This window comes from Bidens hawaiensis, unplaced genomic scaffold (assembly GCF_021521415.1).
Source record: "Bidens hawaiensis isolate Kalapana, Puna unplaced genomic scaffold, B.hawaiensis_p1.1 tig00022513_1, whole genome shotgun sequence".
NCBI lineage: Eukaryota > Viridiplantae > Streptophyta > Magnoliopsida > Asterales > Asteraceae > Bidens > Bidens hawaiensis.
The window spans coordinates 197,579-269,426 of NW_027493506.1; the positions used below are offsets into that span (position 1 = coordinate 197,579).

At 34.9% G+C, this 71,848-nt stretch overlaps 7 protein-coding genes, 1 non-coding gene and 1 pseudogene across 10 annotated transcripts; 6 read left to right on the forward strand and 3 right to left on the reverse strand.

Moving 5' to 3' along the window:
• Window positions 1–4,332: 4,332 nt before the first annotated feature.
• Window positions 4,333–5,202, forward strand: LOC143565727 (F-box/kelch-repeat protein At1g57790-like). The gene has a single exon (XM_077052609.1). It carries the CDS (start codon window positions 4,333–4,335, stop codon window positions 5,200–5,202), a length of 870 nt encoding a protein of 289 aa, XP_076908724.1.
• Window positions 5,203–6,753: 1,551 nt separating this feature from the next.
• LOC143565728 (uncharacterized) lies at window positions 6,754–8,181 on the reverse strand. Its single transcript, XM_077052610.1, has 3 exons — window positions 7,938–8,181; window positions 7,521–7,835; window positions 6,754–7,475 (listed from the first exon to the last, which is right to left on the reverse strand). The coding sequence occupies exons 1-3, from the start codon at window positions 8,179–8,181 to the stop codon at window positions 6,931–6,933; spliced, it is 1,104 nt and encodes a 367-aa protein (XP_076908725.1). The 3' UTR covers window positions 6,754–6,930.
• Window positions 8,182–21,263: 13,082 nt separating this feature from the next.
• LOC143565714 (syntaxin-132-like) lies at window positions 21,264–24,834 on the forward strand. Its single transcript, XM_077052600.1, has 13 exons — window positions 21,264–21,334; window positions 22,480–22,590; window positions 22,679–22,735; window positions 22,851–22,899; window positions 22,995–23,083; window positions 23,168–23,241; window positions 23,340–23,382; window positions 23,464–23,524; window positions 23,630–23,655; window positions 23,738–23,815; window positions 23,939–24,019; window positions 24,253–24,318; window positions 24,396–24,834. The coding sequence occupies exons 1-13, from the start codon at window positions 21,317–21,319 to the stop codon at window positions 24,567–24,569; spliced, it is 927 nt and encodes a 308-aa protein (XP_076908715.1). The 5' UTR covers window positions 21,264–21,316; the 3' UTR covers window positions 24,570–24,834.
• A 1,039-nt stretch (window positions 24,835–25,873) lies between these two features.
• On the forward strand, window positions 25,874–25,945 carry TRNAE-UUC (transfer RNA glutamic acid (anticodon UUC)). Its single transcript has one exon. It is a non-coding gene; the product is annotated as a tRNA-Glu (tRNA).
• A 1,446-nt stretch (window positions 25,946–27,391) lies between these two features.
• LOC143565729 (molybdopterin synthase sulfur carrier subunit-like) lies at window positions 27,392–27,703 on the forward strand. Its single transcript, XM_077052611.1, has one exon. The coding sequence runs from the start codon at window positions 27,392–27,394 to the stop codon at window positions 27,701–27,703; it is 312 nt and encodes a 103-aa protein (XP_076908726.1).
• Window positions 27,704–28,626: 923 nt separating this feature from the next.
• Window positions 28,627–31,207, reverse strand: LOC143565715 (uncharacterized). The gene is made up of 4 exons (XM_077052601.1): window positions 30,783–31,207; window positions 29,323–29,481; window positions 28,983–29,064; window positions 28,627–28,887 (listed from the first exon to the last, which is right to left on the reverse strand). Exons 1-4 carry the CDS (start codon window positions 31,116–31,118, stop codon window positions 28,733–28,735), a joined length of 732 nt encoding a protein of 243 aa, XP_076908716.1. The 5' UTR covers window positions 31,119–31,207; the 3' UTR covers window positions 28,627–28,732.
• Window positions 31,208–32,119: 912 nt separating this feature from the next.
• Window positions 32,120–38,231, forward strand: LOC143565716 (rhomboid-like protein 15). Of its 2 annotated transcripts, XM_077052603.1 has the most exons (13): window positions 32,120–32,259; window positions 33,703–33,868; window positions 33,949–34,252; window positions 34,335–34,367; window positions 34,449–34,540; window positions 34,611–34,684; window positions 35,158–35,252; window positions 35,346–35,415; window positions 35,538–35,722; window positions 37,525–37,579; window positions 37,678–37,737; window positions 37,817–37,891; window positions 38,003–38,231. In XM_077052603.1, exons 1-13 carry the CDS (start codon window positions 32,236–32,238, stop codon window positions 38,006–38,008), a joined length of 1,239 nt encoding a protein of 412 aa, XP_076908718.1. In that variant the 5' UTR covers window positions 32,120–32,235; the 3' UTR covers window positions 38,009–38,231. The 2 variants fall into 2 exon arrangements, with proteins under 2 accessions (XP_076908718.1, XP_076908717.1); XM_077052602.1 differs by lacking the exon at window positions 38,003–38,231 and having other exon boundaries at window positions 37,817–37,903.
• A 272-nt stretch (window positions 38,232–38,503) lies between these two features.
• On the reverse strand, window positions 38,504–40,076 carry LOC143565730 (uncharacterized; annotated as a pseudogene). The gene is made up of 5 exons (XR_013141119.1): window positions 39,785–40,076; window positions 39,333–39,436; window positions 39,089–39,206; window positions 38,727–38,862; window positions 38,504–38,680 (listed from the first exon to the last, which is right to left on the reverse strand). The product of XR_013141119.1 is annotated as an uncharacterized LOC143565730 (transcript).
• A 13,792-nt stretch (window positions 40,077–53,868) lies between these two features.
• On the forward strand, window positions 53,869–54,519 carry LOC143565731 (uncharacterized). Its single transcript, XM_077052612.1, has 2 exons — window positions 53,869–53,968; window positions 54,065–54,519. Exons 1-2 carry the CDS (start codon window positions 53,869–53,871, stop codon window positions 54,517–54,519), a joined length of 555 nt encoding a protein of 184 aa, XP_076908727.1.
• Window positions 54,520–71,848: the final 17,329 nt, after the last annotated feature.

Here is a 71,848-nt window from a genome sequence, read left to right on the forward strand (position 1 = left end):
TCAGTATCTCAAGAGGATTAGGACACCAACCTTTCTGAATTTACTGTAAGTCCAATCCTGGGTAAGTAATTATATTACTATAAATTGATTTACTTGTGTAATTTTTAATTATTTTGATTTTTGTTTATATATATATATATATATACTAGACGGGTGCCCGCGTGATGCAGCGGGTGTTTGAACCTATTAATCACGTACAAATATAAGTGTTTATGGTTCAGTTAAAACCTTGAAATCGTTTAAATCGGTCATTTGTTTGAGTTACTTTTTTTCTTTTTCTTTTTTTACTTTCGGTTTGTTGGTCGGTTTCAAAATTTTCAAAACTTAGTGAACGGTTGGTTCACGGTTTATATCGGCAACTGGCCATATGAAACCAGACCATACTGTAAATGTTGAACGCAATTTAATATTTTTGTTTATTAATTATCAGATATGTTTTGTAATATATATTAGATATAGTTAAAATTTAATTGAACATAATCTTTTTATTATTAAAAATAACTTGGCTATACAGTTTCAAATTAACCTAATTACAATATGATTCATTTTGTAATCTTTGTTGTTTTCACGTCCTAGATCTTCCATTAATATTTATCATTTATATGGTTAAAATTATCATTTTTTATTTATGATCATCACAAGTATCATATTATGTTGGTTTTTAGTTAAAATTGATGATACCTTTAAATTTTTAATTATTTTAAACTAAATTTATTATTAAAGTTTAAACTGTGAAACCAAACTGGAACCAGGCCGTTAGTAACGATTCAGTTTCAACTTTCAATGGCTGAGTTTGGTTTTGGACGACAAAAAATCAGTATTAACGGTTGGACTCACAAGTTTAACTTAAAAACCATCAAAACCGACACTGAATACCCATACGTAACATATTAATTTATTTAAAATGAAAAAAAAAATTACAACAATATCATATCCAAATTAAAGAGAATAAAATGCTCGTTTTTATGGTGCACTTTGTTTATAAAAATATTAACGTATGAAAATGCTATAGTCGTTTAAAAATCATGGGTGAGAAGTTAGTTTACAAGTTAAATTAAAAACATAATATAGTTAAACATGAGGGACCAAACTTGTAAGTTGGATGGATTGTGTTTAAAAGACATATTTACCCTTACTAACACATGTACCTCATGCTTTAAGTGTTGTAAATTACTTAAAAATAAGTGTCTTAATTTACCCTTGTTTGGTGTATTATATTTAGTATAGATAACGTACCTGTTTGTTTGTTAAAATTATTATATATAAATGCCTGCAAGTGCAGTTGGGACGTTGACTGTAACTGACAACCTAGAAGAAGAACCTAGACCCAAATATGAAGAAGAGGAAGAAGAACCAAAACCAACCCAATCCTCTCTGGTTATAGTTTTGATAAATATGGGAATGCGGTTGCTGATACGTTGAAGCCTAAGAGAAGAGGAGGTTATTAGCCAAATTGAAGTACAAGTTTCTCTTTAATTTCTAGTTCATGTGATCATGTGGTACGTACTCAGCTTAATTCCGTTTTGTCCGGATGTTTAAATTGGAATATGCATGCATGCTGCTATCTTTGATTGGATTTTACCTACTGTTTTTAGAAACATATTAATTTGCGTCTTTGATTCTATGTTTTGGATAATATCATGCATATATACTCCATGAAACTAATCAAAATTTATAACAAAAACTCAACAATAATTAGTATTAACTTTCATCCCTTTTCAACTCCCCACGTGTCACTAACCCCATCATCATGGACATGGTGACAACTCCTAATTTAAGGTATTCAGATTCTAATCAACTAGTTTTATTGAGTTATATGTTCAAATTATTTTTTTTATATTTCTTTTATATGAAAAGCGCGGTGGAGATATAATTATAGAATATGATGGGAATACTCTAAAAGCTCTTAATTAGAGCATTCCAAACTCGTTTCCTATAATTATGGAAGAGGTTTTGTAAATTAAATAATATTTTTATCAGTAATTGTACTTTTAAGTATACGATAAATATATAAAATGTTATGTGAAAACTGAAAAGATTATTTCATATACTTTCTACAAAAACTAATTTTCTTATTATAACTCAACCCATGTATTTATTTTATAGTAAACTATACCAAATCTAAATTTTGCTATAGCAAAGTCTGGTACTATAATTAAAAATCGCATACGTACATAATGAAAAAACCAACTTGATAACTACTAAAACATGCAACATTAACGAAAACTTTAGCACTTATAACCAAAAGTAGTGTTGTCATATTTCACACCCGCTTTAAAGCACGACTTTCGGTTACCATATATATAAACACACCTTAACCATCCATCTAAGAAATTAACCACTCTTAAACTCATATTAATTATAATAACTCATCAATTTATATTAGTATTCAAGAAATGAAACCCAAACTCAGTTAAGTCACCAGTTAACACCTAGCGATGTGTGCATTCAATGACAGTTTCATTTCATCAAGGATATTGGAATTTAGTAATCCAATCTATGGTTTATTGGTCAATATTAATTCTAACTTAAAAAATTCTCTAGGTTAATCTCAACTTTCACCATATTAGCCTCTACCCAGTCTTTTCCTAACATAGACTAACCCTGTTAGTTTTGAAGCAAAATGTGGCATTTCTCCAAGTTGATGGAGTAAAACAAAGTTATCACTACTACCACCACCGGCCACCACCATAGACCAAACATTTCTCAACCCCTTCTTCTACAGCAAGGATCCTGCCCTGATGGACGCAAATAAAAGATGTAAAAAATTAATCACATCTCCACCACCATCACCAATGTCCATCTAATTAACCACCACTATCCACCACAAAATCACCAAATTTCAGTGTTTAATCATGGTGGTGGTACTGTGGAGGCAGGGTGGGGAGAAATATGTGGTGGTGGTGTTCCGGGCTTCCGACAGGGTGGGGAGACCCGTTCAATTCCAGAATCCAACTAGTGAACCGCCACCTACTCACGTAGTCTCTCATCATCACCCGATGCCACCGGAAAACTAAATGATGGGGGGGGGCAGAAATCGAACATGGGTCATATGGAACATCAAGTCTCTCCTCATCACTCCACACCAGCTCATTGACAGAAAAAAATGTTCTTGAGTTTAACTTCTTTTTTTTTCCATTTTTAAATCTTTCATCTTTACTTTTGACTAGTGTTGTAGACGGACGAGACCTTATCCGCATTTGTCTGATAAGTTTTTTTTTCGACAAATGGACGGTGAACACTATACCGAACGAAAATTCATGTCCATTCATTAAGAAATTGAGTTTGTTCGTGTCCATAGGTGATCTGTTCATCAAAAAATATATATATATATATACACGGTTTTCTTGCCGGGTCGGCCCATTAATTTATCTAAATAAGTTGGATTACTGGGCCCCATTAGTTAAAGTCCGGTACAAATTAAGCTACACCGTCTAATCAAGTATAAATTAATAAACCTCAGAACTCTTGCAATCCACGTTTCAGGCATTAATCTAATTTTATTTTTTATGTTTGCTATAACTTGAGCCAGGGCTTTTGCGCTATCACTAAAATCAAAGAAAGGTTAGATTTTTCAACTGTTAATAGATGGGATTTTATGCAATCTAAGTTTCGGGTTTGAGAAATTTAAATCTAGAACCGGAAGTCTTTCCGGGGTTCTTCTGGTTCGGGTTTGGTTAGACGGGTTTTTTGTAACATAGATAAGCAAATAATAAACCAACATTAGAATTAAAGCATCATCATCACATGGATGGGTGATTCTTTCGAACCAGGCAGACAACGTCACATGGTCTCTATGGAACCCGGTGACATCTAAGACCATAAGTCTCCCCCCCCCCCACCCCCTTGAGTTTGAAGGATGAGGATTTTAAATCAATCGAACAATGTTGTCTGTCATCCCCTCCCAATGATCCTCATTCGGTTCTCATGTTAACGAGAACCAAAACACCTACCATTGTTTTTTGTCGGCTAGGCCGTAGAAGAAAGAGATTAAGATGGAAGGAAATGAAATATGCCAAACAACATAATCCGTGACAATGGTTTCTTACATTGCCTGACTTGTTACAACGGTAAGGTATGTGCCTTGGTTCGTGGCCATCATATAATCGTTATACAAGTTGACATTGTGGTCGAGAGTTATGAAGATGCCATAAGTTTATTGGTGTTAGGAAAAGTCCCACTTCCTTTCCACATTGGGTGTTCCGTCACAAAGTTTTTTTCTGAAAGGATATTGTGACGACCTGTTCTACATCAAGTTAGATTTTGATCAGGCGGCACTTGGTCCTGTTTTTTTTGTTTAAACTGGATATGTCTAGGATGATGTGGGAAGAAATGGAAGTCCTCAAAGACGCGGTATTTTTTTTAGATCTTGCTGATGAGTGCTCCGTTTTCTACTGCAATGCAATTGGCTCAGAGTTGGGGGGTTATGTTCAAATATGCTCTTCGAGTTACGGTTGGTTGCTTTTGTTGAAATGCGTTGGCCCTGGAGAATTGTTCTTCTTTAACCCCTTCACGTACGACATCCTTAACCTTCCAGATTTGCCACATGGTATAGATAGCTTTTGTTTCCAAGACCCGCCAACTTCCACCGATTGTGTAATTGTTGGATTATCGACATCATCTCCGTTAAATGTTTTCATCCACATGCCTTCCTATTCCCAACAATCGTGGATCTCGTTCCATTTGGATTTTGATGGTACCGCCCCGCATTCCCTTCTTTCTCCAACAATCTATGACCCAAATATTTATGCTTCGAACCAGGGATACCTTCATGTAATTTTTAAATATAAGGACGAAAATTCCTATGTTAACGCCGTTGTAGCTGAAGCTCCAATAGGAAGATCTGCACAATATTTTCTAGTAAGTTGCGATCAGCGTCTTCTGCTAGTCGTCATGGATGAGTTGGGAGAGTCTGTTGAGGTGTTCAAGTGGAGCGTATCAGCACGAGAATGGGAGAAAATAGATAGTTTGGGAAGGCATATGATTTACATTTGTGGTACTACGTGTCTCTGCATGGAAGCCAAAACGCCAGAAATGGAGAACAAGATCTACTTTCCACGATTACATTCCGAGAGCGGGAAGATATTGTTCTATTCTCTTGAAACATGCAGGTATCACACATTCAAAGGCAGAAACGCCAAACAATGTTTAGAGGGATTCTTCAGAACTAAATACCATGTCCACTCTCATGCATGGATCTAACCAAGTTGGTCTTAGCTAGCTGGTCGGTTAACCTTATTATTATTATTATTATTATTATTATTATTATTATTATTATTATTATTATTATTATTATTATTATTATTAGTATTAGTATTAGTATTAGTATCTTCTTAACTAGATATAGCGTGTGTATGATTTGCATGCTCCTTAAACATCCCAGTTACGGAATTAAATGTTTATAGTTAAAAGACTTTTATGTTAATTTCTCATGTAAACATACAAATGCAACCTAAAGCCACATTTTGGTCCATGCTCATGTGTTGAGTTTTACTAATGTTACTCGAAAAGGCCTTAGATAATGTTTATTAAATCTCAAAACTTTATTTATTTTTATTTCACAACAGTAGCCCTACCCTATTAAAGTGGACATGGGTTAAAATTTAGGTTTTTATAATGGTACGGGTCTAAATTAAGGTCATTGTTATCAAACGGGTCAAAATATAGGATTTTATAATGAAACGGGACAAAATAAAGTTGGTTGTTATTAAACGGGTCAAATTGCAGTTTTTTTTTAATGTAACGGGTCTAAATTAAGTTAATTGTTATTAAACGGGTCAAATTACAGGATTTTTATAATGAAACGGTCTAAATAAAGTTAATTGTTATTAAACGGATCAAAATACAGGATTGTATAATGAAACGGGCCTAAATTTACGTTAATTGTTATTAAGCGGGTCAATATACAGGAATTTATAATAAAATGGGCCGAAATTTAAGTTAAATATAGGATTTCATAATGAAATGGGTCTAAATGAAGTTAATAGTTAGTTTATTACGAAGCGGATAAAATAGGGGAAATTAATGTATTAACCGCCGGCAACATAGATGTCAACATTGACTTGTGTCATAAGGTAGTTTGGGAAATTATTCATCTGGAGCAGTGGGGTTAATAAACAAATTATGTTCAAGCAGCTACAACAACTCCAAGTTTATATACCCATGAGCAATAACTCAAACCACAGAGTTTATTGACTGTTTGACTTACCTAGTCAAAAGTAACTTTATACCCATGAGCCGAATAGATGATGCGGTTCAGAGGGTAAAGTTTACAAGGGATCTGTTTGAAGACCCATTGGATGATCACAGCATAACCAACTATTCGCGATTTCAGATGTGACAGATGTTTTGTTTGGTGAGTATGGTCGATTGTTGGCCCGTAGTTGATCAAAGTTCGGTTGACTAGCTACACATGAACTTTGGGGACTCGCATTATGATCCGTTATACGCATTCGGATTTGGACTAACATCTACACCAACCAAGACCCCACATAAACTCAAACAAGATCTTACTCTTATGGTTATAATCAAAATGGTAATTATTTGTTGTTCAATGCTTACAAAAAGTTACATTATATACAAGATCATACTTTATGAGGGTTTATCTACCAAACACATTTGACTTCTCTGTTGAAGGAAGATGACTACATAAAAACAGAATATGCAATAGACTAAATATCAAAAAAATGTTGTTAACCATAACCGTCAAGATCACCAAATTCAGTAGCAATGCAATACTAATCATCTAATATCTATATTCAACATTAACATGATCATTTCTTGAGTATCAGTTCTTCACACAGCTAATGAGATTTTAACCATAGTCGTCTTATTATTCATGATGTTACAACTTACAACATATATATGATACACACAAAAACACAAAGGGTAAAATTAGTGCGATAGTTTTAGGACGTACGTGAAGAAGCTTTACGCCACTTCTGCTGCATTGGTTTCATTGGTCTCCTTAACAATACCACCATTGCTTTCCTCCTTTTCCTTTATCAACCTCATTATCTCCGCCTTCTTCTCTAGTAAACCTTCAATTTTAGTGTTCAGTTTCTCTAATTTACTTTTTAGCTTGTTTGAATCCTTGTATTTTGCATCAAGTTTCTTCTTATCCCCCTTATCTTTCTTCCCCTTGCCGGTTTTCTCCTCCTTTGTTACTTCTTTAGCATCTTCACTTATTTCAATCTCCCTTGACTCAACCTCAACATCACTTGCTTTATCATCTTTGTGCTTCTTCTTGTCTTTCTTATCCGTCTTCTTGGTTGTCACTTCATCATCGTCCTTTTCTTCCTTCTTTTCTTTTTTATCTTTTTTCTTGGTTTTCTCTTCATCATCATCATCATCATCATCTTCACCTATTTCAATCTCCCTTGACTCAACCTCAACATCAATTGTTTTATCATCTTTGTGCTTCTTCTTGTCTTTCTTATCCTTTTTTTTGGTTTTCGCTTCGTTGTCATCCTTTTCTTCCTTTTCTTTTCTATCTTTTTTCTTGGTTTTCACCTCATCACCATCATTCTTTTCTTTCTTATCTTTTTTCTTAGTTTTTTCTTCATCTTCATCATCATCCTTTTCTTCCTTCTTTCCTTTTTTATCTTTTTTCTTAGATTTTTCTTCATCATCGTCATCCTTTTCTTCGTTCTTCTTTTCTTTTTTATCTTTCTTCTTCGTTTTCTCTTCATCGTCATCCTTCTCTTCCTTCTTTTCCTTTTTATCTTTCTTCTTAGTTTTATCTTCATCATCAGATTTGCCACATTTGTCTTTCCTCTTCTTTTTCGACTCCTTATCTCCTTCCTCTAATTCTTCACCTTCATCCTTCTTCTTGTCTTTCTTTTTTTCCTTTTTATTCTTGTTTTCTTCATGTTCTTTATCATCTTTCATGTCTTTCTTCTTTTTCAATTTTTTATCTCCTTCCTCCGATTCTCTGCCGTCATCCTTCTTCTTTTCTTTCTTCGTCTTCTTTTCTTTCATATCAGCATTTTCATCTTCACCATCCGACTCCTTTTTCTTTGATTTCTTTTCATCATCCTTGTGTTTTGGCTTCTCTTTCTCAACAGACTTAATTTTCAAATCTATCTCTTCCGCAATTTTCTCTCCTTTCTCTTCATCCGCACCTTTGATCTTGCACTCTGTTTCCAGATGAATCTCTTCCTTCACAACATGCTCAGCCATCTCAACTTAACCTTATATCCAAGTAATAATCTGCTGCAGAGAAATATGTAAAACACTTCAAATCCAATACATGAAATAACGGATGTGCAATAAGCTAGATATCAAATACTCAAATAGTTGTAACCAAAACCATCAAAATAACCAACTTCACCAGCAATGCAATTATCCATTGCACTTTTGAGATTTTAAATCACTTCAAACTTAACTTTCCAGTTCACATATATCATCTTACTAATACTGTGAAACACTATAACAGAACAATTCATTTTGCTATTATTGAATCCCTTGAGAACCATTTCTAATAAATAGACAAATGAAGATCATCATAGCATCAACTTGGGACCTAATTCAATTAACTTATCATGTATGGAATGTGAACTACCAACTATATACTATATAGAGGTATAGACAATATAACCTGTGCAATTATGGATATAAGATCAGATACTGAAGATGTGTCACTTCTCAAAACAAAAATGAAAAAGATTTCAACTTTCTGATTAAAGTTTGGTTAGTTGAAACTTAAAACTTCATAACAAAGACTTTTGAACCTACCCACCTTGCAAAACCAAGAAAACAACTTATTATGAAATTAAAACATTAAAGACTAAATTTCCCACTAGAGCTGCCACTCCCAAGCTACTGGAGATTGTATCGATAAAATCCACGAAACGAGCCAAGCTTTTTCGAGCTTGAGCCGAGTCCAAGCCTCAAATAAAGTTCATTTAGTTATCGAGCCCGAGCCGAGGTGAAGCCTCAAATAAAGTTCATTTAGTTATTGAGCCCGAACCTTGTATGGGAAACTCATTTTTCGCTTGTCAGGCTTTAGCAAGCCCTGTGTATTTTTAAGTTATGTGGACTTGTATGTATTCATTTGACACTAGACTTGACAGCCAGGCTCAAGCTGAACTTTGGCTCATTTAAGGTACTATATAAGCTCGAGCCGAGCTTAGGGTAATATATATAAAAATAATAAAAAAGCTATATAAACGGATTAATAAATAACAAAATGAGCCGAGCCCGGTCTTGAAAAAAGCAACTCACAAGCTCGTTTACACCCCTAGAGTTGAATAATAATTCCCACCTAAATGAACTTGGAATGGAATCCCTTTACTTAAAAGAAAGGTAGTAGTAGTAGCATCAGGTAATTATAAGAGGCATTTAATCAAACAGTTGGTGTGCAGTATAAAAAAAAGACCAAAATCACAAGATGATCAGCTATACATATTATATTATATTATAAACAACTACCCATCTGAAGAATTCACAGAAGAAATGAAATAGGTTGGGTAATCAAGCTTACCGATAAACTCCGTCTGTCTGTCTGTCTGTCGGCACCGTTTAATTGAAGAATCCAATTTGAATTGAATAAGAATAATAAAGGGTGTTGGATTAAAAGCTATTTATAAGCAGTTGTTTGTTGATCGGTGACAAGACAGATACGGATTTAACGCGGCTGCTGCCTTGAATTCAAAGTGGAAAATTAAACTGATGCTGTAACGTCGTGTCGGTGTCAATAGATTTATTTGTTGTATTCATTTCTGGATTGATCTAAAGTATTGTGTGGGTTAACAACTCGACTTATTGAAAATGTAACGCGTATTGCACAGGAAACATATTATACGAATCCGGATTTCTCGCATGTGTTTGTTAGTTTACATTCGTTTGTGTTTGTTGATGACAAAGAACGAATATGGACCGGGTATGTATTAATAGATATTATAGGATCTATTAAGTATGTCCGTGTTTATTTTAAGCGAACAAACGATCAAACACGAAAAAAAATAAATGAATGAGGTTTCTTGCACGTGTTCGTTCGTTAAGAAAACAAGCGTGTTCGTGCTCGCCTGCATTTGTTTGTTAAAGAACGCGGACGGAGCATGTGTTTGTTCCTTTAACTTTAAGCGAACCAATGATCGAACACGGGCAGTTAAACAAATTGGGTTTTCTCGCGTGTTTTCGTTCGTTAAGAAAATGAATACGTTAGTGTTTTGTCTATGTTTGTTTGTTGACGTAAAACCAATTGAAATAAAGTTGAACAACAATGTATTGGCCAAAATGCTAGACTAAATTCTAATGAGCCTAAAAAATTTAACGATTAACGAATAAGATAAATGAACCAAGTTAACAAACGTACACTATGAACATACATGAACGAACATTAACATATTTAAATGGACGAACGTAAACAAACGTCCAGGAGCATAAATGAAAGTACAAGACTTATGTTCATATTCGTTTGTTATTAGATAAACAAACACAAATGAATTTTCTAGTCAAACGGTTCAATGAACTATTAAGGAAGTATGGTTGTGTGACTTTGGAAGTAAGGAAAGGGCTAGAATGCTTGCTAGTTAAGGAATTCTTGTTTTTGTTCCAAAGTCAAATCAAAATCTTCACATCTTGAACGATTAAATACGTTGAACCTTAATTCATAAGAAAATGTAAACTAAATAATAAAAAAGAGTTTTTTTTTCCCTTCTTTTTGTGCAAAGGCAAATAATAAAAAAAGTTGTAAACTGTAAAGTAATCTAAATGATAAAATATTTAATCTACAAACTTGTTATTATAATAAAAATTTCAGTAAATTTATGATAACTTCATGTTGGGAAAATTTATTTTTATTCAACGATAAGAACATGGTTATATATATATTAGATGACTTTTTAAAATTGTTTAAAGATGAATAATTTTAAAACTCCATGTGCGAGTGAGTATATATAGTATTTTTAAATATGGGTTAAAAGAGTTTCTATACATTTGTCAACAATTGAAGAACTTTATTGACCTGATATGGTGGTTTATTTATTTATTTTTTAAATGGTTAAATGCTACATTTTAACTTTAACTATCTTACCATCTTGTTAAAGTGGGAATGCCATATTATGGTGCTTTATTAGTTGAAGCCCATTCATAAAATTGTTTGAATAATAATCTATTTATGAATATAATAGTTCATATTTTAAATTAGTTTTCTTTATATAGTAATTCAACATTCTACAAATTTGAAGACTTAAATTTTAATATATATATCATCTTCAAAATTTCTAAAATATCATATTACTTGATAACACAAGTTTCTAATTTGTAGTGTATAATGTTTTTGAGACCTGATTTGTGGAATATGATATTTTGCAAAGTTTAAATTTAAGAAGAAAATTAAGAAATGACCACAAATTTTTATACTAGCATGATAAAAGTTAAAATCTTAGTAATACAATCATAAGAAATTGTTTTAGTTACAACACTAACTTTTTAAAATAGCTTAAATTCGAGTCGATTGGTTCTGGATACTGGGAAAGGTAATAACTTCAGTCCTGGACTGTCCGGACCAAATCCTAAGGCTCATCTTAAGCCCCAACAAAACCAAAACCGAAACCAACCAAATTTCGGTGCCATAACGCTGGTAACCGAATTCGCGTCGAGTTACCGCCTCAACGTCTAAGACTGACAACGCTTTAATTTTGGTGGGTGTTACAGTTTGGTGCCTGGTAGAATGTCTACCGGCGCCGTGTTCTTTGTTCTTGGTGCATGACTGTCCCGTGGATTATGTAGGTCCGCTTGCGGAAGCCTCTGTTGCCTCTTAGGTTGGTGTAGGATCGTACCTCTTTAAGCATCATTTTTGTACATTCATAACCATGTAGCAAAAAGTTTCAACAATTTTTCATTCCCTTTCATGCAATTTTTAAACTGTTAAAGCATTCTTTATTATTGATCTTGATGGATCTTATAATGCGCATTAAGGCATTGAAAAAAAATATATAAATAGATTATTTAAGACCGACCATTTCTCTCTCTCTCTCTGTTCAATCCTCAGGTTCCAAATTAGCAATTAAATGGTTTCACCCCACCCATATATATCAAGTCCACATAAAGCATGATCTTAGTTTGATATGCACTTTACGAATTCATATATGAGGGGATAACGGCGCAACTTGTTGTTCACTTACTCATTATTCAGATATAACTTGGTTTGTAAAATATATTTATTAAGGTACTCAATGCAAACCCCAACACCATCACCGATTCATGTCTAACCAATAGCATTATATGATGTAGGCTGAAAATTTGTGTAGTTAAAGAAGTGTAGATTTTGTTTATTCTCCAAGAAGGAAAATACTAACAACACTATTAGTAATTTTAATATTCATATAGGTTTTATAATACTAATATATTATTGATCTCCCAAAATTTTATTCTACAAATATTGTAAGTACTTTAGTCGAAGATATTTTATGCAAGTAAAGCAATATAAAAATAATAAACAAAATAACTACTTTTATATCGTGTGTAAAAAAGTAAAGCACTAATTATATATCAATTTTGTAATTTGGTGAGCAATCTATATGGTGGTGGTAACATGAAAAAATGGAGATTTTTTTATAGGCAATTGTACTCATCTTGTTGTATCGGTGGTTTTTTTTATTGGTTGATTGTAATCCGTTGATGTACTTTGCGTCTAGCCCATGCTGGTCAAGTAACAAAAATGTTGTATTTTTAGATATATCATCATGGATATGATTAGCCTTTCTGGTCAATAATGTTTTGCTATGTCGATATAAGGTGTTAATAAAAATCCTCTTTGTTCGTGAAAAAAGGATATGTACTATGTAGTACCTGTAAGATTTGTAACTATGCGGTGGAGGTAGCGTGATTGGTGGGATCATCAATTACCATTAGTCATTATTCCAATCATTTGTGATTTATGCCACATACCATATCTTATTTTTTTTATATCCCATGTTTTATTCTAGAATTATATGTTATTAGTTATACAATTGTATAATGTTATGTTATATATAAGGATTATTGGATTTCAACAACCTCACCCCAACTATCATTTACTGACCGATCCACTCCCAACTATTACACTAATCCCCAACCCATGTGGTTGAGGTAAGTCAAGTGATCTTGACTTAAGTCCTACATGTGAAAAAGAGAACAATAACAAGAGGTTTCAAGTTGGATCAGTGAGTTTGCTTATTTATGATAGGTTTCCTTCTAAGGGTGAAATAAAGATGATCGGATGACTTTGTGACCCATCGAGTAATTCAGATGGTCGTTAAAAAACAAAAAAAAAGAACAAATTTGACAAAGAGAGGACAAAATCATTTAAAATGCGGTCAAACGATGAAGTGGCAAAGACCTTTTACCGATAATAATGATCATAGTTGGTTTAATCGATTAGACTGTTAGACCATATGATTTTTACAAAACACACTATACATTATTCATGGAGTGATGGCATGCAGTTGGCCTTATGGTAAAGGTATGGGGTCTTAATTCGTCTCAGTTTTGAAACATGATTAAGGGGTTTTATCATTGTCGTGGTTTCTTTTTTTATGGTGTTTTCTGGATGAGTAAAGCTTGGAGTGTTAAATCAGTATGAACAGTTAACATCATCTCTACTATATATAAAGAGTGAGTGAAGGACCTCTTAAATTTTAAGAGGCCCAATCAATAATGCAACTTGTACAATACATAATGCATCAAATTATAAGATTATAAGGACACTTTTGTCTTTAACCATATAATAAACGTTTAAGTTCAACTTTGGCAAAAACAAATTACAACTTTAGTCCTTCAACTTCAATTAGTTTTTGTTAATTTTTATAATACTTACACTTTTTCCCCTTATTCTAAACAAACTACCCCCATGACTTTTAAACGACCTTAACTTTTTTACATGTTAATATTTTTTAAAAATAATTACACTTTAAAAACGAGCATTTTATTATCTTTAATTTGAGTATCATATTGTTATAGTTTATTAATTTTAAAAAAATTAACGTGTTACCGGCAAAATGTCGGACATGTTCGGCTCAAGGGTCATAACAAATTATGGTTAGAATATGTCGATACAAAAATGGTTAATTTGGTTCGGTTCTCGATGGGTTCAGGTCAAAAGAGGGCAGATCAAAACAAGCTTTGGGTTATTGGAATGGGTTTCGCGTCAAACGGGTTGATTTAAAAAATGGTCTACTTGAAATTACTGTACATTTCATCTTTGTTTCTTGATTTTCGTCACCGGTTACGCGCGTTCAGGCATTAGTTACGTGGATGACCTTGTTTAAGCGTACCAAATTACTTGCGTGTAGGCGTTGTGTGACGCGATTACCGACACCGGTTACATGTCTGATGTCACGTTACACACATACCATCATCGGGATATGCACGTACTGTTGCAAGGAACGTACTGGCATCAATAACGTTCGTGCGTATCCCGCTGCATCGCGCGGGCACCTGACTAGTGTCTCATGAAGACTCACCTTAACACTGATGGTGATTCCAAAGGCTGTTAAGAGATTAGATTATTCATTATTTATTGATACCATAATTAAAAGATGATGACGATCACAGCTTTTGTAAGAATGTAAGTCTTGCAATTCGTCACTCATGAATACCTTAACCAAAATATGATGGTGATTGCAACTTTCGTAAAGCTTGGAGTTTTAAGGTATTGTTTCTTGATCCATGTTTTATGTAGAATTTTTTACTAAGTGTAGTTAAAAAACTTATTTACCAATTAGGTGTTGTTTGAAATTTATTTATTAAAATGGGTGATTTTTTATTTCTCTCTCTCATCTCTCCTAATCTAATTGGGTTAAACATAAGACCATGTGTAGTCGTAAAGCTCCATATCCAGGGGTTATGTGTCATGTGACGCCCAGTCAGAGTTATGGTTTTGTACAAAAACAGGCTGTAGTCATAACTCTCCACATCCAGGGGTTATGCGCCACGTGGCGCCCAGTCATTATAATTTTATTTGTTTTTTTAAATAATAATTCATTTAAATAAATTAACATAAAATTAAAAATTACATTAAACTTCCAAATAAAAAATACATTAAACTAAATTAAAAAAAATACATCAAATTAAAATAAAAAAACATAAATAATACTAATAAAACTAAAACTCATTTATATTTTTCTAAAATTTTCGCTCGTCGATTGGCTTTTAGAGATTGGACTATCGGGTCGTCTTCGGATAGCTCGTTTGATAAAATCTCGATGTCTTTGTCCATCTCATTCCTTCGAAGTAGGTCGACGGCGTCCAAATTTACTTGAAGTCGTTGGGTTCCAAGTTGGTGTAAATCTTGGAGTCGAGAGTTCATTAATTGGAATTGGCTTTCCAATTCGGGATTCGAACCCGTTGCCAACGACGAACCGGCCCCTTTCCCATTTCCTTTGCCTTTGGTTATTCTACCCCCCGGCCGAGGCATGTCGGTAGTATTCACGGGGTCATTATCGCTTAAGTTGAAGTTTCGAGCGTCGGAACGGGGCGTGTCTGGATCAACCGAAGATGATGTTTTAGACTTTTTTTTACGCGGACCACCTTCGCCTTCGGCTTCGGCTTCGGCATCCAACACCAAGCCCCATTTTGGGTGAAACCTCAAGAGGTCTTTCCAAATGCCAAAGTAGTTGAAGGTCCCGCCGACCTTATGTTGAAACTCAACCAACGCTTTATCCATGACTTCCGCGTCCGAGACACCGCTACTCCTAGTTCGATTCATCCGAGAGAAAAACGTATGGAAAGCCATGCATTTGGTGTTTATGTCGCCCCATTTCGACAGTAACGAATCTTTTTCTCGACGCGAGTCCCCGCCAAGGTTGTGAAACCTCTCTATAATTTTGTGCCAAAATACCCCCATTTTTTGATAGTTCGCTAAAAAAATAAAAACATTACAAGTTTAATGTTTGTTATAAGAAATTTTAAAAAAAATATATATGCATTTTAAAAACCTACCGCATTTGGCATCTTCCGATATTTGGCACCAAGCACGAGCACATAGTACGCACTCGTCGATACTCCACGATATCACCGTCTTTTTAACCCGAGGTTCGTCGGCGGGCTTCTTTGCGTGTTTTTTCGAACGTCCGCGTTGGCTCGAACCGCCCTCGGGTTGTGTCTCCGGCACGAACTCGACCTCGGGTTGGGTCTCCGGGGCGGGTTGGGAACCCTAACCCGCAAAAATGTTTGTCAATGGGTTTTGGAAACCGGGCACCGCATTTGGCATAGAGTTTTGTAGAAGTGCAAATTACGCGGCCATTTGCGGGTCATACATTTGCGGGACGGGTACGGTTGGCGTCGGGGCGGTAGATTGGTTCGGTTGTGGATTTTGGTTGGCTTGACGGGCATATTGACCGAAACCAAGAATATTTTGGTTGTTGTTTGGAAACATGATGGTAGAAATATTAGTGTAAAAGATATAAATATTTGTGTAAATTGGTAGATTGGAAGGAATGTGTTAAAAAATATGAGTTTGGTTTGTTTATATAGTATAAATATAATTATTATTTTTTTTTAAAACTCCAAACGGCTCCAAACCAATGATTACTTTTTTTTATTCTCGTGCAATTCTCGCGTTTTAGATACAACGCGCAAAAAAAAAATTTCAACATAACGCAGGGGGGGCAGTGTACCCCCTGCGTTTTCACCCAAAACGCTAGCCACAACGCACCATTACACATGGTCTAAATGGATCTACACCTGGTCTAATTATTAGTCATTATATTGTTATTTAAGTTCTTTATTATTGTAATGTTTCATTTTACTAATTATTTTGTATATTTTTGAAGTATAGTGAAAAAAATTAATATCCATATCGTTATTAGAGGAAAAATTTAATATGAACTTTGTGATGTAGTGTTGAACATTTACAACAATGATATGAAATATGTTGTGAAAATATTTTGATTATCAAGTATTAATTTTTTAGCTGTTAGGAAATTATATGTCAACCGGTTAAATAAGGAGATAATGGATATTGTTATTTACTAATTGTTTTTTTCTTATTTTGAACGAATGTTATGTTATTTTTTCTTCTTCATTTTTAACTTCTATATTTCAGTTTATTATTTTATTTATTACAACAGAGAATAACAAGTTATACAAAATTACAACTTAAATTATCACTAATTATTTTAAAAAATAATATAGTTTTCTAATAAACTCTTTTATCTAAGTTTATTCAAAAAATAATATAGTGTTTTTTCATATTAAACCGTTCGTGTCAATCTACAAATATAGTTGTTGGTTTCTGGTTGATGCTTCGGACATAATTTGCTTCTTTTTATGTTCGAGGTCACCCACAAACACGACTTGTTCAAACTCTGAATTATTTACTATTAAAATATAAGTTCTGGTTTATTTGGTATTCAAAATAATTTTACCAACATATTTTTATATGGTATAAGTTTTGATTCATTAATATTACAACGAAAAAGTATAATGACTTAAAAAACGTAATTACCATTAGTTTTTAAAACTAAAATATCATCATTGAAAGTCTTCGATCAGTACTACATTACAAACTACATAATTGTATTGATTTCTCATCGTGCTCGTACGAAAAATCATAATATGATTTTATAGTTTAAAAAGTAATACTATAATTAGTATAAAAACATTACACAAAAAAAAGAACTTAATGACAATAATGATTAACAATTATGTTTTACCCAGTTAGATTAGGAGGCATGAGACAAATAAAAAAGTACCCATTTAAGTAAATATGTTTCAAACTACACCTAATTGGTAAATAAGTTTTCTAACCACACTTATTTAGTAAAAAACTCGTTTTATGCAGTCAATCACAATAATTTTCTAAGCTTTGTATATTTCATTTAATTTGTGTTATCAACTACATTCCACACACATTTAATTCCTGAAAAAAATATATATAGAGGCATAATTGTAATATTCATAAAAATTTAATAAACTTTCTTTTTTCCTCAAAAAGCAACTAGTTAAATTATATAATCTTCAATTATCCCCGGCAAATGTGAGGCAATGGGATGTAGAGGGGCTCAAACTAGGTATGTGTCAAAACTTTTACAGAAACCTTCTAGGGGTCTTGGTTTGATTCCAACAATGTGACTAAAGGGGGACGGGGTGTTCCTTTCAGGAACCTGGCAAGCATCCAACCGCTTGTCGACAACTAGCCCATCCCCTTTGACTCCCCCGGGACTCACAAACATAGGCGGCCCCTGCCCGTGAATACATGTCGGAACCCGCATCTCTCTCACTCCTCTCCAGACACACATCTCTCTCTCTCTCTCTCTTTTTCTTTCCACAGGTTACGTTACCTGATTCTTCATTTTTTAGTTGGTACCCGCATAGGTGGTGGTGGTTCACCCGCTCGACAACCCCTTGCCCAAGAGGGGTACTCGAAGGCGCCCCTAGTGGTCTATATGGAAGAACACCACTATTCTACGTTTCGAATTCAGGTAAGATGAGTTGTATGCGGGTGGTAAGTCTTTCGAAGTCTCCCTCAACCAATTACACTAAAGCCTTAAAAAAAAGTAAACTTATTTAAAGAAGCTAAGGTTCAAAATATTAAGCTATATAATTTTTATAATTCTATTATCTTCATCACACATATTGTGTTTTTTTCCCTTTAAATAACAAAAACATTTTGAAGATTTTTCTTTAACTTAAGTCTTCGTTTAAGCTTTTACCTAAAATGTTGATTATAAAAAAACCTACAACTGTGTTCAAAATTAAAAATATATAAAAACAATCCAACTAACCTGTTTACAGTATAATCATGCAGCTTCATGATTATTGAATCACTTGAAATAAATATCATATGATGTGAAATACATATTTATTATTTATTATTATTGTTAGTATCTTAATTTTATACAACTTCATAGGACTATGATTCACGTCTTGAAGCTAGCTTATTTGTTAAATCATAAAATTTTGAAGTCTTGTATCATCTTTGATCTTTCTTCAAGTTGTCTAAAGACATGTAGTATGTGTTGTAAATCAAAAACTTACAAAATATTGAATTATGCATAAAAATTAGTGAATCGTGTATGATGAACTGGGACTAAATTAGTATGCAAATTACATTACATGAACAAACCTTAAGAATAAGAAGTAAGGATGAACAAATGATAGGGATGCGTATTTTCGGTACCTGAACCGGTATTTATTTTAAGCGATTTTCGATGCCGAATTCATCCCTAATAAGAAGTGTTGAACCAACTTCATAAATTTATGAAGCTTTTTAGAAGTTGTGAATTATCTATTTAGCTTAAGAAAAAAGCTATCAAATTATTTTCCTTTTTGAAGTTACAAATCACTTAAAAAAATCCTAAGTTCAACCTCTTTTCTGAATTTGCATGTAGTTTTTTTAATCATCATGTTCAATTTACATCTCATTAGGTTAAAACAAATGTTTTAAAACCGAATTAATCATTGAACCAGCCAGTCTAAAAAACAACATTATAATTACTTTAAAAAAATATTTAAATTGCACATTAGTGTATAGAGTGTAATACTGTTATTATTATGTTTGTTATAGTCAATAAAATAAAACACTTTCATATGTAAGGGATTTTAAGAAAAAAAAAATGTTGGGAATCAGAAATATAACACTTAACATAATAACATGTTTAAAGTGCTTTTCTCATTTACATGAGAGATCAAAATATTAAATTTTATAACTTTAAAACAACTTTCACAAATTTGTTTTTTTTAATGTCGGGTCTGATCACTTGACCGGCCACTAGTTCAAATACACACAACCACTCACCCCCCCCCCCCCCCCCGCCCCGTCAAAAACCATTGACACTTCAACCCATACACATTGAAGTGTTGAACCAACAAGAAAACCGGTTTTCAACCCAACCACCCCATCCAATATGATTTTAACAACTTGGCTAATCGCATACTAAATAAGAGGATGTCACCGGATGGGCAAAATCACCACCTCTTTTTCGTTGTCTTTTTTTCTATTCTTCATGAATTACCGTTTCCGTTAGTAACCTAGGATTTCTTCCTCCTCTTCCCAACAATTAACTTTGTGTCTTTATGTAAGATCAATAATGCTCTTGTAGGAAAAACACTAAAAATGCTCCATAAAGTTTAGAAAGAAAAACTTGTAAGATAAAAACCCACAAATATTCATATCTTATTATAATAAATAAGTTGCTTGGCTTATTGATGTCGATTCTTTTGAACACTATAGATTATTATTTTCCATTTCTCTATCTTCTCTCTCCTGAAAAAATGATTTTATTGAACATTTCAATATTAACTTAACACAACTTGATTTTGAAAAAAATTATATCTCATAGATTAAAAAAACACATCTCAATGGCATATTCAAATTTACTTTATATATTAAAAGTTATAAAACAAAAACCAAATATAGATAAAATTAGTTAAGATATTATAACACTAAAAAACAAAGAAGAACCTAACACATCTTTGACCATGTATTTGTATGCATAACACATCTTTGATTATGTGTTTGGAGGTCTAACATATCGTTGACCATGTGTTTAAAGGCCTAACATATCGTTGATCATGCGTTTGAATGCCTAACGCATCGTTGATTATGAGTTAGCTAACTCATTGCTGGAACTACCTAATACATTATTGACGATGCGTTAAAAGAAAGAAAAATCTGAAAAAACAATCTCTCTAGACTGTTTTGAGAATTTTCTCTAATAATAATATTGTGAAATCCCAATGGATCATTCATCATCATCATAATAATAATAATAATAATAATAATAATAATCATCATCATCATCATCATCATCGTACTCAGTATATCCCACCAATAGCAATGTTATGGTAGGGTCTGAGGAGTGTAAGATGTAGACAGCCTTACCTCTATCCCATAGGGATAGAGAGGCTGCTTCCGGTGAGACCCCCGGCTCGATAGTAGTTTTGAATCAAGCCTTGGACATAAGACACATAAACACTCAATCATCGGGACACCGGCTGATTGGTGCATGTGCCCTTGTCTTTCGGCTATCAACGCCACCACATGATGCCTGATTAACCTTCCGCCACTTTTAACGTTATTTTCACGTGATTAGTAAAATAACGTCAAAATTAGTGCAATTTTACTTTTGCCCACCCAAGGGTTCACACATATAATACATTATATGTGCGCACCGCAAGCAGGGCGTGATAATAATAATAATAATAATAAATAAAAAAGCAAGCAGCCTAGGCGTAGGCTGTCTTCACGTTGTGTCACCCAAATTCTCTCTTCACCTAATAAATAAAACCCCCACAAACCCACAAACCCTTTTAATTTAATCTCCCAAATACACCAACAACAACCTTCTTCGTCTTGAAGCAAGATCTAGCTTCAATTCAATTCACCATGAACGATCTTTTATCTGTAAGTTTCTTTCTTTTTATATAACTTCAATTCAATTGCTTGCTTTATTATTTACAACTGGAGATTTGTGAGCAACATTGATTACAACTCTAGACATTCCGATTGCTGCTTTCACGAAGATTTAGATTAGGGTTTTAGATCCTGTATTCTAGTTTTTCTTTATTAATGTATTATTATGTTGGATGTGTTCATATAATTTAGGGGTATTAAGGTTTTCATTAGAAACCTTCTATTTATATTCTTTTCAAAATACAACATCACCTAATGAAAAATTTATTTGAGCTAAAACCGAGCCAAAAACCCAAAGTTTGCCTTTTGAATTTTTTAAAACCGTATTGGTTTTTTCGGTTTTGATATTTGAGCTTATTAGTTTTAGTTAGAAAAAAATTGGCCCAGAATCTATGCAGCCAATAGCGGTGGGATAACGATCTTTTGCAAAATAGTGGAACCGCTATTGGATTCCTAGATTGATGTGAACTCGGAGGAAGATTTATATATGTTTTACGTTTTATACATACATATAAAATATAAATAAGTTTGGCATGATAGTAAAATTACCGCTATCCCACTGCGATAACCTATATCTCAAATAACGGCCCTTGACTGCTATTTGATTTTGGATCGCTTTAACTGCATAGCCCAGAATGATGAATTTGGTTTTAAATTATTTTGTTAATTAATGACTGGTTGATTATTATATATTTGAGCTAAATATGTGAGTTACATATCTATTAAATTTATATAAATTACTTAAAATAATGAAAATCTAAAAATTTGGTTTGATTTGGTTTATATTATCTGCTAAACCAAACCAGAACTGTAAGTTTGGTTTTTACAAAAACATAAAACCAAACCGCCGGTTTTGTTTTGGTTCAGATTTATCGGTTTCATGCACACCCCTACAAGTTGTGCTTTTTTATCTAGTCATTCTTAGTAGTAACATTTTTAATTTGTTACTCACTTATTTGTTCAGAATATTTACATGTTTTTCAGACAATGTTGCAAATTATACAGCTTTAATCCATCTTCAAGAACTGATATATGCATTTGTTTTTTAGTGTTTTGGAGGGAATCCTCTATGTTTTGTTCCACCTATTATTTGATTATTTTGTGTTAAAATATATTTATTCTATGATGTGTTGTAGGAATCATTTGAGAATCCTCGGGATCAAGAATATGGCGGTGGAGATCTTGAAATGGGAACGCAACGTAACACAGATTCTTCAGAGTTAGGATTGGATGATTTTTTCAAGAAGGTCACAAATCTACTTTCTTGTTTTTACATGTCTAATGTCATTAACTTAACTCATAGAACTTATTTGTTATTTTTTTTCCTTTGACTAGGTTCAAGCCATTGAGAAACAATACGAGAAGCTGAATAAACTACTCAAAAAACTCCAGGTCTCCTTCCCTTTGAAAAAAATATTACTTTTGAGCTATATTTAGAATAAAAATGCTGTTGATATCGCGATAATTATTATTACCGAACTAATTATGTTATCTATGTTTTATACAGGATGCTCATGAAGAATCAAAGGCCGTGACCAAGGCTGCTGCTATGAAATGTAAACTTCACTTCTTTTATTTTGGTTTTGTTTATTATTTATTTTTTTAATTATCGATATAGAATAGGTGGTTAAATGAATGTTAATATGCGCAGCGATCAAACAACATATGGAGAAAGATGTGGATGAAGTTGGAAAAATTGCTCGGTTTATTAAATCAAAAATTGAGGAACTTGATAAGGAGGTTAGAATTAGAACATATGCATCATATCTTCTTTCCTTTTGAAAACTATTTAATCTATAACTCTTCCTTTTAATCATCAAATAGAACTTGGAAAATAGACAAAAGCCCGGATGTGGAAAAGGAACGGGAGTAGACCGATCAAGAACTGCAACGACACTGTAATTCCACCATCTTACCCCTTTAATTTTTTACAAATGAAAGAAAGTGATTGATTATTTTGACTTGCCGCTTTATTAACATTGATCATCGTTTGTAGTTCTCTGAAGAAAAAGTTTAAAGACAAGATGGCTGAATTTCAGGTATTGCATATGCATGTATATATTATTCATCTGCTGTATGTATTTGCTATTGACTCAAGTTATTTTACCATAATTCTTTAGGCTTTAAGAGAAAACATCCATCAAGAGCATCGTGAGGTCGTCGAAAGGCGTATTTATACAGGTTCTAAACTTAACTCGAACATCAAAAATAGTCAGAAACATATGTTTTCACAATCACATTTCATATAAAACTTAATAATCTTTTTATTTTTTTTAACTATTTCAGTTACGGGAACCAAGGCTGATGAAGAGGTGTGGCATATTTTTATTTTCTCAAAACAATATTTATAATTTTGAAAAAGCGTACACAATTTCTAATGAAATAATTCTACAGACAATTGATCGACTGATAGAGACAGGAGACAGCGAACAGATTTTTCAAAAAGCAATCCAAGAACACGGTCGAGGACAGGTTTGTCTTGTCTTGCAGTCATAACACCCCCCCCCCCAAAAAAAAAACAATAAATAAATAAAATAAATCGGATTCACAAAGCTTGATTGATTTATATGTTATTTTGTTATTGTATTATTGTAGGTGCTTGACACGCTTGCCGAGATACAAGAACGTCATGATGCAGTAAAAGAAGTAGAAAGGAAGCTTCTTGACTTGCAACAGGTGTGTATATGTGTATATAATGCTAATCATTTTATCATATTCATGTGGAGAAATTGATAAATATTTAAACTTTTAGAGTTTAGCCAGTTGCCATTAACAATCATTTGGTATATGATTGTTTCAATCATGCTACAGCTGGTTGGCCCTACATTCAAACACACATACATAATTCATGTGGGAAAATATTATATTCCACTTTAATTATTGGAATAATTTTAACATTATTCATGCAGATATTTATGGATATGGCTGTACTGGTCGATGCTCAAGGTGAAATGCTAGACAACATAGAGACACAGGTAATTAAACTGTTTGGACTTTTTATGGTCAAACCAAGACTTTGACCCGTAACCGGATTAACAATGGCGTGCGACAGGTGTCGAGTGCAGTAGATCATGTGCAAGATGGGAACAAAGCTCTTTACAAGGCAAAGAGTTTACAAAAGAACTCAAGGAAATGGATGTGCATTGCTATTTTAATTTTACTCATAATCGTTGCAGTCGTCGTCGTTGGCGTCCTCAAACCTTGGAAAAGTGGTAACGGTGCTTAGGTTATGCGTACTCGTGGGCCTGCCTAGTGATGAACGTACAGATAATCGGATTGATTTTTAAGATGACAAGATAGTGATGTTTTGTTGTTGCATTGCATACCATTTGAGAGTTTTGAGTGAAGGGTATTATTATTATATATAGAACATTATATTCATTATTCTTGTGTAAAGTGAGCATTTTTTCTCTCCTATTCCATTGACTGCTTTATCTTTTGTAATTGACATGCTTTCTTTGTAATTTTTTTCTATATATTTGTTTTGGTTATATGAGTTTTTGTGTTCTAATATCTTATATTGTATCAGTTTCTTATCAATTATAATAAATTTCATGTCCTTTATGGTTTGAACCAATGTTTTAAAAATCGGTTTTTTACTCGTGTCGGATTTGGTTAAAAAATGGTATAACCGGTTGACTGGATGTACCGAGAGGTTCAACTGTGTTAAATAATGTACCTTGTAATTTCACATAAATACGACTTCAACTCAAAAGATAATCCAAAAATACATTAATAAATATCACACATTAACCAAACATCATAAATGAAAATTGATCAAGTCAAATAGTAAGTTTATATTTTGCATATAAAATTAATCAATTACAAAAGATGTAAAGAAACAAACCTTTCACTTGCATGATATAAAATTGGTTGATTCACGAATCGTCGTTTACCGTGTTTATTCGTTTCAAATAATCGTTAGGTTAAAAGTCATTTTTAAAATAATTGGGTAGCAGAAAATATTAAAAATCTCTTTGGTTTAAACCGGTATTTTTTTAAAAACCGGCGGTATGATGTTCTAGCAAACCGTCGAAAATTACCGGGCTCTAAATACCGGTTGCCTTACAAAAATCCGTTATAACTGGCTCAACCGGGCAGTACGTAACGGTTTTTAAAACACCGGTTTGTACCGATTATCTGTTTCAATTCTTGAACATTACTGTTTCGGATCGAAAGATTGGTTTAAAACTAATACAGTCGTAAAACCGTATTGCAAAACAAAATGACATGGCACGTGAGGACCACAAGGAGCAAAATGAATGTTCTCCCTAGGCCTATAGAAAGGGAGACACCACTATCACATGTTAGATCGTTCACTTATGCGGGACCAATGACGTGAACAGTGACATCAACCCTAATCTCTCTATTATAATTATCAATGTAAACGCTCTCATTATGACTAACAATTATACTCTCGTACTTGTAACGATTCTTATGCCGAAGAACCCCTCATTCTGTGGCGCGGCTGACTGTGTCCGTTTCATTGTATATGAACTTAGCTACAAAGAAAGAATGCGTTTCAACAATTCCATTGTCGTCCAGCGGTTAGGATATCTGGCTTTCACCCAGGAGACCCGGGTTCGATTCCCGGCAATGGAACCTATTTGTTTTTTTATTTATTTATAACATCCTTCGGGGTCAACCCATTCGGGTCCAAACACACTCTCTCACTTGAAGATATACATATACATACATACCCCTTTTGAGGTCAAACAGCTGTGTTGATGAAGCTCATCAATCTTCATTACAACACTTTCAAAATCTTAACTTTTTTGGTATTGGATTAATTAATAATCTTGCTGCTTAATTCGGTTTCCACATAACAGGTAAATCTTTTGTTGCTTTCAGTCTTTTTATGTTTCTTTTATTCTGAAGTTGTATTTATTTACTCAAAGCATCCTCAAAATAGGTTGATGTTTTTAAGTTTAGGATTTAAATTAGGTTAACTGGTTATTGTTGCTATTATAACAAAACTTGCTTTGGGAATTTGAGTAATAATTGAACTCTATTTCAACATTTTAGGGTTTGAAAACTAAAAATGTTTATGGGTCAATTCTGGATTTCAGAAAGGTATTTGCTTGAAAATCCAAATTCAAGTAAAATCAAGATTCATCATCAAGACTTTTAGAACTTAGGAAGAACATTTGGATTTGGTTGTCACCTTTTGGGGATGTTTGGAAACTCCTAGGGGTGTAAAATAGCCGAGCCGAGCCCGAGCACAGCTAGTTTTGACTTATGAAAGCTTGAGCTCAGCTTGTTATGAGCTCTTTTTCTAAAGCTTGAGATCGGCTCGCTACTCGTTTTTTGAAGCTAAGGCTCAAATCGTTTATAATTTATTAATTAATTTATGAAAGCCTAAGCACGGCTCGAGCTTGAGTATTACCTTAAACGAGCCAAACCACGACTCGAGCTCAGCTGTGCAGGGTGCAAGCAATACATAGTAGTCCAAAAGAGGTAAACTGAAATAAACACAAGGGTTGACAACCTAAACAAGCTTCCCATACATGGCTCGATAACTGAATGAGCTTTGTTTGAGGCTCAATCTTGGAAAAACTCGAGTTATTTCAGGCTTTTTATCGATCTGTTTCTCGAGTAGGTTGTGAGCTGGCTTGGCTCGTTGGCACCCCACTTGATATCGGCTTTTGTTAAAAGTCTAAATTGGAGCTTATCTAATAATCGAGCCAAAAATAAACTTTCGCATACTGAGTTTGAAAGGCCCACAAACTTATTGTTTAATAATAATACCGTATTTTGTTTTATATATTTGTATTAAAGTATTATCTATAAAATTACGAATTGTATTGAGAAACTAATATGTATTTGTTTTATATGAAAAAGTTTAAATAGCTATATTTATATATTTTATATTCCATAAATAATAAACGTGCTCGGACTTAAAAACACGGTGAAATCAAGAATGAGCTCTCATAAATTAAACGAGTTAGGATCTCAAATGGCTTGGCTCGTTAACACCTTGTTCACACATTCTTGGTTTTATTTGAATAATTCAATGTATCCATTTAACATTCATGCAGGCCTAGTGTCATGGATTCATCATCTACAGACGAGGTTACAGCGGACGTATCACAAACTAACAACAAGAATGAGTGTCTTGAGGTTAAGGTACTGTTCTTCGCTCGAGCTAGAGATCTAACCGGGTTGACCGATATGAAGTTGGAAGTGTCATCTGGTACAACTGCTGGTGATTGCTTAGATAAACTTGTTGCAAAATATCCGGGCTTGAACGAGCTTCGTGGATGCATGGTTCTGGCTTTGAACGAGGAATACACACCTGAATCGACACTTGTTAAGAATCGAGATGAGTTGGCAATCATACCTCCTATAAGTGGTGGCTAGAAATCTGTGTATTATATATGTGTCGTTTAATAAGAACCGATTTGAAGTACAAAACTGTGGAATTGGCAACACTTGTACTATTGCTTTAAGTGAAATACATAAGGCTATCCATATATGTGTCATGTGATAAGGAACCAGTTTGTAAGTACAAAACTGTGAAATAACACTTGAAATGACATAAGGCTATCCATATGCGTTGTGTGGTGAGGAACTGGTTTGAAAGTACAAAACAGTTAGAAGTACAAAATTTTGAACTGGTAACACTTAGTGCTCATTGCTCTAAGTGAAATACATAAGGCGATTGTGTAACCGCATACAAGTCTTTCATTAAGGAACCAATGTCAAGTACAAACACCTAAAGTGAAATATATAAGGATTAGGGAATCTGTTGTGAAGGTCTGACTCAGAGGATCAAACCCCGGCACCACCCCATTACTAGGGGACATGATTTACCTCCATGTTGACCGTGGGAACAACCAGTGGGGTACACCCAATGATCACGCGCACCATTCACATAAGATAATTATGTAACCGTGTTTCTTTCCTACATTACATAGTTCATAGTTGGCTCTCGTTGTTCTACACTACAAATTAAATCTATATTAAACATTAAATAATTGGCTCTCATAGTTCTACGCTGAAATTTGATATATGATAAACAGTACACTAGTTCTATGCCATTGAATCGATAATAAAAGCTGAAATTTGATATATAATAAACATTACATTAGTTCTATGCCATTGAATCAATATTAAAAGCGAACCCAAATATATTTATCACCTACATGCCACGCATCTAAAAATGATCTGTGTAGTTATTTTGATTCTGATAATCTAAAATGGATGGTTTTATGAACTTACTAATATCTTGTAATAAACATACAAAAATAAATGTAAACATATGAATATGCCAGAATAATTATCTGAACATACACTCAAAAAGTAACAACTATCTATATTGCTTGCTGCAGATAAAGTTACAAAACCACTTAACAAAACAGAGTTCAGAATTTGAACAAAATTAAAACTCTACGACTCTTGTTGCTCCCAACCTCCTAATCTCAACGCGGGATCATAGTTTGTGAAGAGGCGGAATTCGTTTCCAAGCTTGCTGGAGTGCTGTGGGCGGAACCCACATGGGCGTAGACCTAGTAGTTGGGCGGCTCTATCATGCTGCACCACACCTATATAAATAAACCACAAATTAATGTACACAACATACAACGGTAAACAAGAAACAGATCCCGTTATCAAAATGAAAGAATGAGAATAATCTAACCTGTGAGCAAAAGTAAGTATGATTCTCCGGGTTTCTTAAGATAACCAACCGTTTCAGATACTTTTTCCAAACACTCCTGGCTCTGCACATCATAGACACCGGCACAACATGAACACTATTCCTTTTTTAATAACAACAAACAAGCATTCATTTAAGAGTAGTGTTTACAACGAAATGGAAGACAAATAGGCAACAAGCTGCGCCGCTAGCCCTTTTTGAAACGGAAATTGCAAAAAACAAGTTTGCAAGTTGAAGAATTCAGTTTTCTAAGTGAGAAAACGTTCTCATAATTGCAGTTCTGAAATGAGTTTACAAATTAAGGAGATGCAAGTAATAGTACCAGGTAAGGAGGGTCAGCAACAATAATACTGAATGAATGCTTCATTGATGACGGGAGCTCTAATGGTTCGTTGTAGTCATAGTAAGTGAATTCACTTCCGTATTGCTCGAACCGCTTGTCATATTCCAGAAGTTGCACAGCCAAATCAGGGTGCAGTTTCTGAAAACAAGAATAAAATATTAATGTTCTTCTATATTCTGCCCTGATACAAACATTAAGTCCTGCCATTAATATGAACCATATCACTGTACTTCAAATCTTTAATCGTCTAAAACTTACACTACAAAAATTCATCCGCATTTCAAACTCAACAGATCATGTATATTGCATTATTCCTAGAGCTATTTTATTACATACATGATGATGAATAAGGTTAATGCTGTAAATGAACCAACCGTTCGGCGACTGTCCGGTGGGAAGTTGGTTTATGTAAATCATTTAATAAATGAAGTAATGAACGAACAAAAACAAGAAATTTCATTAGATTTAACTAAATAAATGAACACGAACAGAGGCCAAGTTCGTTCAATTGTGTTGGTGAACGTTGAAAAACGTATCCGTTTACGTCCATTTATGTTCGTTAAGCTTGTTCAGTTGTTTGTTTATTAAAGGTTTCTTATACTTTTCAATGAGTTTTCTAATCTTATCATATAGATTAAAGCAAAATTATTAACTATAAAACAAATATATATATCAGTATTGTTGATGAATTTATATGTAAATTAATTCATGAATATTAATGTTTAAAAACCAAGAACAAAAACTTAGTAGCCAGACCAAACCGTTAACACTGACCATTTGGTTAGCCAAATCAATTAAAATATTGTTTTGTGTTATTGGTGTTCGTGAACCGTTCACAAACAATTCCAGTTCCTTAATGAACGAACACGAACAAGAAATTCCATTCAGTTAGATGTTCGCAAACAAACATGACTTGTCAGTGTTCAAAAAATCGCTTTTAATTAACAGCTAGTCACTAATCTGTGATGTACTGACGCACTCATTTATATTTTAGTAATCAGTCTAACAAATCGCTAATTGCTCTTATCTCGTTCCTAATTCTGGAGCTAATTTCCGGCAGTTTCACGTGATTTCGGTCCTGAGTGGATTGAGGAAGGGTTAAAACTTGCCTAGGTCAAAATTTATATATAAACTGAAACTTACATAAAAATTGTGTGTCAGATTAATAGCTAGTCGGTACCCCCACCAGCTGACTAGCATTAGCAAGTTCTACAACACTGGTTTGGTACGGTTCGTTTACAGCTCTAAATATGGTAATCCGAAAGCAAAATTTTTACAATCACCAATGTGGAACATGGATATTCTCATATAATTATATGTCATGTTCTTGATCAAACATATTGGAAGCCGAATACTAGATACTCAAATATGCAATTGCACAGTTACACAAATATTATTATTAACACACAATGAGTAATAAAATGTAAACTTTTAACTACCTTGAGATAAACATACAGTGTAGGACAAGCAATACACGCAATTGACGGCGTAGCATCCATTGACGTACACAATACATGCACTTCTCTCGCAACCGTTTCCGCCGTCTCACGGTCGTACCAGAACTGGCTTAGTCTCCAGTCCTCCGTCACTAACGGCACCTCTTTTCCGTCCGCCGCCGTAGCTCCGCCATTGTCTGCGGCAAGTAAGCGGTTTTGTTCCGATAGAACCTCTCTTAGAGCTTCTAGAGCGTGTGCACTCAGCGTCGGAGTGTCGTCGTCGGAACCAGCTCCGGCACCGGCGCCGTCGTTATGATCTCTGATGTCTTCAGCTTCCATTTGCTAGGGTTTGCGAGTCGGTTAACTGAGTCAAGTCAACACAGTAGTCTACTAGTATCCTGAGGCGGTTTAACAATACAGCCTACTGATTACAATTGGGATTTAACAGTGGCGTGTGTTCAACTGTTCAAGTCACGTGTTGGTAACCGATTTGACCCAAACTCAATTCAACCCGACCCTACAAGACAGTTTAGATATCGGTTCCCCCTTTTGTGACCCAAACTGGTTTATAATTGTTTGTAATTTTCGTGTTATCGACATATATTTTAGTGTATTGGATCAACTTGTCAATCGAAGAAAGAACATTAGAGATTAAAAGAGTTAGGTAACCAGAGAGTGAAAGCTTAATTAACACTAATATTATTTGGGGCTTATTATTGGATTTATGTTTGGGTTTGAATAATAATTTACTTAGGCTTAAGTATTGTGTTAATTGGGCTTAATTGGATTAGGCCTTCGGTTGAAGTAATAATAACATAAGCCGACGGTTTTTTTACTCTTTATGTTCAGTCTCTCTCTCAATCGTGTACTGACACACACATATGAATTACGAGTTCTTTTGATTTTTTATCGATTCACAAATTCTTCAAAATCAAATTCCGTCAAAAAAATTCTTTGTCTAATATGATAAATCATTGTGTGTAACCCACAAATATGCTTATCCATAATAGTAATTGCACATTTGCACGCTTAAGATAATGATCCGGGTTTTAATTTCTTCTTCTACTGTTGCATACAAGTTCAACTTTGATTTTGGGTTTTTCGACTACCAAATATAACCTGACCGATTAACACAAAAACCAGTTTCAAACAGACCAAACTGGTTAATCGGACCTAAATCGATTTGTATGAGTTCGAATATTTTGAACCAAAACCGGCTTATGACCTGAACTGCAAATTTGAGTAAACTGATTCAATTTATAACCCGAACCGTTTGGTGCACCAATTTATAGATAAGCCCAAAACCTTTTTCCCGCAAAGGCCCATTTACACAATCCCACCGGGATCAAAACTCGAGAACCGTCGATGAGTTTCCATTTTCTTTTACAAGTAAACTAACTAAAGAGTAGACTTATTATTAACGTTCAGAACACACTGATCCCCGAAGCAGTAAACGATGCGATCAAACATTGTCTCTGAGGTATTATTCATTCATTTCATCAAAAACCTTGCGTGCGCTTCATAATTTGTTAATTTTCACCTACTAATAACAAACACCTTCAATTTCATTCCCACTATCTTCAGTCATTAATTAATTAATGGAATATTATTAGTAGTTGAGTTAGATTCCTTGTTAATTTGTTGCTAGTTTGTTCTGAATTACAAATTGGGGATATGAGGTAGAGTTTTGAAGTGTTTAGATGACGAATTTTGAATGATAAGATAATGTGGAATGAAATTGGATGATTGAGTGCTGTATTGCAGTTTAGGTTTAATCGAATCGGCTTGATTGTGTTGTTATGATATTGTGATGATTACTTGATTAATGTAAAGCTTTGATCCAAACCCTAGCTAGAGTGGAACTGAATAATTGTTAATAGGATGATGGATGTAATCAAATCGAATACTGAACTCGAATCAAAGTGAATCAAAATTCGAGTTTTTGGAATCTGATCCCAACACTAGTACAAAGCAGCTTCGATTTCAGTTCCAGTATCTTCGTGGTCGTGTCTTGCACTGTTTTCAGCAATAATTGAAATATTATTAGTACTTTAGTTAGATTTGTTGTTTATTTGTTCAGAATCTAAAATTGGGGATATGCGGTAGGTTTTGAAGTGGTCACAAGTCAAGTTTTGAATGCTGGGATAAGGTGAAAGGAAATTGGATGATTGAGTGCTCTCTTGTAGTTTAGGACTTTAGGTTTGATTAAATCAGCTAGAAAACTCTTAATCTCTGATTGTGTGATATCTGATTTTGTTCTTATGATATTGTGTTAAATACTTGATTATTGTAAAGCTTAGATCCAAACCCTAGCTAGAGGGGAAATGACTAATTGTTAATAGATCAGAATAATTGATTCCATTTTAGATAACCAATCAAATTCCGAATACTTGAATTAATCGAATTGCTATTAGAAATTTTTAAATTTTGAAGCTGAATTTGAATTTGATTACTAAACTCGAATCTCGAATAGAACCGAAATGTATTGAATTTCGACTTTTTTGAGTCTGATTTGAACACAGAACACCCCTTGTTGACAAATTGCTCTAGAAATCAAAGTGTAATAACAAACCATTAAATGAAGTAACAAACTAAATGAACTAGAAATCAACTACAGAAACCTAAAGCCGATTACTAGATTATGGATTTAGAGTTCTACGCAATTATTGGTATAGAGTAATTGTTTGATTGTTTCTTGGGTTGATCAGTGGATTGAATATTAAATGTCAGACTATAAAGTCTTATATATACATGTGTGTATTTATTTATATAACTATGTCTGTATATATAAACTAGAAATAAATTGCATAATTTGAATTTAAAATGTAAATTCGAATATTCAAAAACCGAATTCTAATCAGGAATTTGAATTCGAATTGATTTTCGAGTCCATTTGAAAAATGAGCATCCCTCTACTCAACAGGCAGGTTTACCTACAAGATTCAAGCAATGGTGGGAAGGCATACCATTTCTTACATCTGTGGTGGTTGCAGTTTGCTCTGTTATATACCTGGTCTGTCTTTTGTCAGGATACGACTCGTTTCTAGAAGTATGCTTCTTGCCCTCTGCTGTTATTTCAAAATTTCAAGGTTTGTAACTTTGTATTGATTTTATAATTGCAAGGCTTAATTTAAGTATTGTAATGTATGCATTCCCTTTTCTTTTGCAGTTTATAGGGTTTTCACATCTATATTATTTCATGGTTCGATACTCCATCTTGTTTTTAATATGTTGGCGCTAGTTCCTTTAGGCTCAGAGTTGGAAAGAATTATGGGTTCAATCCGACTGTTATATATGATCGTTCTGTTGGCTACAACCAGTGCTATATTTCACCTTTTAATCACATTAATAGCTGCCTACAACCCGGTTTACTCATATGATCAATTCATGGATGAGTGTGCGATTGGCTTCTCTGGTGTTTTATTTTCCATGATTGTTATAGAAACAAGCTTAAGTGGAGTCCAATCTAGAAAGTATGTTCATTAAATATTGGCACTAAGTTAGTAATTTGGTAGTTTGAGTGTTTGATACTGATCTATTTGTTCTCCTTTGCAGCGTGTTTGGACTCTTTAATGTTCCTGCTAAGTTGTAAGTACTTGATTTCATATTTTTTCACGTTTTGTTTTACAAAAATCGAGTACATGGGTAACATGATTAAATGCGCTTCAGGTATCCATGGATGCTGTTGGTGTTGTTTCAGCTTCTTATGACAAACATCTCATTACTTGGACATTTATGTGGGATTTTATCTGGATTTGCATGTAGGTTTTTTTCCACCTGTGTTATTCCATATATGTTTTGTTTTTGTAACACGTTTTTTTCTCATTTCAGATACTTATGGTTTATTCAACTTTATTATTCCGGGTAGCTCTTTCTTTTCGGGCATAGAATCAGCTTCTTGGCTTGTAAGTATCATTTTGAGTTTTGTTTGTGCTTCCTGTTTAGTAATATCTTCAAGCGTATACACAAGCAAGATCACAAAAGTGGATGATATATAAAGTAACAATGGTTGTTAGAAATAAATTTGCAATTAAATGTACGGTTTGTAACATTTAGAACTGCTTAATACTTCTTGTTCTATCTTTGTGTTTATCGTTATCCAAATGAAGTATATCAAGAAATCTTTTGCGAAAGAGTTATCCAGAATAACAACAATCATAGACATTAATTTAAGGAATCTTCGAACTTGTGTCATCCACTGACATTCAGTCAACATTAGCAATAACAGTGTGAGCTCTTCACATTCAGTTGACCTTATCAAAAAAATTGCCAAATGATGATAACGTACACAATTATCTATTATATTTAGTTAAGACTAGAGGTAGACCAAAATATATCAACTGTTTCTGTTAATATTCCAGTTTGTGTTGTTTTGCAGTCAACTTGTGTGCGCAGACCAAAATATATAATGTGCACAGGTGGTGATCCTTCTGGTTATATCCCTACATATTCTACTCGTAACACAGCATCCAGGTAGTTTGTCTCTTACTCTCTTATTTCTCAACATTCACCATTTCTTCTATTATATGTAATATTTTTTCAAATATATAATTATAATATCATCAGTGAGACTTTTGCTGGGAATTTGTGGACAAACTTGTCTTCTTGGATGCCACGTAGAGAGGTGTCTCCTCAGGTATCAAACTACTTACGATTTCAAAATCAATGTACTTCCATTAACTGTTTTAAGAAAACTATATTGAACCGTAATCTTATGTATCTACCATAACTTGTGTAATTTTTTAAAACTTTATGCAGTCAACTGAAGAAAATAGCAGATTCCCGGGGCGTGGAAGGACGCTTGGTGCGACTCAAACTGAAACAGGCCCCACCAATGGTTCTGACTCGAGCCTGCAGGCTAGACTTTTGGAAAGTGGCATTAGCCCAGTTCACCCTTCGAGTCAGGAAGCAATAGGTGCAGGACAACAGAGAAACAATAGAAGGTATTGCTATTCTAAGTTAGTTAGTTAGTTTGTAATTGCAATTAACTCGTGAGTAGAGGTGTCAGATATGGCAGCAACCATGATAGCAAAGCTCTTCTTGCTACTTATGTGAACCCCCATAAATATCAAAATACACATATGGAAAGTGGAAACTAGTTGTGCAAGTTGTCCACTTGGTTCTAGATAGCTGTAAAAATGAGATATAACGCTAAATTCGTGGTGGTTTATACCATCATGTTGTCATTGTTTACCAGAAGCTTGGTAACCTGTGTTGGGATAACTTTCATGTTTGGATCGATATCCATGATCCCTTTGACGAGTAAACCAGTAAAGAAAGTGGAAACGGATATGGTCAAAAGTAGTATCAAGCTACTCCATCCTCTTGCTGCCAATGCATAAGGTATCTTTATAATCCTGACACCTGAGAAAAACATAGAATAGTTTTGGTTGTAAAATACCTACTTATGAATTCTATAGTCAACATCTTAAAGAATCATTGATAAAAAGTTAGAAGTAGATTTATCTTAAATAAAATCTAGTTTTAACTTTTTGTTAGTGTTTTTGTTACGAATGTTTGATGGTACGATTCATAAATATGTATTCTACAACCGAAATTGTTACTTGTTTTGCTTAGGTATCAGGATTATAATGGTACCTTACTCATTGTCAGCATGCGTATAGTGATAGCTAGATGCTACTTTTAATCATATTCATTTCCGCTTTCTTTACAAGGTTTAGTCATCAAAAGGATCCTTAATATTGATCCAATCATGAAAAAAGTTATTCCGAGATGGGACACCAAGCATTTGGTAAAAGTGACCTCATGATTGTATTATTCACTATGAATTTAGAGTTGCTTTTGATTTCTACAACTTGTTCCCCGAAATGCATAATTTAAGCGGCTTCTGTAACACGCGTTTTGAAATTTTTTAGATAATTAGCTAGGTTATTTACAAGAAATTAGTTAAATATATTATTTGCTATATTATTAGAATGAGACAATGAGTTTATGGGATAATCTTGAGGTTTGGAGATAATCTTGAAGTTCAAATGAAACAAGATTAAGAGATAGGGTCGAGCCTAACCGACTCAACGACTTTTTCCATTATCCCCTCCTGTAACTGATCGATACCGACTCAACCCCTTTTCTTTGTAGAGGACCTTAGGGCAGCCTCACAAGTGATAGGAGGATCTTCGGGAAAGCCTAGTGTGTGATAGGAGGACCTTCGGGCAGCCTCGCACGTGTATTAATCTTTGTGTTAGTACTTTTAACTTAGTTTTCTAAAATGGCATGATATTTACCAAGAAAGCAGTTTAAAATACTAAACGCTGGAACTCATCAGCTTGAGCTGACCTGTTTTAGCATGTATTTCAGGAGTGCTTGACCCTTTTGAGTAGCTATGATAAGGGAAAGGCGAATTGAGGGAGTTTGATGGCTATTAGAAAGAGAGAGAGAGAAGACTTGGGAGTGGACATTTGATGATTATGATTTATGTTTAGTTTTGTCGAACAATTCAGTAGAGTTGGGATTTATGGGTGATTCTACATTTGTAATACCTAAGCTAAGACTTCTGTTGCATTAAGCGAGATTACTTTTGAGTTTTGAAATCTGTAACTCGAAGTCACTTACTAGGCACCATGTGGCAATTTGTTTCCACAAATGCATTTTGATATTTATGGGCTTTATATAAGTACCAAGAAACGCTATCTTATCACGGTTGAAACTGCATCAAAAAACTACTTATTTGAGTCATTAATTTAAAGGTTATTTGAATCGTACTTATTGTGTGCTTATAATTTAGGCAGCCAGAGGTAGATTCCAGATCAGCAGCAACTTTGGGCAACCCCCTCAGTCAGGTTATACATCTTATCCTTGGTCTCAGACTTATGATTATGTATTAGTAATTTAGTATTTTACCTCACGTAACTAAATATATTATTTAATAATTATGAAGCAACGTGCTCCTCCATCCGATGAGGAGATTCAAAAGCTTTTAGCAATGGGTTTTGATAAGGTAAAACAGTCATTCACTAATAAAAAAAATATATTATCAACCCTCCTGTTTTTTGAATGTTGTTTTGGGGTTGTTTCAGACACAAGTTGAAGTCGCCATTGCAGCTGCAGATGGAGATTTGAATGTAGCAGTTGAAATACTCATGACGCAACAGGTGTGGCTTTAATAATTAATGTTTGTCATTATAATAATCATCTAATTAATCTTTAGTAAAGTGGTTGAAAGTTTTATCTCTACTGAGCTAATATTTGTTGTCATCGTGCAGGGATGACTTGTACAGGCTGGTTGTTGATGAGTACATTAATACGACACGTGTATGCAGCTCAAGTAGGTCCATGTTTGCGGGTACTGCATCTATGTCCTGTGATGTTTCTAATTTTACCGTCTTTTTTTTAAATCTTCTTAGTTTCTGTTTATACGATTTTAAACGTTAGTAACACTTGAACAATCAAAAAATGGAACATATCGTGTTCATGATCGGAGTTTCATGTACTTGAAAGTTGTATATGATATTATGATTAATGCTTGTTGAAACACTCTTTTCGCCCACAATTGGTTATTCTAGAGGTAGAAATTGGCTGATTAACGGGTCCAAACGTAGCTTTTGGTACATTTCAAATGGTTTAATCGTATGTAACCGATCAAAATAGTAACTTTTGGTGCGTGTAGTAGCTAGTGTCAAATATCATTACAGTTGTATTGTTTCAATATTAATTTCAGTTTTTAAATAAGATAATTTGGAGGGTTTTATGGCCTTGTACCAGTTTTATCCATTAAAGATAGAAACATAACCTGTAACAATGGATTTAGCTTCAAACTTGTGTACAATAGTTAAACATAAACTTGACAATGTAAATGTAAATGATATGGCGAGCCGTAAATGACGTATACTAACTAATAAGAACCATACATCAACTCCACACCTCGGTTTATTTCCACGACACTAACACAATATAAGTGGTTTACAACATAATGAAAACACAACCAACCCCATACTTATATGACTCGCCGGGAATGATTAATGTGTAAATAGTTCGGCTTTGTGTCATCTTTGGTGGACGAACAATAAGAACCGCACATTTAGCATGATGTGCACAGTAATCGCTAATGCTTCCAAGTACAGCCCTGTGAATACATGATTACCACTTATAATGCTAAGTGTATATGCACGATATAGTTAGTTAAAAACTTAAAATCTTATAACTTGGTAAACATAAATTTCATGCTTACACATTTTTCATCGCTTGTTCTTAGATTTAGTTTTGTTTACAGTATTAACATTTGAATCGTTTTTCTTTTTCTCTCGAATAATATGTAAGATAAGAAACTGATAATTATAGTTTTAACATACCTCTTGATCTGGCTAGGCCTCTGCTGCCAACAACAAGAAGATCAATATTCATTTGCTCTACAGCTTCAACCAGTATCTCCTTTGGCTTACCCTTTAAAACCAAGTACTCTGCTTTTATCTGTCATAATTATCAAACAATATTTTTTATATATGTATTTTCTATCAAAAAGTTAAATAATTTCAAAACATGAGACTACTAGAAAATAAAAGGATTAAGAAAATGTTATATAAAGAAATGGGTAACCTTATGTTGGTCGCATAATTCGGAAGCACGAGCAAGTACTTTAGCAGCACTTTCTTCCTCCGCTTTCACCACTGATTCTCTCGTCCCAGATGTCGCAAATAGAACTGTGTATAAGAAGTTATTGATCGGGTTTTGATGAGATAACGTTGAATGTTTTGTGTATTAAAAGAAATTCTTTAAACATATCTTTATTTTATAAATTATAAGATTTAACTTTTAACTTCTTACTAAATTGCTAATAATTATATGTTATCCCCTCTAAAAAATATATATTCATTATCTTGTTTTCCTTTTTCTTTATAAAAAACAATATATGCATTCTTTTTATTCTTTAAAATATGAATATTTTTATATAATTAATTATGACATCATCCAGTTTTGTAATATTCGACTAGTGAACCAGTAGTATGGCTAGTTCAATGACTGGTATGATTTCAATCTCCACCACTTACCAGGACCCGTGGAAAGGGCAGTGTAAGTCGGTTGAAAGGGAGATTGGACGTGAACCACCTTGATACTAAAATTGGACTTCTTATCGACGACATTATAGTGGTGGAGAAGATGTTGAGGGGCCCACTCGAGGGCGTAAAAACTCCCTTCACTCTCATCCACAGCTATCCATATCTTCATTGTCGCCGTCTCCTCACCATTATCCGCCATATTCACCTCTCTTCCCACCGCTTGCACCGTGGTCTCCACAACTCCGTTGGTTGTTTCCATATGTGTGACCTTTGTTTCAATGTTGGAGAATGATAGTGAGTCTATACTTCTATCATTCCATGTGTATTTATAGAGAATTGTGGGTCTCTTACTCTCTTATTGATGTCATAATATTTGGTTTACACATCATTTTAATATCTTTTTTGCTATTATTAAATTTATATATATAATAAATAAATAATGTGAGAGTTAAAGTAAATAAACGTTGATAAATTAAAGATTTGTTAACATTGCCTAATGTGAGTGAATAAATAACAAAAACTCATTGAATTGAATTATATTCAATTCATGATAAAAAAAAACGATGTCTTTCTTTAATAATGTTAGTCCATTATGACAGGAGTAATGAGTTACATGTCCTGGTACGTAAAGCCACATTAATATATTGCCATAATGTGTCTGTCGTTTACCTTATCGAAAACCCAGTTCAGTTCAACATCAACGGACCAAGCATATCGAGAATGATGTTCACTCTGTGTGAGACAACATTCGAGTTCTACACGACCCATCATGTAACATCCCTAACTTTCCAAAATAATAATAACTATATTATTTAATATTGGAGGGAAAGTTTACTTGGGTTAGCGGAGAAATAATGAAATAGAGCAGGAGTTAGTATGGGTCGGGCTAGTGTTGGTTAATGGATATGGGTTATGGACTTGGGTCATGAAGGAAAGAAGGATGAGATCATGGGCTTAAAGCCCATGATTCATAATTATAAAAGCCTTAATTACCCAATTATCTTTCATTTCTCATACTCCATACACCACCAAAACACACACTTAGCTCTCTCTCATCCTACTCTCTCTCTCTAAGCTGAAACCAAGAAGAAGAAGAAGGAGAACCGATTTCCGACCCAAGGTAATGATAGTGTGATATTGTAGAGGTCCAAAACCGTTAGATCTAGTTGCGAAACGATGAACCGACACCGTTAAACCGTTGAAGTCACGAGATCCGGGTGGAATCGGGTATAAACCGAACCTAAGATGAGCTTAGGGGTCACCCTAGCTCAGATCTGGATCGAACGGGACGAAAAACGGTGAAAACGGTGCTAGAATACGTTTTTCCGGCCACCGCACGGTTTTCCGGCGAAGGCGGCGCCGGAGTTGGCTGGTACGAGGATAAGGTAAATGTCAGAGAATGTTCTGACATTCTTTGACCTAAACCTAATTCGTTAGCGGAAGGGAGACGAACTAGCCTTAGTTCGTTATGCCAGTTCGTTAGGGGAAAATAACGAATTAGCCTTAATTCGTTATGTCAATTTGTTAAGTCAAGGATGACAAATGAACCCCCAGTTCGCTAAGGGTTCAGTTCGCTAAGGGTCAGTTCGTTAAAGGACCAGTTCGTTAACAAGGTCCAATTCGTTATGGAAGATGACGAACTAGATTAACGAATCAACTAAGGAAGGATAACGAATCAGAATGTGATCTGGATAGAGAATTAGAGTGTGATCTGATAACGAATTACACTTAATTCGTTATGAAAAATGTGATGGTGAATAAAATAATAATTTAATATCTTAATGGAAAACGTGATAAAACAGTTAACAGAAATAAAAAATTTTTTAAGCTGCCTGGCAGCTCGACCCCAGCCAGGGGCTCTGCCCCTTGGACCCTGCTAGGGGCTGCCACCCCTAGACCCTGCTGCCAGGGGCGCTGCCCCCGGACCCCCGTTCATTGAGGGGTGTAAATAGATTAGAAACGTGATATGGATAGTAATAGTTAATTGATATGTGTAATTGTTATACAGTTAGTCACGCTCAGCTAAAGGAGGAGTAACTGTTAACCGAGTTCAGGTGAGTTTCTAGCCCCATTCCTTGTTATGTTTTCGGGGCTGTGTGCATACTCGATGTGAAGTGTGAATACACTTACCTTAAGTGGTAAGTGTATGCTATAATGTTTGATGTGATATATTTATATATGTTATGATTGGTTGTCTGTTGGTGCGTGAACGATCTTCGGATATTGCACGCGTAGACACTAGACAGGGAAGGTTAGTCGATGTGCGAACGATCTTCGGATATTGCGCGTACCGTCATTCGGGAATGATCCCCAAGTGGTTATTAGTGTGTATATAAATGTTGTGATGTAACTTGATTATTATATAAATGACGTGATGATATAAAGTGTGTTGTAGACAAGTAGAAGTAGGGTGTGATAGAAGTGGCAAGGGTCTAGTAAGAGTGTTAGTGGCATGACGATAGTACGTGGTAGGGTAAGCTTATACGTGACTTCGTTATTAAAGTAGCAAAGTTGCATAACGTTATTCGTTATTAAAGTGGTACAAAGTGGCATATATAAGTGGCTAAGCTGTAGGGGTAGTTAAGTGGCTAAGCAGTAACAGGTTAGATAGTGGGTTGTGTGTCTTCGGATACGTATATATTGTATGTAGTGGTTGTATGACAAGTTGCCTGATTAACTAGAACTCACTCAGCATAGCTGACTTTTAGTATGCACGCAAGTGAGCTGATTGTAGAGTTAACATGAGGATGACACATGCATGGATTGAACGGCTGGCATCTGAAGATAGAAGAAAATATATTTTAAATATAATGTTTTGTGTTATGGTATCAAAGAAAAGATTAAATGTTTTGTAATAAACGGTTAAAGTTTTATATTCCGCGAAAGATTTAATAAACTTTGATTTGTAGAACTATGTTTATGAGTATATCCGACGTTAAAGTAGGGCTACCGGGAACGGGGCCTTACACATCATTATCCCAGTATGCCAACATCTTTACAAAAGGCCTACCTCTGGATTTATATCTAACATTTTGTTCATGTTTGAGAGTACGCAAACAACCCACGTACTCCACCTACGGGAGGCTATTAGCGTAACAGATATTACGGGACAAGATTAATTGTACTTTAGGATACTATTGGTTGTTCCTTAATTACATATATAGGTCTCCTTTGTTTCTTGTTTCGTTGTTGGGGACTAGTAGTTGCTAGTTCGCCTTTGTTAATATAATGTCGTCATTCAAAGAGAAAAAAGATACGTCTCCTTTGTATATATAGAGACCCTTGAAATTCATTGTTATGTACAAAAATATTTATCATAAACTTTTTTTGGATAATGTAACCATTTTCATCTAAACACATAAATGAAACACATCTCTCACGTTCTATAATGTTATCCTTGTAGATCACACATGCATAATAGATTAATAGATTTACAGTATAAATTTTATACTATACATGTACAAAACATAATATGAGCCGACACATGAAGGTAACACAAAGGTTAGCTTAAAAAGAAAACGTAAGAAAACATAATAAAAACCACAATGTCATTAACAATAATGCAATAAGTGTCGGACCCAAAAAATATTTCATGAGGGGCAATAAGGGTGGTTAACCAGAATTTAATGCATGACGATCGGGATTCTCAGGTTAAATTTTCACGAGGGGCAATAATGCAATTAGTCACCCATACCTTTCCTTTTATGTAGATCCGCCCCAAATGCAATATAAACAAAGAATGAAAAAAAGAGCTTTTCGTCGGATTCAACTTATCAAAAGACGGCCTCTTTATATCCAATCTTTTGATACTATAGGCTATAATTCATCGACAAATATTAATTATAAAAATTAACATGTTATTCTAATATTGTTAAAAACATGAAAATATACATAATATATTTTCAAGAATGAATTTTATTTAAAAAAAATATATAACTGTAAAGAGAAACTTTGTGCATAGATCGGTTTTGGAAACAAACCAAACCAAAAACCGAAATTTGGTTTTTGAGTTTTTGAAAACTGTTTGTTTTGGTTTTTCTATTTGGTTAGGATCGGCTACGGCTCTTTTTTCCTTTTCATTTTTTATTTCAGTAGAGCTTGATCTTTTTCGAAATTAAAAAACCGGTTGTGCCAAAATAATGAATTTGTGTGTAAATGATTTTGTTAATTATAACTAATTTATTAAAATCGTTATAAGTTACCTAAAACTAAAAAAAATGAATTTAATAAATTTGGTTCGGTTTTTTCATTGGGTTTTTACAAAAATACACGGAACCAAACCACCAACTTTTGTTTTGGTTCATTTTCGTTTTTATGGTTTCATGCACATCCCTAAGCCGTACCTTGTTTAGTTGTTTATTATCTTTTATAATTTTCCAGTATACTTCATATATGATATCAAATACTTTTGTTACCAGTTTGCAAGAAAAAAAAACAAAGAATAATGAATCATACCAGTTTCTCATAGTTAGGTTACAATAATACATGGTGAAATAGACTTTGCTTTAAACTTTTGTGACACTAACACAATTACAAAGTTATTGATAAAAAGCCTACCTTTATAAGTCCAGATTATAACTTTCAACCAAAACAACATATACAGGTGTACCTACTTTATATATAGGTGATAGTTACTCGTACTTTATGTTATCATGACAAAAAGATGCAAAAATCATAGAATTTTCCTTTTGATTTGTTGAAGATAACGTCTTTTAGGTATCCCTTCATTACGCGTGTCAAATGATCTATAAATCATTTGAAAACATGTTAATCGTCGATGAATCATTATCCAAACACTAAACAAACAATGTATAACGTAAACCGCAATACTAACTCAGATAAGTCACCCCACACAACAATATTTAACAATGCTAAGATGTTATGCAAAATAACAAACTAAATGTACAGAATAACTACTAGTATTATACTAAAAACTATTTGACACGAAAAAAACCGATGAAAAATATAAGGTTCATAACAATCACCGGTAAATTCTAACACCGCTAAGTGTTCCCTGAGTGGGGTTTGTATGGTTATAATCATATTTATTTATCAGCTAAAAAAAGATTTTTTTACATAACTTTTTATGTGAATTAATGTTTTTAGTGAGCTATGAGATATGTAACTAATAATTTATGGGTTTTTATTTTATTTGACAAGAACTTTGCAACGAGCTAAGACATAATCCAAAATTGAGTTAAAATAAATGATATAACAATTCTGAAAATAATGTATGAAATGAAATTTGGTTTGTTCAAATGCAAAGTTAGATAGTACCATTTTGCATCCTCGAGCATCACGCTTCTTCCCGCCTCCAGTACCAAAACGTTGGGCGGTAATGGAGGTGGAGGCAGGATGACGCGAGACGTTAGGAGTGCTCGAAAAGGGAATAATTAATGAGCTATTTGATTATTTTAACTAGTTTAATTGCAATGATGGTTTATTTTACCATTTTAACTTATTTAATATATTTGTAAATAAATTTGTAGTTTTTAGACAAACGTATAATATGTTGTAAATTTTTAGGAGAAAGAAGTTTGAAGTGAGATATAATGAACATGTAAACAAACTTTTAGTATTCTGATAACTTGAATCGAACTAATAAAACTATAAAATTGACGAAATTAGCAAAATTTAAAAGGGTTTAAAAATTGTATGCTTATATGTTATATTTGTTGTTATATATTTATATATTTGTTCATATATAATTATATATAAACCAAATTAAAAATATTCGAGCCGAACCGAACCGAACAGACCTTTGCTCGTTGCTTGGCTCGGTTACAAATTGAACCGAGCAGAGCGGCTCGTTTACAATCGAGCAAAAAATCGAGCGATCATTTTCCGAGCGAGCGGAGAGCGGTTTGGACGGCCCTATGACCAAAATAACGGTGCAACAACGTACGTCACCGAAACTAACCGAATTCATGTCAGCTTGCCGGCTCAACGCTTGTGACTGACAACACTTTGATTTTACCACCGTTCGAGTTGTACCGACCTGCTCAGCGCAACGCGCCTGATGAAAAACTAGTTACTTTATATTTGTAATTAGATATCATTATCTAGTTTATGTAATGGTTTACATATATGTAATTAATAATAATTTCATACATGTAATATGAACAACATATGTGTAATAATATGAACAAATTTGTATAAATGCATTAATTAATGTTGTGTAATACGCATTACATATACGTGATACAATATTAAACATATGTAATGTAAACAAATTGTAAATATGCATTACAGTTGTGTAATATACATTACATACATGTATATAAGATACACACATATTTTTTATGTGGATTACATATACATAATACCCAATTTATTAAAGAATTCGAATTTACACACAGTTTTCTATTCAGTAAGTCTCATTTACACAACTTTAGTTTTCTAGATTTTACATTTTTTTTGTATAAATAGGTGCTCGAACATTTTTTGCTCAAAGATGATGTTTATGAACTAATGATTAAGAAATGAAGACAAAGCTTAGTTTTAGCATTTTCTGTTTGTTTTTGTTTATAGTAATTTTTGGGTATTTTTATTCAAATATATACATTCGTATTAACTTTTTGGTTTAAGAGATGAAGACAAATCTTTTGTATTAACTTTTTTGTTTTCTCTCCTCTACTACTTTTTTTAATAACTATTTTTGTTTAATTACAAGCTTAAATTAATGGATATTAATTAATTAAATGTGTGACTTAAATTGGTTATTAAAGTTTTATAACTTAACAAGCTCTCATATTATCCATTCTTTATATATCGTATACTAACTTTAGAACCCGTGTGATGCACTAGAAGCTCAAAAGAAATACAATTAAGCTATACAATATAGAAGACTTAGAAACCCGTGTGATGCACTAAATCGTCGTTCAATATTTCTTGAAGACTTAGAAACAAATTTTCTATAAGATTACGGCTATTTTAAAGCTCAGAATATGCTACACTTTTAGCATAAGAACCTTGATAAAAACCACATCAACAATGTTGGGATTTATGAAAATTGTGATTCATTCGTATTGGGCTCATATAGCGAATTAATGCTTGTGTGAATCGAGTTCTTTTTGGTCAATTTAAATACGTTATTCGATGACAACATATTAATAATAGGTTTTATATCATTATCACAAACTAATATACGAACATGTCTAAGTTTTTCTATTTTAAAACAATTTGAGCACACATACGTACAGATATAGATTAATCAATATCTATACTTATTTTGACAAGTTTTACAAAAGCTGTCATTAGAAATTTCATGATATCAAGATCTTAATACAAGTGACTTCCATTTTATTTGAACTTATTAGATAGATAGATAGATAGATAGATAGATAGATAGATAAAACCATCCAAAATTTAACAAGGGTATTGACAATGACATGTAGTTGGACTAGTGCATTTCGCTTTAGCGAGGCTTCCCCTTGCGAAGAAACAAAGCCTTTGACATTTTATATCGACACAAGAAACATTTGTCCATGGTATATCCGCTGAACAGTCACCTAAAACATGCAAAATCAATTATTTTTAATCGCATTATATTAAAAGATAACAATTATAAAGAATAGAAAATATGTAGTAAAACCGACCACTTATTGATTTCGCCATTGTTAACTCTAAGACAAGCAATAAAAGAAATCCGTAGACGTAAGTCAGCTTCATTTCTATTTTCCAACGTAGTTGTAATAAACAAATTCACAAAGAAGACTAATAACAAACTTATACTTATATAATGTCATCGTCTTGAGATTGGTTAAGAATAAAAAGATACCATTTGAAATTAAATATTTATTGTAAGAAACGTTAGTATTTATTATTGAGTTTAATTTTGCTCATTAAAAAAAATGAATGCATTTATTTTGGAAATTTGGTAAAAGTGTTGTTAATATATCCCATTTTTCTGTAATTTTATTAAATATGTTCATTCCTTCAAGTTTTTTATTTTATTTTTTCGAACGGTGACTTTCATAGTGGTTGAATATTCAGCCAGTTCTCGGAGAGAGCCCCAACCGCCCCACTTGGGCCAAGACTATGTTGTCTTAACCGGGCTCACACTTAGCATCCGAGTTTGGCTAGGCGTTCCACGAGAAAAATTCGAGGCCCCTGCCACTTGACAGGAGTTGTCCGCCCACAAGAGTAAGCTCTCTGGGAATGGACACTCTAATAGAAAACTCATGTCGCCATCAAGATTCGAACTTGAGAGGCCAACCGGCATCAAACTCTTACCCATCATTTGGCTGGCCACTTGAGCTAGCCCAAATGGTTCTTCAAGTTTTATATTAATATGATAAAAATCTTTTTGTTTTTTTTTATTTTGTTAAAATATGTATTTTTAAAGAACTTTTTTTGTCATGCTTTTTTTATAAATTATTAAAAAATTTATAAGTATTTAATTTTTTTTTGAACGGCCAACTAAGTAATTGGGGTGTGCATGGGTCGGTTTGGGGCGGTTTTGAGCCAAACCCATAACCATAACCGATATGGCGGTTAATGGATATCCATAACCATAACCGATCCATTATGGCGATTTCGGTTAATCGGTTTTGAAGGTTATAACGAGTCGGTTTGGGTCGGTTAACGGTAACCAAAACAATGTATCTACGGCTAAAAGTTTGGCATCAAATTTTACAGAAAAATGACATTACATAGTCTAACAAAATATATAATCCATATATTTAAAAATAACGGCAACATATAATCAAACAATGAAATTCCAAGTTAACTCAATAACAAACGTTGAACAACCATCAAAATGGTGTATTCTGATCATATGTTCGGTGGAAGTTAGCCTCGAACATATTGTTGGTTAAATAAATGGGTCAGTTCGGTTATGGCGGGTTTGGAATTATCTTTAACCAAAATGACCCATATTTGGCGGTTTTTGAAAATTCACTAAACCGACCCACCGGTTATGTCGGTTATCGATTAAAATCGGTTCAGTTATGTCGATTATGGTTCGGTTAAACGGTTATGGCGGTTAAGTTGCTCACCCCTACTAAGTAACGCCGGGCACTCCGTACGCGGCCCCCATTGGCTAAAAGTAACCCGAGCCGGCCACTAGTCCGGACGGACGAAGCCCCTAGCGGTCCACCTGTTAAAATAACCAAAAAAATTATGTCGAATTTTTTTTTCTTATTTTAAAAGAAAAAAAACGCGTTCTCTTTTCTACAATTGTTTTGATTTGTAGAGTTTTTTTATATTAATTACTAGTTCTTATCCCCCGTATTACGGGGGTGTGTTTCTTTTTCGTGTCTAATATTTATATTTTTTTGGATTTTAATTTTATTTATTATAAGAAAGTTAGGGTTTGATGATGAAAGAGTTTCACAAAAAAATGAGATACTATAATCCGTTTAAAAGCTATGTGTTTGGTGAGACTCATAACCCGCTTATTTTTTTAACTATAAAATTGTTTCTTAAATAATATTTTTTTTAAAAAAAATTGGATATTGATTTTTAGTATATCCATATTTTATAGGATTTTCATATCAAATATTCTGTGAGATTAATTTTTAATATAATTAGATGTTATAACCCGTTTAAGGTTATCTAGGTTTGGTAAGAATCATACGCGTGAATTCGGTTCAAATGTATGAGAAATATTCATTTACGAATAAAAAAATCTAGTGGCTTGATAGAATGTAAGAAGCAATCAGAAGGCTTTTAAATGTTTGTTTATATATATTTAAAATTAAGATTCTTGGTTATATTGTTTTTCTTTTTTTTTTTTGCGCGCAACATGTATTGTAATTTATTTATATTCTCATATGTTGTTTTACATATTCGTTTATAATATTTATATATTTTTCTGGATATTAATTTTATTTATTGTAAGAATGTTAATAATATACTTAGGATTTGATGATAAAAGAGTTTTAAAAATAAATGAGATGTTATATCATGTTTAAAAGTTATTTGAGTTTAATGAGACTCATGACCCGCTTATTACTTCTTTTACTATAAAATTGTTTCTTAATTATAAATATTACCTTTTTATAAAAAAATAGACAAAATTTTCATATCAAATATTTAATGAGATTATTTTTTAATATAATGAGATATTATAATCCGTTTAAGGGCTATCTGGGTTTGGTGAAACTTATACCCATGAATTAGGGTCAAATGCATGAGAAGTCTTCATTTAAAAATAAAACAATCTAGTGGCTTGAGAGAATTTATGGTGCTTTCGTTTATATATATGATTTTAATTTTATGTAATATAAGGAAGTTAATAATTATATACATAAGATTTGATTATGAAAATTATTTTACAAATAAATTAGATGTTATAACATGACTTAAAAATTTATGGGTTTGGTAAAACCCATGACCCGCTTCTTTTTTTTTAATATAAATTTGTTTCTTAATTATAAATCATTTCTTTTTTTTAAATAAATTAAATATTAATTTAGTATATACCTATTTTATAGAATTTTTATATCAAATATGTTGTGAGATTAATTATTAATTTAATGAGATGTTATAACTCGTTTAAGGATTGTCTGGGTTTTGTAAGACACATACCCGTGAATTCGGGTTAAATGCATGAGAAGCCTCCATTTAAAAATTAAGCAAACTGGTGGCTTCCATAAAAGGGGGGAGCGACCACATCGCGACACGTATGATTTTTGAGCTTTCATTTATATATATTATAGATAGAAGACAACTTACCTTTAAAAAAATCAGTTGTTTATTAATAAATAAATATAACTAAATAAACATACCACTTGATCAACATGTGGTTCTTTTCTCATCTATTATTAATCTCATGCACTCAAACCTAACAAAAAATATTCAAATGATTTTTTTTCGAATGAGAGACATATGATAAGATAAAAACAGAAAAAACTTTTTATCGTTTTTATATTTTTATAAAGATGTTATATCATAATTTCTTTAAATACATTTAATAATGCATCTAAAGATAAATACTAATTCTATGATAAAAAACAATAAGCATATAAAGAGAGTTAGAAAAAAACTTTATAGTGTTTTATTTGGTTGTTCTAAAGGGAGACACCAAAACGAAAAAAAAATAAAAAATTAGAGAGAAATAATATGTAAAAAAATGTTAAAGGAATTGAAAGTTAAGGAAATAGGTGTGATAAAGGAGAGAGAGTGTACATTTAGCCTAAGGGGCTGTTTGTTTCACCTCTTAATGGTACCATTCAGACCTGAACATCTGAATCGCTTAGATTCAGACCGTTTGTTTTGTTTAAAAATTTCATCTGAATGAAAAATTAAACATCTGAATCGCTCAGATATATAAAGAGTCTGAATGAGAACATAGACAACAATAACCCTAACCTAATACACGCTTCTTCTTCATATGTTATCCCTCTGTTACGGACTGAAACCATTGCAAGGTATGGGACTTGTCCCACATCGGTTGTATGAGCAACTGATGTGGGGTTTATAAGCCAAATGGGTTCCCTCACCTATCAGACTAGTCTTTTGGGTTTAGTTCTTCTGTTTGGCTTGTAACATTGGTATCAGAGCCAACCTCGGAGTGGTGGTCTGGAGGAAGCCAGCCGTGACCAACGTGGCCGTGACCAACGAGGACTCGGAGTGGTGGCCTGGAGTGAGCCAGCTGTGACCAACGTGGCCGTGACCAACGAGGACGTTGTCCCTTAAGGAGGGTGCATTGTTACGGACTGAAACCATTACAAGGTATGGGACTTGTCCCACATCGATTGTATGGTCAACTGATGTGGGGTTTATAAGCCAAATGAGTTCCCTCACCTATCAGACTAGTCTTTTTGGTTGAGTTTTTCTGTTTGGCTTGTAACACCCTCCCCACCCTCAACCTTCCAATCAGCCTACCTCCTTCCAGTTCGGTGGTGCTGCTGCAGTGCTGCTTGCCAATCAGTCTTTCTCATCTACTATCCCTCCCAACCCTCAACCTGGTAATGGTTTTCTTCAATAGCAATTTGAGATTTTTATTTTTGAAATTGATGAATCATTCGATCCTTGTTCTCTATCTGCTAAGCATGTATAATGTTTGTGTGTTTGTATTTATAACATGAATTAATTAGATCTATAAGATTAGTCATAACTGTTAGAGATTAGGGTTTCAATTATGGGTGTTCTTTATTAGTCATTATCTGAAAAAAAAAATCTTCTAGTAAAGTTCTAATCACGCAGGATTATTAATAAAAACAACCTGTTATGTCTAGCACTTAAAAACTTGACCGTTTTCACCTGTTACTCAACCCTGCGCAGCCTAGCCCGCTCATTTGACCACCTCAATCAAATAATATACCCTGTAAAAAAATTAGCAAGTATCAAAGGCTTGAAAAAAGCACATGTTAACTTACCAATTCAGCTGATGCTTGCTTCTTGTCTTACATACAAGTTTAGGCGAAAAATGGGCATATTTGAAGAGTTTTAATAAAGTTTACAGACTTCAACATATGCAAAAAAGTTCAGTTGTAGTCATTGAATGATTTTAATAGATGGAAAACTGGAGTCAAGTGTTATTATGAATACGTTTACTAAACCGATTTAATTATATATATATATATATATATATATATATATATCCCTTTGGGCCCGTTTGGCAAATATAACTCAAACAGATCGATTCAAAAGTAAACGGGCCAGATTTGCAGACTCTAGTACTTTGTGTGTTTGTATTTATAACATGAATTAATTAGATCTATAAGATTAGTCATAATTGATAGATTAGGGTTTCAATTATGGGTGTTCTTTGTTAGAGATTAGGGATGAAATATATATATTGAACCAGCATATATGCAGGTTGAGTGGGTCGGGTAACGACTCAATGATTGGGTAAAAATACTACTTAAAGTTTGTATATTTGGCAAAATGGTTCGGGTCCATAAAACAGCTTGAAATCAAACCGGTTTAGGACCCGAATAAACCGATTCGATCCAATCCAGAAACTAGTTTGAAATTAAACTGAACCGCCAATTTATACCCGGTTTGAGAACAAACCGAACCAGCTGAGTTAATTTGAGAGACTTTTTAGAGTTGAGAGTTATTTGGCGCTGCTCCGCCTTCGCCCGCGCCTCCCGCATTTCCTCCTGCAGCCACTGCATGTCCTGCTGCAGGTCATTAGTCTGCTGCATTTTTTGTACTCGGTCTGCAAATCTACATTTATTATAGTAACTATTTTCATTATCATATGTTATGTGTTAATTGTTGATTTATTTATTAATGTTATGTGTTAATTGATAAATTAGGCCTTTATTAACTTTGAGTAGATATAGTTATTTTTATGTGTTCAACTCAAAACTTGGTATTAGGGGCTGTACTTGTTTGACATGAGCTAAGCAGGACACGAAGAATATGTTTTAGGTTGGCTAACATGACCGGTTATGATCTTATAATCTGGCCCGAAACTGTTTTTAAATCTATGTTTTTTATAAGTCATTACTAAGGGCATAAAAATCAACTTATATATGTTATTTTTTTTCTTTTGAATTGTTCAAAGAAATGGCACAAAAAAGAACTAGGACTAATTGGAAACCAGAGAGTGTTGACAAAACATTTCTTGAAACATGTATTCATGAAATAACACTCCATAGACTTCAAGGAGGTAGCCTTAAATCAACATCATGGAAGAATGTAGCAGAGAAACTGAAAACAGAACACAAATTCATTGTGGATCAAAAACAAATGAAGAACCGGTACGATTATCTAAAGGGAAAATTTCAAGCTTGGTCAAAGCTAAAAAACAAAACCGGCAATGTTTATAATCCCGTAACAAACACTTTTAACATGTCCGAAGAAGAATGGAAAATTGAGATTAAGGTATTTCTTTCGTCTAAAAAGTCATTATTATTATTATTATTATTATTATTATTATTATATTTCAATAAGATTATAGTATTTTATAATATATTTTTTTCACACAGACCAACAATAAAGTAGAATCTTTGAGAAGTGCGCCCCTTCTCTTCCTCGAGCTTTGTGTTCAATTGTTTGAGGGCTCTACTTTAAACGGCTTTGATAGTTGGGGGCCATCTTCTACACTTCCTCATTCTTTTGAGGAAGTTTCTGACCACAATTTAAATAATCTTGAGGATTTCGAATGCACTCAAATGGACCCCCCAACTCAAGGTGTTAGTGAGGAGTCATCCGGTCGGTCTAAAGGGAAACGTAAAGTTAAGGAAACATTTAATTCAAAGCTAATAGAAGTTGGTGACCATATTACTAAGGTGGCAAAGATGTTGATTGAAAAACACAATCTTTCTATATGCAACCGTATTTGTAAAAAAATTTGATACACATTTACAGACAAATGCTACCTTTGCGACGCTGCATACACTAACACTCGTGGATTTATGGCTCCTTACCGTAATACGAGGTATTGGTTAGCTGATTTTCGACGACAACGTGCGTTAACTAAGGAAGAAAGATTCAATCATGCTCACGCACAACTCAGAAATGTTATTGAGCGCACGTATGGTGTTTTGAAGGCTAGATTCCCAATCCAAAAGAGAATGGCTCCCTTTTCTTTTCCAATACAAAGAGACATAGTGATTGCATGTTTTAATGTCCATAACTTTATAAGGAAATGCAATATCCATGATCAATTATTTTTGGACTATGATGAGAACACCATCTTTCCTGAAATACAAGGTGAAGAAAGTGATGGCGAGTTTGTTCACGACATAGAATGGGGTTCACAAGGTGTTGAGTATATGACTACTTTGCGTGACGAGTTAGCTACTCGACTAATTTCAAGTTAATAAAATTAAAATTGTAAACAAAGTATTAATTTCTATTTGGATTTAGTATGTTTCCATGAATTTTGAAGTAATAATGTGCAATTTGAATTTTCTATGATTTTTGTCTTTTCTTTTTATAATTATTTATCATTCATAGTTTTAAACAAAAAGATACATTTCATTCGGCATAAAATAGTTCAGAGGGTAAGATAGTCATTTTGTACAGTTATTCAGATGTCCAACCAAACAAACTTTAACTTGTTCAGATCTTAGTGGTTCAGACCCTCTTAATCATTCAGACCTCTTAATGGTTCAGCACTTGCCAAACAGCCCCTAACTTAAGTTTGTTTGGAAAATCTTCTTGACGCCATTAATGCTATAAATGTAATAAGTATCACTAAATAAATAATATAACGCATTTATGACAAGTATCACTAGAGTAATTATAGTTATAATTGTAGTAATTATGTTATCAAAATAAAATAGTGTAGTTATAATTACTATATTTCAAAAGTTATAGTGTAATACTCTGTATTAATTACTATAGTTATTTATACATTTCTTACGATAAAAGTTATCTATTTTTGATCCAAACCTTATTATCGTATATATCTAGCAAGTTGGTAGAAAAGCCAATCCAAGAGTTACAATGCAATTAGAAAATAAATAAATTAAAATTGCACCAATCTAACTAACAGTGGCGGATCCAAGATTCTTTTCTTATAGGTTCGTCTTTTTCGACTACCAGGTTTTTTTTCAACCAAATGTAAGAATTTTGGGCCGGTCCTTGAGTATATAATGAAATACAACATCATAATAAGAAAAATGATAGTTAGAAAACCCCCAATTGGATTATGATATGATTAGTAAATAACAAACCGGCAAACTCGAGTTTGAAAAAACAGTACACAAGTCAAACTCGAGTTTGAAAAAACAGTACACAAGTCAAACTCGAGCTTTAGAAAAAGCTCGAAGCAAGCAAAATATAGATTAGCTCTCGTAAGTCAACACTAGACGAGAAACAAATGGACTTTTAATGAAACAAACGTTCCATCTTTTTTATTTTATTTCCTTAACTGCTTAATTAACATTTCTAGTGTACCACTTGCCTCTTATGTCAGGTTTGATACCACAAATGACTAAATACTTTTGTAGGCTTCTTTATTTTGAACAGAATCACTAGTGTAGTGTGCGAATAAACTCGATGAAGGACTAAAGCGGGTTGTTTATTTAGTGAACATATTAAGGAGCATACAAGATTCGAAATCGGGTTCATCCACCAAGGAATTTCAGTTCTGAAATTGATTTGAGGAGTTGATGATCATGCTACTGAATCCATGAAGAAGAAATTACTAGTACAAACATGATTCGGATGATAAAAAAAATTGGTGCCTATTTTTCAAAATATAAGCTTCCCTGACAAAGTAAGCTTTCTAGCGTCACATCGGTATAGGGACTATAGTTCACGAAGACGAATTTGACGATCCTATAATAATACGAAAAAAATAAGCATATGAACCTTGATAGAACCACATCAACAATGTTGGGATTTTTGAAAATTGTGATTCATTCGTATTAAGCTCATACATCGAATCAATGCTTTTGTGGATCGAGTTCTTCTTAATCAATAAACACGCTATATAATGGCAATATATTAATAATAGGTTTAATATCACAAATGAATAAATAGATAACATGTTGGACTTCATCAATTTCAACACAAATAAGTGTAGATATTAAATCAAGTTCGTAAAAATTACCATGAGAAATTTCATGATATTAAGATCTCAATATAAATGACTTCCATTTCATGAAGTTATTAGATAAATAGATTAAAGCTTCCAATATTCAACAAGGGTATCGGCAATTACATATAGTTGGACTAGTACATTTTGCTTTAGCGAGGCTACCCCTAAAGAAGAAACAATATCTTTTGCATTTTATATCGACACAAGGAACATCTCTCCATGGTATATTCACCGAATATACATGTTTATTCGTCATTCCCAATTTTTTATCGCCTAAAACATGAAAAAAAAAGTTTATTTTACTTGTATCATAATAAAAGGCACAACAAATGCGATGAATAATAAAATATGCATGAAAAACCGACCATTTATTGATTTCGTCATTGTTGATGCTAAGATGAGCAGTAGAAGGTATCCGTAGACGTAAATTAGCTTCATTTCTAACTTCCAATTTAGTTGTTCTCAACAAATTTTACAAAGAAAACTAATAACAAACTTATGTTTATATAGCGTCTTGAGATTGGTTAAGAATCAAAAGGTATGATTTAAAATGACATATTTATTGTATAGATTGGTTAAGAATCAAAATGTATGATTTGAAATGACATATTTATTGTAAGAAACGTTGGAGTTTAATTTTGCTCATGAGCTATTAATAATAAATAAATGAATACAGTTATTTTAAAAAATTCGGTAATAAGTTAGTGGAAAATCTCCTTGATTCCGTTAATTACTATGAATGTAATAAATATCACAAAATAAATAAAAGGTCCCTTGCCCTCGAACCATGGAAAATGATGTGTGTCTAACGATACTCTCACAACTAAGCTTTAAATTTATTAAACGAAATTCCTAAAGAAGCTACACAAAACCAGCAAGTGTACCGATCACTAATAGTATATCACTAAGGAAGTCCGAGTGTCGAACACAAGGAAACGTGAAAACGTATCTAATACTTAACCCTAAATAAGACTCACCTAAGAATAATATATTTTTAAATTGATTTTTATATTATTAATTACTTAACCTAACTTAATTTAATTAACTTAAAAGACTTAATTTAAGAAAACTAGACGAAACTGTGAAAATACGATTTATCAATGGGAAAAACGTCTACCTAGGTAAGAATCCTATTGAAGGTATAGTAAGCTATTGGATTGTAGAATCTCACAACACCGGTTCCTAAGGAATGACACAACTAAGGTTCACTCAGGAAGCTAGATTACCTTTCGGTCTCACTAACAAACCCTAACCTACACTTAGTTGAGTTTAAGAACAAACATGTTGACGAATTGTTAACGTGCTCTAATGCCGACTCTCTTCTCGGTCTCACCGACACACTACCCTAATGGAGACGAATACTACGCAACCAAGGATAGATGAACAATTCAGTTTAACTTAAACTAGGTCAACTAATCGCTCACAAACCCAAACCCAAACCTGACAAGAACCGAACCCGCTCTCGCGCGATCCTAATCCTAACAAGTAAAAGCTATGAGACGAGTTTACTTCCTATCACCTCTCGGTCTCAAGGAAGGTGTCTACCCGCTGATTATATTTAATTAAAACACTCACTTAAACCTTACGGTTGATCACCCCGCAAACAAACCCTAAACACTAAGTAAATAGTCCTAACAAGCAACAATCAATCAAAACTCATTCAATTAATTAAAGCAAGAGGTTTATAAGTGTAATTAACAAATTCATAGCCATTAAACACAACCTAATTCAATGTTAAACCAAACTTTACATTAACAATTTAAGCCATGATCATCAACAATCCAAACTACTTCTTAAAACCTAACAATAATCATCTAACCTAGGTAGAACTAACTAGTTTAGCCTAACATGATTTTTGGACAGCAGCAATATATCAAATTAAACATCATATAACTCATCATAAACATAACAAAACTCTTCAATGATCAAGAACAATCAAACACAAATCAATCTCTAAGTTACTTGCAAAACAAACCAACAAAAAGATCAAGTTTAACTAGTTAGGTTTCTTGAACAAAAGAACAAAGTTTATGAATGATTACTTAGGGTTTATGGCTGAGATTATGAGATTATAAGACCCTTAGCTGCTGCACCAAGGGTCCCTCGATGATCTCCTTCCTCTCCTAGCCACCACAAAGCTCACAACAAATATTATTCTTCCAACCTTTAGCTGTCTAAAATCTCGATCGGAATAAGGGCTGCCCAAGTTAGTATATTATAAATTGTTGTTGTTGCTTTGTGTTTGCTGCTCCACGCCACTTTTAAATTAAGTAGGAACAACTAATTGTTGTCTCAATTAAGGAGACAACAATTCAGCCGTCCAATTCAACACCAACACCAACCACAAACTTGATTTTTTTTCTTTTTTTTGCTCTTAATTCCGATCGGCTGTTCTAGGGTCTTGTTATTTTTTTCTTTTAATTAATATAATAAGGCATGAAAGGCTCTAATTTGTGGGCTTGGGTCAGGGCTTGAGTTGTAGTATTGAAAGTTGACCAATTAAGCCCCTAAACTCTTCAAATTTCACTCTTTTTTCCATCAACTTTCAAAACCTACAAGTAAACATTCAACTTTGTAAAATCAAGCATAATCAAACCATAAATCTTAATAATTATACTAATAAAGTATGTAAAACATGATAAAATGATAAGGAAAGTAAGTGTGTTTTACAACACATCAGAAAATCTCCTTGATTCCATTTGCTTTTGATACTTTTGGGTCCCTTTCCTTCAAACCATTGTGTTCCTAAAACGAATTTAGCGGGTCGTGCACGGTTACTCATCGACGGAGGAGAACCATGCATTTGTTTTCAATAGGATTGATTTTGCCATACAAAAGAGGAGTTGCGATGCATTTTGTTTAGAGGAAAAGAATGAGGTTCCAAAGGAAGAAGAGTGCACAATTTGAAACAGAAAAGGAGCAAAGAAAAAAAAGGCGCGTGACAGTGAGAATGATCTACAAGGGGGTCACGAAGAAAAAAAAAGAAAAAGAAAGAAAGAAGAAATGAGGGAAAGAAAGAAAAAGGAAAATAAGACCAAGCGTAGTCGGAGGATCACTGCGGCGTTTTGGGTTATAACGACGGGGGCACACCGCCCCCCCCCCCCCCGGCGTTTTGGGAATTTTTTTTACGCGTTATACATAAGACGCTGGAAAATGGCTCCAAAATCAAAAATTCGACCGTTGGGAGCTTGGGTTACCGTTGGGGAGCCGTTGGGATTAAAAAAAAATCTTTTTATTTACTAAATCTATACTATAAAAACAAACCAAACCTCATTTTTTAACACATTCATTTCTACCACTTCTCCACAAAATATATTTTTACACAATTATTTCTACTACAATACTACCAAAATGTTTCCGAATAACAACCAACATGTTCTCGGTTTTGATCAATTTTCCCGTCAAGGCAACGCATGCATTTTTTATTTTAATTCAATGTATTTATTTTATTTTAATTTAGTTTTTATTTGTGAGTTTAATGTATTTTTTTTTAATTTTAATGTAGTTTTTAATTTTTACTATTTAAAAAATTAGTTGCTCCCTTGCTCCCGTAGTTGCTCCCCTGTAGATGGGGGGTGAGCAACCTGTAGTTGCTCCCCCCTTCGAGTGTGAGGGATTTGGTCTTTGATTCTTGCTCTAACTCATCTCGAGTCGGGGTCTTTAGGGGTCCGTTGTCTTTTGTGATTTGTTTGTTTTCTGTTCTCGTGTGTGCATGGCTACCATAAAAATAATTTGAAACATAAATACAGGAGGGCTTGGTCCTAGCTCCACTTACGGTTTAATGCCATGCCCCGTTAAGCATTTCCACGAGTGTAAGGATGGTAGACCTGGGTCCTCGGGGTTTTTCCACCTACTTGAGCACATGCAAAGTACCCATTTCAAAACGGATACTCGGAAGAACCTTTTAAAAGATGCTATCTCCAAGGATTTGGACCTTTTTATAGATGTTGGGGAAGCCCTTCGGGCGGGGGATAAATGGTTATGTGGGAGGTGCATGACGTTGCATGCCCTTAGCAGGGGGTGCAAGCATGCTGATGGTGTCTATTCTTTTTCTCTGGATTCTGGAGATGCTGGAGAATTCATCGTCGGGATCCATAAACCTAATCGTGTGTCTGTGGATAGGGACCAAGGTCCATCTGTAGGAGTGGTTGGGGATGTATCACTTTTGGAACGGGTTTTCTCCCTTCCCATTCAAACGGTTAAGAGCATCCCCCCAAGTTGTCGTTTGGCGTTTGCTCAGACTTTGGCATGCGCTTTACGCAAGGTAGTGGATTCACCAGGCTCGATTGAGAATTGGGTCAAATTACTATTGTTGCCGCGTTGTACTTTAAGGGTGGTGAAACCTTCCACTAGGCAGGAACGAAGGTCAGGGAATCAAAAGTCTTTGCAATGTAGTAGCATTCAGCAAGCACTTGCGGTGTGGAAAGATGGATCTGGTTTTGCTGACTTGGTTCTTTCTCTCTTTGATAACGTGGGGGGAAGCACTTTTCCTAAAAGAGAGGTGGGAGGGGAGGAGGGTTCTGAAAACAGCCTTAATATTAAACAATGTCTCAGGAAAGTCAGGGATGGTCATTTCACAGCTGCAGTCAAGGTATTATGCTCAAGTGGGGTTGCCCCTCTCGGAGATTCAACCATGAAAACCCTCATTGATAAACACCCCGTGGTGCCGCCTCCGTCCTTGCCTTCTAGCTCTTTCGCCCTGCCTACTCTCTCTGTGGATGGGGACTGTGTGTTTAGATGTATTCGATCATTTCCTAAAGGGACCTCATGCGGGAGAGACGGGATGCGGGCGCAACACTTGTTGGACGCTCTTAGTGGTGAGGGATCAGTGACTTCCATGGGTCTGCTCTCAGCCATCACTGAAGTCGTCAACTTATGGCTAGGGGGTCTGTGCCCCAATGTGCTCGCTGAGTTTATTGCTTCGGCCCCCCTTACTCCTTTATTAAAGCCGGTTAATGGAATTCGGCCCATTGTTGTGGGGGGCTATCTGGCGTAGGTTGGTTTCTAAAGTGGCTATGAAGATGGTTGGGAAGGAAATGACTCAGTATTTAGGGGACTTTCAGTTTGGGATAGGGACCCCTAATGGGGCAGAGGCGGTGCTTCACAGCGCGAACCGGTTTCTTAACTCCTTTCACGCGGACGGTTCTTTAGCTATGCTTACCGTGGACTTCTCCAACGCCTTCAATATGGTCGACCGCACAGCCCTTCTCCGGGAGGTTCATCATCATTGCCCGTCTATCTATCTTTAGGTCCAGTTCCTTTATTCCCAGATGGCTAGGTTGTACGTTGGTGATGACTGTATAGGGGCTACTACTAGGGTTCAGCAGGGAGACCCCCTTGGGCCCCTCCTCTTTGCCTTAGCATTACACCCTCTTGTTCTTCGGGTACAAAATGACTGTAACCTCCCATATCATGCTTGGTACTTGGATGATGGGACTATTATTGGTGGTGCCAACGAAGTCGCTAAAGCCCTAGACATTATCAGCTCGAAAGGGCCATCATTGGGGCTGCAACTTAATATTAAGAAAACCAAGGTTTTTTGGCCAGCATGTAATGGGGTGAAAGTCAAAGGTGGGCTTTTCCCTAGTGGGATTGGTAGACCAGAGAGAGGGGTAAAGCTCCTTGGAGGGGCTGTTAGTCGAGATGCCTACTTTATTAAGGAGTTGGCGAGGCGGAGAGCATCTCGTGCGGTTGATCTTATGAAACTCTTACCTTGCCTTAGGGATCCCCATATCGAACTCCTCCTGCTTAGGTCTTGCATGGGGGTTGCTAAGTTGCTTTTTGGGTTACGAACATGCCACCCCCATATGATGGATGATGTGGTATCCTGTTTTGATAAGGGGCTTCGAGAAGCCATCGAAGACATAGTTGTATGTGGAGGCCCGTTCTTTGGTGATCTTCAGTGGCAACTTGCATCTTTACCGATGCGCTTGGGGGGTTTAGGTCTTCTTTCGTCTCATGATGTTGGGGTTTACGGTTTTGTAGTGTCGAGGGCTCAGTCTTGGAAGCTACATAATCACATCCTAAGGAATAGCGGAGTTGTCGACCTGGACTCAAACTACGTGCAGGCCCTGGAATGCCTAAATGGCGCTCTCCCAGACTTTGACATTGGCGGTTTCTATAATAAGGACACCGCCCCACCAAAGCCTCAAAACACTTTGGCGAATGCCCTTTTTGGCAAAATCGCTCAGAGCCTGGGAGAAGTTTTTGAATTGTCCCCCTGACAAAAGGTGGTTATTGAATGATTACAAGGTCCTCATGCCCAAGATTTTCTGACCATTATCCCGATTGATGGCTTGGGCCAAAGCATGTCTGCGGTCTAGTATAGGGCCATTCTTAAGTACCGTTTGATGGTCCCAATGTACCCAGAAGACGAAACATGTCTGATCTGCTGTAAGGTGTAACACCACGTCCTGAACCCTCTCAATTTTGGTCTAAATATACTAACTTAGAAAGTACAGGGACCAGAAATGAAAATTCTAAAATTTATATCCCGCCGCGGTACGCGACGGGGTAATATGTAACCCATCGCGCAGCGCGATGGGGGTGATGAGTCACCGGACACGTGTTGAACACCGTGTCAACACGTGGCGCAATATGACAGGCCACGTGTCAACACCGCATAAGGCGGTGTAATTTTGCGGCGTCGCGGTACGCGACCTGTCCCAAAGGACCGGGCGCGGTACGCGACGGGGTCCAGGATGGGCTATAAAAGGGGGGTGACGGGCATGAGCTCATTTCATCCCAAACACACCTTTCTTTACACGCATATAGACTCGGAAAACGTGCCCCGTTTCTATAGCAAGCCGACGTGCCATTTTCTCGTAATACGTGCAAGAAACGAAGTTGGAATTAAGCTAACAATCACCTAAGCGAGTAGATCAAGTCCTGTCTTATCGTGTTATCATTCTTAAACATCCAATCTAAGGTAGGAGTTATGTTTAAGTTATTTGAATTATAGCTTAAACTATCAATCGAGGCTATGGCCTTTAACCTTGATCGTATTTTACAAACATTCATTCACAATCATGTTTTCATAAACGTTACTTCATGATGAAGTAATGTTAAACGAAAGATATATTTTGACGGGCATGTAGTAACTGGAAGGGGGATATCACTATTAGTAAGTTTCTTGCCTAAGGAAAAGTAATTCGCATAAATCCCAATCAACCGAGGGACCCGTTTACTTACCTGGAGAAACTTACCAACGTGATAGAACCTATTAGGCCAAAGCATGCTATATCAAACGTCACATAAAACTAAGTGTTTCATTCACAATCAAAGATAAACGATTTCAAGGTTAAGCTTTCAATCATAGCTTAACATCATTCAAAACATTCATACGGACCTATTTATGTATAGGTTAATATCATTCACAGTCAATCAATCAATCAGTCAAGGTTTACAACACCGACGATACAGGTGAATACGTCAACCTTTTTAATCAGTCAAAACATATTTATACTCAATGAGACGAACGGGTGTTTGTCTTAACGAGTCAATCAATGTCTACATGAGATAATGAAATCTCTAAAACATTATAATACAAAGGGTAGAGAATAATATCAACTCAGACCGAATATGCATGTGTCTGGATCCAAACATAACTGTTAAAGCTCAATCAATCAATCAAAGGCAATGAAGCCACGAGCTTAAACGGTCATGACCAGTTCTCAGTTTAGGGCCGTTTGGCTCGGGGAATACCGTTGTGTGTGTAGGGCAGTGGTACATATACCGGAAGTAGAAATGCTTCCGCTGAGATTGTCAAGAAAACTACATTTGTATTGTAATCGTCATTCAAAATGTTTTATTGAGTCATACGTGTTCACCAGCATATAGCTGACGTATTTTTCCAACCCATTGCAGGTAATTAAGCATAAGTAGCGTAACAAGGATTGGAGTCTTATTGAAGATAGAAGCGCGTACAAGATGGCTCCGTTTTTTATATAAAATCCTTGTAATATGAAAACAATCTTTTGTAAACCAATACTCGGGTATTTAATTCCCGAGTAAATTTTCAATGTAAATTAATATTATATTCAAACCTAAAGTCTTCCGCTAAAAACAATCCAATACTCTGATATATTTACAAAACAGGTACCAACTTGTGGTCACACGCCTAGGCCCTAAGTCGGGGTGTGACAGGTTGGTGTCAGAGCCATCGGTTTCAGCGAATTAGGTATTAAACATTAGTACCTAGGCTTTAACCATTATTATCATCATTATTACTATTCGTAGGGATAAGATAGGATTGGTAAACCTCCTATCCCTAACCTAACTAAAGTGCAGATGTCTTATATTAACTACTTTGGTCGTAGACACCTAGTAGCCATACGATCAGTACCGGCAATCATTAACGAACCATCCGATATGGAAAGTAGCAATAGTTACTACACTAGCTTTTTCAATCGCTACCAACCAATCAATCTGGTGTTACCATACAGGAGCCAACCGGTGTATCTCCCCGACAGTCAACAATGTCCAATCGAAATATCAGACAATACCGAGGATAACGTTCCCCAGTATTACTTCTCCGACATCCCAACATACCATCCTTCCGAGGAATAGGAGGTACAGAGTAAAATCAAGCAAGAAACTGAATCGGAGTCATCAAGCTGGATGAATTGTCACTCGGATCAAAGGAGATGGCAATTCGGATCACCACCATTGGGTTATCAATACCAGATCCCACCGACCATAGCTGAACCAAGTCATAAGCCAAAGATGAGGATCATCTTACCATACAAAAAGAGATCAATTCAATCGCCAATCAAGAATCCTTATGAACCCGAGGAAGAGGAGGATTCCAAGGAAGAAGATGAGGAGAATCAATATCCTTATTTTCCATCTTATAAGGGATCAATACCATCGATCTCCCAGCAAGCAAAAGAGATTCGGGAAGAGGCAAATCTCATCGAGGATTTTTACACCAACAACATCCCTGATGAAGAAATGCATGCATACGTTGCTAACCCGCATCTCTATCACAAGAGAATGCTTATCTCTTTCCAGTCGCATCCGCACCAACGGGATATCTAAACCAGCCAAATTTCGGTGATAGACGAGCTGAGAAACGAGAAAGTGGACAAAAAGAAAATAGGGAGAAAGATTGCCAAGAAATGTGACAAGATGAAAAATCTTGTTACAAAATGGATTAAGGATTAGAAATTTTGGCTATGTACTGTTGTAGTTGTTGTGATCTTTTTCTTGTAAGATAAATAAATAATGTGATATAAAGTGTGTCTTTTCTGAAACTTTGTTTTATTCATGTAACAGCATGTCTAAAGCAAATAGTAATCAAGAAACTCAAGTAAACAATAAAGGAAAGACAATCGAAGAAATCATGCAAGAAAAATCAATTACGGAGAATATACAAGCCATACCACAAAATTATGTGCTTGGTATCCGTGATTTAATAAAAGAGGCCGTGAATCCAATCTATGAAATATTGAAACATGATCAAAGTCGTACTGCCTCACAATCTAATAAGAGAACAAGTCGAAGTAAAAGCGAATCTGCTACTTCGAAAAGAGAATCAAAGAAAGAATCTAAAAAGGAATCAGAAAAGAAGGAAAGTAAGAAAGAGAAAGAAAAAGAACCGAAAAAGAAAGAAGCGGGTGATGAAAGCTCGACTGCTGAAAACGACCTCCGTGAAAAGACAAAGAAATTAAAGATACATGAAGGTTGTGATTTCAAGGTGTTCAAAGTTTATAACCCCAAAGAGTTCCACAGGGATAAAGGAGTGATTCACACCCTCCGATGGTTAGAGGAAATGGAATCGATTTTACTAATAAGCAAATGTACGGAAAGCGAGAAGGTGCAATATACCTCCCAGATGTTCAAGGGGGAGGCATTAGAGTGGTGGAATACCCTGATTGGAATCAAGGGTAGAGAAAATTTATACAATCTTGACTGGGCAACATTTAAAGCTATGGTATTGAAGAAGTTCTGTCCGATTAACGAAATGGATCAGATTCAAACCAAGCTATGGAACCACAAGGTTGTGGGGACTAATATCAAGGAATATAACACCAAGTTCCTTGAGTATTGTAGAATTGTGCCTCACTTGGTCACTCCTGAAATCAACAAAGTGACGCGCTATATTTACGGGTTGCCAATCGAGATCCGTGACTTAGTTCGATCACATATGCCGACCACAACGGAAGCCGCCATGGAGTTGGCCGGATATTTGATGGACGGGATGTTGAGGAACCGAGATGAGAGAAAGAAAGATGAAGGAAAAACAAGTGTGGGTGGAAAGGTGAGAAAGACGGAGAAGAAAAGAGAAGGGGGATTTGTGTATAGTCGCCCCGTTTGCAAGTCATGCGGAAGGAGACATTTCGGCAGATGTCTTCGACCAACTAACACCGTTGTATGTGGATTCTGCAAGAAATTGGGCCACTCGGAAGCAGATTGCAGGAAAAAGACAGGAGTATGCTTTGAGTGTGGTGAGAAAGGACACTATAGCACTGAGTGTCCAAAGAAGAAGACAACGGTAGTGACGGTTGGAGCAAGTGGCAGCGGTACGAAGACCGATGCCAAGAAAGGAAACGCTCGTGTCTTTATGCTAGACACCCAGAAGGCAGTAGATATACCGGACGTGATCACCGGTACGTTTCCTATAAATAATGTTTATGCTAGAGTTCTATTTGACTCGGGTGCAAACCAAAGCTTTATAGATTATAAATTTTGTAGTCTATTAAATGTGCCCTTAGTTAAATTAGATAAACATTATGAAGTCGAGACTGCTGATGGTAATGTAAGTAGAATAACCGAGGCTTTAGATAGTGCCACAATTTCTTTAGCCAATCACGTCATACCTGTACGATTATTACCCATGACATTGGCAGGTTTTGATGTAGTTTTAGGTATGGACTGGTTATCGTTTAATCAAGCCCGTATCTTATGTAATGATAGAGCCATTGATATTCGAACACCCAATAACAAAACCATTCGTATAACCGGAGATAAAGAAGGAGGAAAAGTAGGAATCATTTCCAAGATTAAAGCAAGTCATTGCATAGGTAAAGGATGCCTCGCATTCATAGCCTATGTAACCAAAGAACCCGAACCAAAGAAAATGGAGGAAGTACCAATTGTGTCCGGATTTCAAGATGTATTTCCTAATGAGCTACCAGGAGCCCCGCCTGATAGAGAAGTAGAATTTAAGATCGATCTCGTGCCAGGAACATCACCAATTGCCAAATCACTTTATCGTCTAGCACCAACGGAAATGAAAGAACTAAAGAAACAGTTAGATGAACTTTTGGAGAAAGGATTTATACGACCAAGTTCTTCACCATGGGATCCCCAATTTTGTTCGTAAAGAAGAAAGACGGATCGATGAGGATGTGTATAGATTATCGAGGAGTGAAAAAGGTCACGATCAAGAACAAGTATCCATTACCAAGAATTGACGACTTGTTTGATCAGCTTCAAGGAGCAAGTTGTTTTTCCAAAATTGACTTAAGATCGGGTTACCATCAATTGAAGGTGCAGGAAGAAGATATACCAAAGACAGCCTTTAGAACCCGATATGGACATTATGAGTTCACTGTGATGCCTTTTGGACTCACTAACGCTCCGGCAGCATTCATGGACATGATGAATCGGATTTGCAAGCCATATTTGGACAAGTTTGTTATTGTTTTCATCGATGACATCCTTGTTTATTCAAAATCCAAAGACGATCATCAAATTCATCTTAAGATCATACTTGAAACCATAAGGAACGAGAAATTGTATGCCAAATTCTCCAAGTGTGAATTTTGGTTATCCGAAGTTCAATTTCTTGGGCATGTTATAAATGAGAAGGGTATTCAAGTAAACCCAGCAAAGATTGAGGCTATAACCAAATGGGAGAAACCCAAGACACCGACTCAAGTCCGAAGTTTTCTAGGCTTTGCCGGATACTATAGAATATTCATTCAAGATTTCTCTCGAATAGCTGTTCCATTAACTTCACTCACAAGGAAAGCAATCAAATTTGAATGGGGACCAAAGCAAGAGGAAGCATTCGAAACACTAAAACAAAAGTTAACTAATGCACCGATTCTGGCTTTGCCAGAAGGGCTAGAAAACTTTATTATTTACTGTGATGCTTCGCACACGGGAATGGGAAGTGTTTTGATGCAAGGAAAGAAAGTGATTGCTTATGCTTCGAGACAATTGAAAACTCATGAAAAGAATTACACCACGCATGATCTTGAATTAGGCGCTATAATTTTTGTGTTGAAGTTATGGCGACATTACTTGTATGGTGTAAGATTCACGATATACACTAATCACAAAAGCTTGAAGCATATATTTGATCAAAAAGAGTTGAACATGAGACAAAGGCGTTGGATGGAAACACTTAATGATTACGACTGTGAGATCGTATATCATGAAGGAAAAGCCAACGTGGTGGCTGACGCCTTAAGTAGAAAAGAACATGAGAAGCCAAAGAGAGTTCGAGCTCTTAGATTGGATCTTAAAATCGATCTAGCTAGCCAAATCAAAGAAGCTCAGAAGTTGGCACTAGAAGAAGGAAACATTAAAGCTGAAAAAGAGAATGGTACAATCGATCAACTAGTTAAAGGAAGTGATGAAATACTTAGACTCGGTACAAGGATTTGGGTACCGATGATCGGAAGTCTAAGAGATAAAATTTTAGAAGAAGCACACAAGTCAAAGTACATGATGCATCCGGGAAGCGACAAGATGTATCATAATCTAAAAGATGATTATTGGTGGATTGGGATGAAGAAAGACATTGCTTTGTATGTCGCTAAATGCCTGACGTGTTCAAAAGTGAAAGCTGAACATCAAAAGCCGTTAGGATTACTACAACAACCAGAAATCCCGATATGGAAATGAGATATGATAACTATGGATTTCATCATGAAGTTACCTAAAACTTTTCGTCAAAATGATACGATCTGGGTTATTGTCGATAGACTTACTAAGTCTGCCCATTTCATTCCAATTCAAGAAACGTTTAGTATGGATAAGTTAGCACATCTATATGTCGAAAACATAGTATCTTTACATGGTATGCCGCTATCCATCATATCCGATAGAGATAGTCGATTCACTTCAAATTTTTGGTCAAGTTTTCAAAAGGCTATGGGGACTCGATTAAACTTAAGTACTACTTATCATCCCCAAACTGATGGCCAAAGTGAACGAACAATTCAAACCCTGGAAGATATGCTTCGTGCGTGTGTTATCGACTTAGGAGGAATTTGGGACACACATCTTGAGCTAATGGAATTCTCATACAACAACAGCTATCATATGAGTATCCAAGCAGCACCATTTGAAGCATTGTATGGGCATAAGTGTAGAACACCTGTATGTTGGTCAGAAACAGGTGATAGTCAGTTGTCAGGACCTGAAATTGTTCAAAGAACCACTGATCAAGTTATACAAATCCGAGAACGATTAAAGGCAGCAAGAGATAGACAAAAGAGCTATGCGGCCGTTCGTCACAAACCATTAGAGTTTAAAGAAGGTGATAGAGTTTTATTGAAAGTGTCGCCTTGGAAAGGTGTAGTAAGATTTGGGAAGAAAGGAAAACTGAGTCCAAGATTCGTTGGACCATTCAAGATACTTGAAAGAATTGGACCAGTTGCTTATCGGCTAGAGTTACCCAGATGAAATGAAAGGAATTCATGACGTATTTCACATATCTAATCTGCGCAAGTGTTTAGCCGACGAAACCCTTGCTATGCCATTGAAAGATGTTAAGATCAACGAGAAGCTTAAGTTTGTGGAACAACCTATTCAAATAGAAGATAGCATGATCAAGTTTCTCAAACACAAACGACTCAAGCTCGTTAAAGTCAAATGGGACTCAAGGCGAGGACCTGAGTATACATGGGAACTCGAATCAGAAATAAAGAAAAAGTATCCCAATCTATTCCAATAAATCTCGAGGACGAGATTATTCAAAAGGTGGGGAGGATGTAACACCACGCCCCGAACCCTCTCAATTTTGGTCTAAATATACTAACTTAGAAAGTACAGGGACCAGAAATGAAAATTCTAAAATTTATGTCCCACCGCGGTACGCGAAGGGGTAATATGTAACCCATCGCGTAGCACGATGGGGGTGATGAGTCACCGGACACGTGTTGAACTCCGTGTCAACATGTGGCGCAATATGACAGGCCACGTGTCAACACCGCATAAGGCGGTGTAATTTTGCGGCGTCGCGGTACGCGACCAGTCTCAAAGGACCGGGCGCGGTACGCTACGGGGTCTAGGATGGGATATAAAAGGGGGTGACGGGCATGAGCTCATTTCATCCCAAACACACCTTTCTTTACACACATATAGACTCGGAAAACGTGCCCTGTTGCTATAGCAAGCCGACGTGCCATTTTCTCGTAATACGTGCAAGAAATGAAGTTGGAATTAAGCTAACAATCACCTAAGCGAGTAGATCAAGTCTTGCCTTATCGTGTGATCATTCTAAACATCCAATCTAAGGTAGGAGTTATGTTTAAGTTATTTGAATTATAGCTTAAACTATCAATCGAGGCTATGGCCTTTAACCTTGATCGTATTTTACAAATATTCATTCACAATCATGTTTTCATAAACGTTACTTCATGATGAAGTAATGTTAAACGAAAGATATATTTTGACGGGCATGTAGTAACTGGAAGGGGGATATCACTAGTAGTAAGTTTCTTGCCTAAGGAAAAGTAATTCGCATAAATCCCAATCAACCGAGGGACCCGTTTACTTACCTGGAGAAACTTACCAACGTGATAGAACCTATTAGGCCAAAGCATGCTATATCAAACGTCACATAAAACTAAGTGTTTCGTTCACAATCAAAGATAAACGATTTCAAGGTTAAGCTTACAATCATAGCTTAACATCATTCAAAACATTCATACGAACCTATTTATGTATAGGTTAATATCATTCACAGTCAATCAATCAATCAGTCAAGGTTTACAACACTGACGGTACAGGTGAATACGTCAACCTTTTTAATCAGTCAAAACATATTTACACTCAATGAGACGAATGGGTGTTTGTCTTAACGAGTCAATCAATGTCTACATGAGATAATGAAATCTCTAAAACATTATAATACAAAGGGTAGAGAATAATATCAACTCAGACCGAATATGCATGTGTCTGGATCCAAACATAACTGTTAAAGCTCAATCAATCAATCAAAGGCAATGAAGCCACGAGCTTAAACGGTCATGACCAGTTCTCAGTTTAGGGCCGTTTGGCTCGGGGAATACCGTTGTGTGTGTAGGGCAGTGGTACATATACCGGAAGTAGAAATGCTTCCGCTGAGATTGTCAAGAAAACTACATTTGTATTGTAATCGTCATTCAAAATGTTTTATTGAGTCATACGTGTTCACCAGCATATAGCTGACGTATTTTTCCAACCCATTGCAGGTAATTAAGCATAAGTAGCGTAACAAGGATTGGAGTCTTATTGAAGATAGAAGCGCGTACAAGATGGCTCCGTTTTTTATATAAAATCCTTGTAATATGAAAACAATCTTTTGTAAACCAATACTCGGGTATTTAATTCCCGAGTAAATTTTCAATGTAAATTAATATTATATTCAAACCTAAAGTCTT

Excerpts from the sequence above, each read along its gene's own strand:
- LOC143565727 (XM_077052609.1), top strand. The coding sequence starts at position 4,333 with ATGGAAGTCCTCAAAGACGCGGTATTTTTTTTAGATCTTGCTGATGAG.
- LOC143565728 (XM_077052610.1), bottom strand. The coding sequence starts at position 8,181 with ATGGCTGAGCATGTTGTGAAGGAAGAGATTCATCTGGAAACAGAGTGC. Across the intron at positions 7,836-7,937 it reads AGAAAAGAAGAAGGATGACG|ACAAGAAGAAGGATGAAGGT; the intron begins GCAGAGAATCGG and ends AAAAAAAGAAAG. Across the intron at positions 7,476-7,520 it reads TAAGAAAGAAAAGAATGATG|AAAAGGATGACAACGAAGCG; the intron begins GTGATGAGGTGA and ends AAGAAAAGGAAG.
- LOC143565714 (XM_077052600.1), top strand. Across the intron at positions 23,383-23,463 it reads ACAAGATGGCTGAATTTCAG|GCTTTAAGAGAAAACATCCA; the intron begins GTATTGCATATG and ends ATAATTCTTTAG. Across the intron at positions 23,525-23,629 it reads CGAAAGGCGTATTTATACAG|TTACGGGAACCAAGGCTGAT; the intron begins GTTCTAAACTTA and ends TAACTATTTCAG.
- LOC143565729 (XM_077052611.1), top strand. The coding sequence starts at position 27,392 with ATGGATTCATCATCTACAGACGAGGTTACAGCGGACGTATCACAAACT.
- LOC143565715 (XM_077052601.1), bottom strand. The coding sequence starts at position 31,118 with ATGGAAGCTGAAGACATCAGAGATCATAACGACGGCGCCGGTGCCGGA. Across the intron at positions 29,482-30,782 it reads CACTGTATGTTTATCTCAAG|AAACTGCACCCTGATTTGGC; the intron begins GTAGTTAAAAGT and ends TCTTGTTTTCAG. Across the intron at positions 28,888-28,982 it reads ATACTTACTTTTGCTCACAG|GTGTGGTGCAGCATGATAGA; the intron begins GTTAGATTATTC and ends TTATTTATATAG.
- LOC143565716 (XM_077052602.1), top strand. The coding sequence starts at position 32,236 with ATGCGATCAAACATTGTCTCTGAG. Across the intron at positions 34,541-34,610 it reads GATTTTATCTGGATTTGCAT|ATACTTATGGTTTATTCAAC; the intron begins GTAGGTTTTTTT and ends TTCTCATTTCAG. Across the intron at positions 35,723-37,524 it reads CAACAGAGAAACAATAGAAG|GCAGCCAGAGGTAGATTCCA; the intron begins GTATTGCTATTC and ends CTTATAATTTAG.
- LOC143565731 (XM_077052612.1), top strand. The coding sequence starts at position 53,869 with ATGGACCCCCCAACTCAAGGTGTTAGTGAGGAGTCATCCGGTCGGTCT. Across the intron at positions 53,969-54,064 it reads TTCAAAGCTAATAGAAGTTG|ACAAATGCTACCTTTGCGAC; the intron begins GTGACCATATTA and ends ACACATTTACAG.